The following is a 72,089-nucleotide window of genomic DNA, read 5'->3' on the forward strand; positions in this document are numbered from 1 at the left end:
ATTAGAGGAATCAGCTTTAGGAGCATAATTGTTTGGTAAAACAGATACGTCTGCGCCTGTATCCACTAAAAATTTCCATTTACTAACTTTATCGGCCAGCATAATTCTATTAATTTTGCGATCGTGGCCAAGGCCAGTGGACGACCGCCGATTTAGTTTTCCGAATTCTTGAAAGAGCAAGGCAAACTACATTTTTTTGCTTTTGTGCCAAAATTTGTATGATAAAAGCAAATGCCATCAGCAGGTTCTTTATATTTTTTTAAGCGATCACGAGAGCAACTACGACTGTTTTTAAAAGGTCGATTTCTATTTCTGCTTTGAGAGCGTGATTGGCGCATTGTTGTAGTAAGCTCGCCAACTAAAGTCGTCAAATGGGCGACTTGTTTTTCAAGTTGGGCTATTTGATTATTCGAAGATTGAGGAGTAACGGAATTAATGTTTGAATGGCCAGCCAAATCATTTATTTTATCTGCAACTGATGCTAAACCAGCTAAATCTTCATTCAAAGCAGTTAAAATAGTTTGTGTGCTGTTTGGCAGTCTTCCGAGCCAAAGAGATTTTAAGAGTGGCTCGCCAACAGTATCGCCCGCCAATGTTTTCATACGAGCTAATAACAGAGATGGTCGTTGGTCGCCAAGTTCTAGGCCTTGTAGCAGCGTACGTATTTTCGAAGCTTCACTTTCAGAATGCAACTCAATTAAACGTTTTTTTAATGTTGGATATTTATCAGTATCAGGAGGTTTCAATATTATATCGCTTACACAATTCAAAATATCAGAATCAACTGCAGAAATAACATGATTAAATTTTGTATCGTCAGCAGTAATTCCCGCCAAGGCGAATTGCGCCTCAAGTTGAACAAACCATAATGCAGGGTTAGCTTTCCAGAAAGGCGGAAATTTGACTCCAACACGAGAAACTGTTGCGTCGTTGTTGGCGGAATTTGGAGTATCTCCTGGCATGTTTTATTCAAGAAATCAAAGGCACGTTATAAATATAATTTCACAAAACTGCTTTGAAATACGAAAATACAAATAATATACTGATAATCAGAGCAAATAATATGAAAATGCTAATCCAAATTATATAACAGAAGTTCCGATGGAAATTATTTAGACTGTGAAAATAGAAACAATATTCAACGATACGCTTACCGCCATTAGGAAGAAATGCGCTATGGCGCCATTTAATGCATAAAGAAAACTGGGAAAGTTATCCTTTCACTTTTCGAGTCACCAAATGTGGGATGTTTTAGTGGAGAAGGTTGCAAATTGGGATAGTTAAGTTACATCCACACATAAAGAATGAGCGACGACTTTTTTTATATAAAAATAAACATCTTTTAATTTTTAACGCTAACACATCGACAGACAACAGATTTTTGTGAAAGACCGGAAATTTATCTTTTTAATTCGCACAGCTTGCGCGCTTGATCGTAGATAACTGCTTCGTACTTCCGGTGCGCAGTTAGGAAAATAGTTTTTCGAATACAGTCATTTTGATGGAAGCAGGATCGCCACAGTTTCATGGAAATAAGCATTCTTCTTCCATGCAAGCTGCAGACTCTGTTGGTGTATCAGATTCAAAACAAAAGACTTGCAGCGAAAAGAAACTGCTGAATTCGCAGTTATGTGAAGATAATGTTCCTGATTTGAAAACAAATAACCTTTCTGGATTTCGAATTATGGATATCGAGATATTAATAAGTGTTTTTACTCTTTTATGTTGTCCTTTATGCTTCAAAAGCAACTTGTATTTGATAGAGGATTCTACCTTTGGATTGTGTTCGAATTTCTGTCTCAAATGCAAGAATTGCTCCTTTTACAAAGGTTTTTCTTCATCTAAAAAGAAAAACACATCCAATGAAATAAACACTCGACTTGTGTGTGCACTTAGAATCATTGGAAAGGGTTATACAGCTGGAAAGAAATTTTTTGCTACCCTCAATTTTCCATCTTTTCTTTCCAAACAAGCATTCAGAATGCAGGAACTGAAGCTTCTTCGTGCTGCTCGTTCTGTTGCAGAAAATTCAATGAATATTGCTGCTACTGAGTTAAAAGACAATAAAAACCCTGCTGCTATTACTGAATGTGGTGTATCTGTTGATGGAACATGGCAACGGAGAGGGTTTTCATCACTGAATGGAGTAGTGAGTGCAATCTCTGTGACATGTGGTAAGGTGCTGGATATTGAAGTGATGTCTCAGTTTTGCCAATGGTGTCACACGAAAAAGCTGAATTTATCATGTGCATCAAAACATCAGTGTGCAAATCATAAGGGTTCATCTGGAAGTATGGAAGTGCTTGGTGCTTACAGAATATTTGAGCGTTCCAAGAGTTGTCGTAAACTCATTTATTCACAATACTATGGAGATGGTGACTCTAAGGGCTATGATACAGTTAAAGACATTTATGGGAAAGATTCCGTTTCAAAACTGGAATGCATTGGCCATATTCAGAAGCGAGTAGGCACTCGTTTGAGAAAATTAAAGTCATCGAATAAATCTCTTGGTGGCAAAGGGAAATTAACAGACTCCTTCATAAATAAGTTGCAAAATTACTATGGGATAGCAATTAGAGCTAATGCAGGGAATTTATTGCAAATGCAGAGTGCAACCATTGTTGCATTTGCTCATACATGTTCTAATAATAAACATCCCATGCATGGACAGTGCCCAACAGGAAAGGACAGTTGGTGTAAATATCAACGTGCAATTTCCTGTGGAAAAAAATTCAAAGAAACAAATGCAGGTCTTCCAAAGAACATTATTAAAATCATTAAGCCAACATATATGCAGCTATGCGATCAAAACTTATTGAAAAAATGCTTACACGGTAAGACTCAAAATGCCAATGAAAGCTTCAATAATCTTTTGTGGACAATAATTCCCAAAAACACATTTGTGGAGCTACAGACTTTACGTTTGGGAGCATCAATAACTGCAATAATTTTCAATGATGGATTTTATGGTCTCTTGGCAATTTTTTTTGAACTGGGAATAACTCCTGGGGATTATACCCTGAGACACTTCCTTTCTCTCGATAAAGAAAGAATCATCACGTCAAAAAGGCAGTCATTGGGTACAACAAAAGTTGCCAGGAAAAAATTAAGAGCTGTTAGAAAGAAGAAAACAGATAAAATTGTTAACAAAGAAGGTGTATCATATAAATGTGGTGAATATTAATAAAAATAAAGAGAGATATTTTTCATAAAACACAATTAAAAACTTTAAATGCATTTTTTGAGGAACTTTAATTTTGTAAAAATTTTGATACGCAAAACATGATATCTCAAAATATTATGAATATTTTTTAATGAAATTTTGTATGTATGTTATTTATACTATCCTAAAGGCAATAAACTAGGATTATAGTTTTGAGATGAATAGTTTTTTATTTAGAGCTCATTAATGTTGTTTATGCATAAAAATTTTGATAAATTTTCAGTTAGGAAATACTCGAACTGCTATAACTTTCTTATAAATGCAAATATTTCTTAGATCCTAGTTCATTGCCTTCACTAAAGCTCTAACTATATTTTGTAGAAAAAGAATTTGAAAATTTTGATTAGAATTCTTGTTAGGATGTTTTGCGTTTTACACCAATTTTCACAGTTTTTTACCCAAATTTCCCCATTTGACTGAGTTGCAAATTACATAAAACTTTTTAAATGGTATTATTCATTGTTTTGAATTGCAATAACCTAAAAAATAAACTAAAAATGAAAATTAAACAGTTTTTTCAAAAATTTGTCTTCGCACGTAGACAGATACCTTTTGAGGATTTTCGAAACGTACTGAAGAGAAATTATTGCTTTAAAAGCATGTTAAGTTATTAATTACTATTCGAAGAATAGAATGATTTTCTTTGATTATTTATATTGCCAGCAATTTTATTCAGAGTAAAACTTATTCAAGAACCCGTTTCATGTATATTTAAAAATAAAACAGCAATTTTTTCAATTTTATTTTTATCTGGACAAATTGCGCTTTTTATAAATAAGTAGAGCTCTCGTACTTTCAGAAAAATGTTTAATTCACAAAAGACAGGCATTCGCGCCAATAATGTAAATTTTCACATTCACATAGGATATGACAAAAGCGGAAGGCATCAACCAAAATCGTTGAATTCTATGACTGTAATCATGAGCTGAAATGTATTTACTTTGCCTTAATAAATTTCCATGAAGATTTTTCTTTTAAGATAGAAATAACTTCTTGGATTAAGGAGAATTAAATTTAAAAAAGAATGCATTCAGCTACTTTTGATTATTTTTTTTAAAGTCAATGTTCAAATGCTTTTATTTCTACTGTTTTAAACATAAATTTTCATGTTAAAAATTAAAACATTGAAACAGAGGAAATTTTCCAAAATTTCTCTGAGCAATCGATAAATTTGCTCAGTGCAGGAACAAACAAACAAGAAAAGAAAATTCTAAAAAGCACAAATATACTGGGTAAGAAAATCTCGACTCTCATGAATTGAATTGCGTTTGGTTTCAATATATATTGATAGTATGTTGTATTCAAAAGATTAAATTTTTCCACCTGTAAATTAAAGCAGTATTTTAAACTTTCATTCTTATTTTCCAAAGTATCCGTATTCTTTAAGTTGAATAACAAATTTTTTAATTTGCAGTTTTACTTTTTACTTCTTAGTTTTTTTTTTATCATCATTATACTAAGGCTATCTGCTGTTAGCCTGCTATTTAGTTTTGAACATGTTAATAGTATATTTTTAAATTTATATCTTTATACTTTAATTGCTTAATTATTCCATAGCTGTTATAGCATACAAATCTCTTGCCGAATCATTTTCCATCCACTACTAATTCATTTTAAATTGTGCGCATTTATAGAATATTCGAAACTATTTGCTATTTTAACCAAATGTGCTCATTGTTAAATCACAAGTAGATTAACGCATGATTTTTCTTTTCGAGATTTGATTCTTGATATTAAATTTTAAATATTCCTATGTCTTGCTTCTGGCAATAGTTTGTCGACTATTCACCACTAAAGGAATCAATTGCTGACCTTTGATACGTCACGAGACGTTTGCTCCAAAATACCATTTCGATATCGTCAAAAATACTTGGTGCATCTCTGATTTCGTGTTCAGAATCTCTTACAAGAAAATATTTGCAAGGACAGTTGTACGTCTTTCACTCTTTTTCCCTCCTATCATCAATGAGTTGAAAAGTGGAAACACAAACATCTCATCCCAGATAGTTTGTTGGTGTATTTTGAAATGCACAGATACATCTCACCGAAAACGTAAATCTCTCTCCGGTAAAAGAACTAGCGGGGCCGAACGAGAAAATTTTCAAACACTTTTCTGAAAGAAACCAATTTCACACAAACAACCTGTTCGTTTGTGAAGACAAATGAAATTATCGCAGAATACGATCTGCCCTTCATTTTCTTTCTCCCAGAATTCCCATCTTCTATTATGTAAAAGCTACTCATATTGATGTGAGTGCGAGTTCATTATCACATTTTTTTCTATATTTGAGATTCGAAATGGAAGAGTATGACTTACATTCTATTCAATAGCTGCTTTCTAAGACCTTCTTCCTTTAAAGCGAAATATCGCTTATGTTCATATAAAGCCACCAAAAGGTTTAGAAAGAAATTTGTAAAAATATAAATTTAAAATTTCGAAGTAAAAATTATAGTTTTAAACATTTTATAAAAGTAAATGCAGAGTTATTCAGAAGTATTCGTAAGGCGAATAAATTTTTCACCATTTGGCTAGTTAAATTTAAATATTTTTTCGTTTTAATAAGATTTTTTACATAACTTTTTTTTATTAAAATAATTCGATACTCATAGAAGTTCTTCATCATTTTATAATACTTTACAACTCATTATTTTATTGTTTTTTTACAAAAGAATAGGAACTATGTCGTAAGCAGTATGATCTATGATGCGAGTTTTATTAAAATGAGTTCTTTAAATCACTGTGTTGTTGTAAGTCTTAACGAAATCAATTGAATGATAAGCATGGAGTGACGATTGTGACGATTTGTAGTCAATTGAATTTTGGCTCAATCTCGATTCAAAGGTCTGCCGAGTAATTTTAAAGCAACATAATACATTTCACTTTTTTCCGATATCAGTGTTATTGAAAATAATTAATAATCTTTTATATTATTAAATTGATTTCAACTTTAAAAATCAGTTTAATAAATTATTAATTTAACATTATCTTCATATTAAAAATTTTTGAAGTTTTCAAAACTTTTATAAAATATTTAATTTAAAAAGAAAAAATATTTAATTTGAAGTTATATTTCTTGAGTTTTTGACAATAAAAATTAGTATGGAATTGGCAATCTGGCCATTTAAAAAATTTAAATTGTTACTTTTGTAGATAAACTTGAGAAAAGAAATATGAAAATTCTAAACTCAAACTTTTAACATTTTTTAAAAAAATAATAAAAGTTCCAGACTTTATTCCAAGAATGTGTAGGAGTGGCCGAAATTGTAAAAAGACAATAGAAAAAGCTCATTTTTGAGAGACGAGGACTTTTAACAGCAATTTTATTAAGAGAAATACCATAAAATTATTTACATTTTAGAGGTAATTTAAGTAAAAGTTTTATAGAGTAATTTTTGTAATGATATTAGGTTTGAAGTAACAGTTATAAGGAAGGAAAAAGAATTATAAAGTATCTAACGATTATCATAAAAACAGCTGAATGACGACGATAAGTTACCTTAGAAACTGCATACTCATTAAAAGAATCTGATTCTTTTAGCCTTAGTTTAATAGTCTTCGTAAAAAATTAAAAGTTTGCATCATGATATACATTATGACCTTTCGATAATTCAATATTTTGTTTCAACTAAGCATTTATTTTCATTATTTTTTAAATTAACATATAAATTAGTGTATTGGTGTTCTGTGTAGTTTTTACCACCTGCAGAAGAATTGTATATTTGCTGTGTAATTTTTTTTTTGTTTCCAATTCTTATCCCTATTTTTGTTTCAGTTAATTTCTAATGATATTTTTGAAGTAACTTCTTTTGAGCCACGGCATTAAAAAGTAATTAATCGGCTGTGTAAAACTTTTAATATGTATAAATTTCTATCTATCAATAGTTTAGGATTGCGCAGATGTGCTTCGGCGAAATTAATCTTTAAGTTATTTGTAAGATTTTTTGGGCCCTTCATTTTAATACCTTGAGTTTTTTAATTGCGAGTTTTTACCAAGAAATTCTCGACAATACATTTACGAAAGATGTTGCATTTTCCCTTGCAATAATAAGTGTTTTGTGAGATACTGTTTTGTATCCGAGGGCTAAATACCATTCAGCAAATATTCGGGAATTACGGAAGTTTCAAAATATATATAAAATAATTACTTTTTCATGATATTATGAAAATGCCATATAATTTGCTTCAGTTGGATTTTCCTTCATTCTTTTCTGATTTAAACGCTGAAGAACAAAACAATTATTTTAATGTTTTTGAAATTGAAATAATTTTATTTTATCATTTGGCTTTCACAATTTTGTTAACTAGCTTTACAAAATTTTAAAAGAAATGCGAACGAATTACTGAAACAGAATAATTTTGCATAATATTATGTGATTATTTATACAGCCCATGTATCTGAAATTTCTATTTTACCCTGATATGGTAGACCGCTAGAAGAAGAGAATGCATCTCCCTTTAGAGATTGAGAGCTGACGGATGAGTAAGCAGGTTCTTGGCAGTATAGTAATAGCTTAATGGCTGCTTAAATGATGTTATTTTGAGTTTTGTGATGGGATCGCTTTAAAATACCATTATTGTTTGAGAAGGTACAATTCATCCAGCTCCAGTGTACGCAGAGAGTTTATGAGTGAATTTTAATTATTAATTAATAATATGTTGATACCTCTATCAAAAGAAAACTCGTTTCATTAAAGTACTTGAAGTACTTTAATTGTAAAGAAAAATATCGTTGACCGTTCAAAAAAGCAATATCACAATTTTCCTTTTAATTAAAAATATGTATATTTTACTCTAAGTTTTGAAAAACACCGCTACATAGAGCTTTCATAAAGTCTGTTAAATTCGCTTCAGGGGAAATAGAAAAATGCTTTTATCGAGTAAAATTTCTTTTCATTCACTTATCTTGTCATTTCTGATGTTTGACGGTTATAAGAGAAGAGTGGTTCATTTCAAATGACTCTATAAGGAAAAATTCATATGAACCGAATGAGACAATCCATGTGTAAATTTCATAAGTGTATGGAACAAACTAGTCTAATACACTGCGTTGAGAAATCGTTGAGTTTTAGATAAATTATACCATCTTTGTATCTTGATGAATTTCAACTATTTAAGATAATTCGATGGTACTGCAAATAAGATTTATATTTAAATTATGCGAAAAATACTATAAAAATTTGAGATGTTTTAAATAGGTTCATTTTCGAGGATTTTATAAAAAAATGAATTTAGGAAGAATACATAAATTTCTGCATTATACTTTTTGAATTTACGCTCTAAATACTTTAATTTCAAAATAATTGCTTGAAGCTATTGATTAAATACTTCTCTGAGGACATTTAGATACAATCTTGAAATGCTAAGGTTATAATACGCAATATTATTGAAGTCATATTGTTGCAATGCCCTAACTTTGTACCTAAATCATTATTGATGTGGAAAGAGCACTGCCTTCACTGGAAAGTTTTGTGTAAGGAGGCTGCATGAAAGCTAAAATTGTGAGCTGATTGAAAAACAATTGATTATTAACCCAAGTCTTTTATTTTCTTAGTTTTAGATTATCATATAAAACCTGAGACTAATGAGAGAAAAAATTGCAATAGAATTTGTAAATTCTAAGAATAACGAAGTATAATAAAATCAAACAAAAAATAATATCTACAGTGGGAAAATTGTATATTTTATTGTACAAATATTTATTAAGAAATTTTAAGCTTTGGTTTTCAAACATGAGTACTAAATAAAAACAATGGACTACCCCCTATGTCATAGGAACATTGAAGGAAAATGCAAAACAGGACCAATGTAAGTAATAAAGCGAGTGCTATGAAACACACATAATAGATACCATTATGAGCGTCATATGCGTGGAATTCTTATAATAATATATACACCTTTGAAGCGCAATGGAATCATAAACTAAGCAATTAGAACATGTTTATTTATATAGCAACTTATCTTCGCGAACTGTGAACCCGAAGAACACAAAAGCATTGACTCAAAAACTGTTTAACACTGATTTCGCTGCATTCTCATTTCAGAAGTGTTTTAGGATATCAAGAAATCCCAAATGCCATTGAAAAAAGTCTGTTCTAAGCATAAAATATTAAAATAAAAAGTGAAATTATAAATCGTGAAAAATGTATTGATTATCTATTTTTCAATTTCGAAATTAAGAATTATGCCGTGAAAAAGTTAAAAACAACAACACTTTATTCTCTAGAGCCAAAAAGATTTAATACAAGTTTTCAGATTAACTTTTAAATTTTACAAAGAAATATGAATGAGTGTAATTCTTGAGGCAATATTCATAACGTATGTACAAATCCCAAATACGTCGTTAGGAACTATAACGAAGACATCAAACCTAGAGAACATTTATACCTTTATAAGTAAATGCCTTCTTATCCCGCTCTGTATCGTGATTGGAACTTTCATAACAGAATATCATTTTAGAATAGATCGCTCCGAAAGAATGGACTAACAATCAGTAGGAAAAATGTTTTTTTATTATTTTTGAACTAAAAAAAGAAACAGATTTTGAATTTGAAAAAATTTTAATCTTTCATTTACGTTAATATCTTTCAAAGTATGTAATATTTTCTTCAATTATATTGAAATTCAATAGAAAATGAGATTGTCCATTTTCTTTCGAATTTAAAGCAATATATCAGTTTTAGTTATTAATAAAAAATGCAATAGAAAGTATAAAAATATAATATTTAATAATGTTCTTAGAATATACATGTTAAAGATTTATATTATGTTTAATTTCCAAATAAATGTTTTGTTTATAAAAAGAAATATGCCGTCTTCGTAAAATAAGGTAGTCTTACAAAAAAGCTGAGAATTTCAAAAAAACAAACAAAAAACAATTGAGTATACTTTTTAAAAGAAGTTGTAACTTAGAAAAAAAAGTCATTCTAAATACTGTATTTAAAAATATCTAAAGATTTTCCAAGAAACACAGTAGAAATTATAAAATTTATCTTAATAACGTTTCTCCTATTCATTTCATTCCACTGTTAATGTCCCTATTTCACAGCTAAAGTCTTTTAAGAAATTACTTGAGAAAACTATCACATAAATGAGCCATCGTAATAAAATAAATCATGACAGAAAAGGAATCTTAAAAGTCGTTACTTTTCAAATAATTTCTTTACAAAATGCAGAAGCCATGAGAGAGGAAAAAATTTTCTTTACAGTTTTTAGCTTTCTGCGAAACTTCAGCTACAAAAAGAAATCATCTTTGCATTTTGATGAGTTTCTTGCCAAACGTCTCAGAAGGTATATTTGCATTTTAATGTTCAAATTTTTTAACGAAAATTTGAGATTGCGAGACATCGTGTCAAATTTCTTACAGGTTGTTAATCAAACTTGAGAAATGTGAAGAATATTTTCTTAAAAAGCTGTTACTTTTTTAATTAAACATTCCTTTAGGAATTTTCTGTAATATTAGTTCCGAATCTTTAAAGATAGTTATAATAAACTAACAATCTTTCATATATAACAGACTACAGGAATGTACTATTTTTTTAGTCTTTTCTTAATCTTTCTTTTTCGAGATAAATAAAAAAAATATTAAAGTATTTATTTAAAGTATTTTTCAGAATGGTGGGAAAAAATACATATCATGGATCATTTATTGAATTTTAAATCAAATATGCATTCAGTTTGAAACAAGGAATTACGAGGCATTAACGTAAACTCTTTCGGTTAGTCGAGTGTTGATGTGATGTCGTCTTGAGTGGATGATCGATTATGTGAAGCGATAAGAGGGCAGATACTTCAACGAATATATGGATTATATTTCAGTTTCATGCATTCATGTTCATGGTGAGTATTTTCAGGAAAAATAGAGATTCTGTGCAAAGTAAATCGCACATTTTATTGGATAAATATTTGTAAGGAATTCATAAATTCATTCTGAAGAAATTCGGCCAATTTATTTATAAGAGTATTTCATGACGAGTGAAACAACCAATTTTCAAGCAAAGAATATTTTTTCAAGTAAAGAATATAATAATTTATTATTTCATAACAAATAAACATAACATTGATCACACTAAATTATTAAATGTGTTTAAAGTTCATTCTCGGCTCAAAAGAGAAATTAATTGCACCACTAATGAGTCGAAAGTCAATAATTTTCCATCACTTGATAGTTCTCCTTCCTTAATTCAGATTAATTAATTGCATGTTACAACAACTGAGCAAAAATTACTTAAGCATTTGATATAGTTTTTGTGATGTATAGGAACAAAGTGCTTGAGGAATTTGATAAGAAAAACATAATATATTGCAGACCAATCGTTTTTTGAAGTAATTTTATTTAACTCGACTTGCTTCAGGTTTGCAGTGATATGGAGCTTTACGTTTGAATTTTCATTCCCTTCATCAAGAGAATTCATTTTAAAAATCTGAGATCCCAAATCAATACATGCTATTTTAATATTTCCTGGCCGATCCTATAATCGAATAATTGAAGTAAATTCCGACGAATTTAAACAAATTCACGCATGTAGTGAAATTCACTCATAACTGATTTCAAAATTCTGCAGTATTTACCATTAGGAATTAAAAACAAAAGAGTATAAGCATTGTTCAAATAAAAAATTCAAGAACGCAACGAAGTAGTAAATAAAATTTACTACTTCGTTGCGTTTTTAAATAATAATTTAAATAATTTTTAAATAATCTTGTTTAAACCAGGGAAATAAAAATACCCGCCATCTTTTGTAATCATTTTTGATTAAAAAATTGTATGACTTATTGGCTGTATTAAATTAGATTGTCCGTATATTTTGAACAAGAATATGTGCAAACAAACTTATTATGCTCCGCTTTTGGAATGGATACTGGACAGAGTTCAATTTTCTCTAGAATTATAAATCTGCAAGATGGAGTGCTTATAAATATTTGCTTCATTTTCGGAGGAAAATAATAACATCAATGATATTTTAGAAAATATCATCAAAAAAGGAATTTTGGATTTTTGGACACTGAAAATGGGACTTTATTCGAAACTAAATGCTTGTACGAATTTTCTCAAAAAATGTCTTTTCTGATAACAAAAATAACCAAAATCTTTATCTATGAATAAAATGCTATGATAAACTGTTGATAAAATGAATGATTAACTGCAAACCTAAAACGAAATAAATAAATATTTTTAATGCGTTCATTATTCATAAAAATATTTATTTTACGTATGCTTTTTAAGGAATGAAATCTGATAATATAATTTATCCATAACAAATATTTACTGTTATATATAAAGAAAATTTTTATATCATGTTTGATATCTATTTATTAATGATAAACGATTTTTGCCTATATATAATACATTTTCCTAATAAAGCAGTACACACTTCCTCAACATATGGTTTAAATTTCACTATTTTAGAAGAGAACAAAGTTTAGTAAGTATTATTTTTGTTACTTCGCTTTTTAGCAAATATATGATTGTTATTTATATCATAGGAACGAATGTATATTACAGATTTTATAAAAAAAAATACAAAATTTTGACTTTCAGAAATGTATATCAGTAAGATATTAGTAAACTTCCTCTGATTCGTTGTATTAGTAAGGAAGAAAATTCTCAGAATACAATTTGGCAAATCAATATTATTCTACGAAACATGCCGATTGTTTTTATACTTTATTTTTACTATTTAGTGAGATGTCATTTCGAGGGTTCTCTGTTTGAAGAAATAAATATAATGGTTTTCTGCATTAGGATACATCTGAGAAAATAAAAACAACATAAGATCCAATTTTCTTTTAATTAATATGAACTGCTATACTACGAGTACATGAAATGAAAGAGACTTTTTAAAGGAGAATTTATGACTATTAGCTTCAGTTACATGCTTTTCTTTGTGAAAACTTTAATTTTCATTTTGAAAATGAATCAAATTAAACTTCTGGATTTTTAGTGCTGGATAGTGCACGTGATTTATATTTTTCATCTTACATTTAATCTAAAATGAATATAGGAAATTGTTTCAATTTAACATGTGAGCAGTTTAATTTAATGAAACATGCCTATACCTAAATCTTGGATCATTTAAAAATTCAAATAATTTTATATTACTGTTATATTTATTTATCAACATTATTGATTCTTAACGATAAGTAACTACATAATATAGACAAAAAATGATAATTACCTATGCATTGAAATTATACAATTTCGTGAGCCCAAAATTTTCATGACTGAGTTTAGAGTAATTTCTTAAAAAAATGAGCAGAAAATTAACGAACATAAAATTTTATTATATCAATTGATAGACTACATTCATTGTGGCAGCCAACTTCCCAATGCTTATTTTCTAATAACAAGGTTTTTCGTGAGGAATGTAGCTATAACTCTATAATAAACCAATCCCGCACTTGTATATTATCATATATATATATATATTGTTCATTGGAAAGATAGAATTAAGTGTAATATAAACTGTCGTGATTTCTTTGTAAAGAAACCAATCCACTGTACAAAGTAGAAGATTTTTCATTTGGCATTTGTAAAAAATGATAGAATATTTATGAATTTTTATTAGATAAATCTGAAATGCATCTTTTTTTAAATGCTTTGATATATGTTATTAGCAAAATAATCAAGAGCTCCTTCCATCAATGCTCTTCATATTTTTAAGAACACAACCCTTTCGTTTGATATGAATACAATAAAGCAAATCACTTCATTTTTTTAAATAATCATTCTAGTTTGCATGAAATAGTGAAAACATATGTTACGAAGTTGGGAAATTACATTTCAGTATTTTAGAGGAAGCTTTCATTATTTCCCAACTTTTGAAATATACAGGTATATTGGCGGTCTTATTTTAATCAGTTCTATAAGTTATATCTTAGTAAAACAAAGACGAATGTTCCGTATATGCTATTTTTCAACTTAAATACCATTCACACAAAAAAATTCATAATTAACTTAAGGCAAATTAAATAAGCAAATTTAAAATGAGAGAGGAAATGGGTGGCTTAATTCGTGATTACCTTGTTATATCCACCTGCTAAAATTAGCTTTCACCGAACAATGTTTCAAGTCTTAATTGTATATGGTGCTGCAATGGTATGCAAAATTCACCATTTGTGAATCCATTTTCTGGCAAATGAATTCCTCTCCAAGTGAGTTGTGCTTCTTTGAGAATCTTCCATTGTGTAGTAGGACAGCACGAGTAAATACTTTCGTATAAAAATTCAGCAAGGAGTTCATTGCACTTGACATACAGTAGGTGGGTAAAAAGAAAGCCGGTGGATAAAATTCTTACAAAATCATGAAAATATTTAAATGATGTATCATGTTAAATACCTCAGAGATAGAAGAACCTAGAAAATTATTGAAACAAATTCTTGCAACAAAAATACCACAATGAACCTTTCATTACATACACTGGCTTCAAATAATGTTCTATCAATTTCCTTGAAACTTCGTATATTTTTCAGCGTCCTTTCCAGTTGTTGCTAATGAGGGGAAAATATGAGTTGACTGATCCGTTTCTTATGATTCGATATTTTGGGGATGTCCATTCATCTTTCAGTCATCAGAATCGTCGCGATCATTTAAAAGACCTAAAGCTCTACCTGCTCTTCTGAGTTTGTGAACTACCTCCTCTTGAACAAGGTTAAAACACATGGCGATTAAGGCCATGCCGGTAAGTAGATAAAGAGAACAAATAACAAGTTTTTCTTGGGTTCCGTCATCAGAAACCACGGAGTCGCCCGGGACCAGGTCACCGAATCCTATCGTGCTGAGGGTGACGAAGCAGAAGTATGATCCATCCAGGTAGTCCCAGCCTTCCCAGACGGAAAACAGGGCTGCTCCGCCGCATATGTAGCCGGCGATGATCAGCAAACAAAGAGTGATCGGCACAGTGACTCTTGGCTTGGATTTGTAGCTTGTGGTTATGCCGTCATCATCGAGGTCGTCCTTGACGAGATCAGAATTCAATTTGTTCCTGAAAGTGCAAGAGTAATGAAGCAAACGTTTGAAAAAAGAAATTCATAATTAGTTTTATAGTTATACAGACTCTTGGGAAAAGTTGAGAATAGGGTAACACTTGAGTCGATAATGAACACACACACACATATATAATTTTTTCAACATATTCGTTGATGTTAGAACCTCGAATGCTTACTGCTTATTCAAAATTTTGCAAAGGAAAGACAGTGAAATTTTCAACTGCACTGCAATGTTACATTAACTAATTTTAAGTATTTCAAACTTATTAAGAATTTCAATTTCGTGTTTAATAATCAAAGCAAACGCTTTTCGTTCATTTTGATGTAATCAAATCGCAGGAAAAACATTTCTGCATTTAAATCTGCATTAAAACATTTCTGCAATCCAGATCGCTTTAGTTCAGGCATAAGAATGTGGAAACTTCTGGTGGTAAAATGACTTCGAGACTTTTCTTTATAAACGAAACGAGAAATTCCACGAGATTGATCACCATTAGAGCCGACTGAAGGTGAATAAATCGAAATTTTTCTACTTCAGAACTGATAATACTAAATAATGAAGTGATCATTATTATTTCATATTATCAGTTCAATATTTTTTGTATATATTCATATCATACGTCAGTTCGAGCTCAGAAATGTTCGATAGTATAAAATAAGTGAAGCTTTAAAAGCGATGGCATTCATTGGGGCTTACATTGTTATAAATATCTTTCTAATCACATTCATTAAGAAATGCATTCATATAATAGGCTCTCGTTAGAGAATTTGGGATTACTAATATTTAAAAAGAAATGCTTCGATCTATAAAGTTAAGTGAGTATATTGAATTTTTGTCGATAATATAGAAATATCTATATATTTTATTTTGAAAAGAAATAGTTTATTTCAAAATATTTTTGGATTGAAAAAGTGTAATAAAATTCCACATTTAATCCAAGATATATTCAAGTCTTAGAAAATGACGCCTGGCTCTCTTTCAATTAGTCCATCCAGTGTGAAATGAATTATATTCATAATTTATGAATCTAAAATGGATGCTTTTTTTTGTTGTGAAAAGCGATTTTTAAGAGGAAATTAAAAAAGTCGAATTTAAGTAATTTTCGATAACATATATCTTCAAATACTATACACTCTATTTTGGCACTACAGTTTAAACGAATTTTAAAGACAGCGAAGTTTAAATATTTTTCTAGAAGCAGTTTTTTGTAAGGTAAAGAATACAGTTTTACTTTAAATACGATTTCTGTAATTACGAAAAATATGAAAATATTACACTTGATCTATTTGAAGTAAATAATTAACACACTTAAAAAGTTTAATAAAACATTTGCTATTTTTTTCATAAGCAATTTTATTCCATTCATTTGTTTATGCAACTTTTTTTTTAAATAATTTCAACATCTCATCATTTCATGGTATTTAAAAGATAATCGAATAATCTGACATATTGCGTAGTCCATCAAAATGGTATCAGGACAATGCTCATTATTTTGAAAATAATTATCGAGCAATGAAACTCTAAATTCTTATCATTATAGAATTATTTTCTCTATTAAGTTTATGGATTATTTGTTCATGCAAAGGATCTTCTTCGTATTCAGATTAACGCAAACTCAGCTTTTTTTCAAATAGCAACATCTAATTTTGAAAAAATATACCCAAATCATTCAAATAAAATATTTCTAATGCATATAACATTTTGAAATTTTGAGATTTGATAAACAATGGAAATTTAATATTTCTGATGTTCAATGAGACCTCCGTTTTTTCAATATAGTTAAAGATATTATGAATTCTTGATGATTATACTTTTATATTATCTTTAATTATTTTATCTTATTATTTATTTTATATATCTTTTTATTATATTTTTATTTCACTTAAAAAATACTCATAAATGTGACAAAAAGTTTGTCCCTTTTATGAGTATTAAAGCATATTTGAGTATAAAATATGTTAGCATTTATGAGTATAAAAGCATATTTTTTATTTTTTATTAATTTTAATTCATGTTATACATTTAATTGAAATTTATGAATATTTCTGATACCAACCAAAAGTGCGAAACCTAAATGACTGCAATTCTAAATTTAAGATATGCAATGATAACCAAACGCTTTGAAAATAACATGATTTTTTATTTCTTTGAAGAAGTGTCAGCTTTGCTAAAAAGATTTTCTGACAGGATAAAAAATAACTAAAATGGGGCATAAAACAAAGCATGTCTTACAAAGTTACTTCAGATTAATTTATATTATTATTTTTTTAAAATATTTCCGAAGATGTAGAGAAAAAAAATCAATAACAGATTCCACATCTCCTTACATTTGAGATGAAGTTTTGTTTGGGACAATTACTTTTGTAGAAATGATTTATGTGATCATCAGTGAATGAAAAAAGAACAGAAACAAAAGTCTGCATAAAGTATGAATTGAGATGTTGTCGAGTGTGTTCAATGAATAAAATATAAGAGCAACACTTTGTGTGTGTGAACAACGCAGTGCCGCTGCAATTCAATGACATTACTTTTTAAAAATTAAAACAAAAGATTAAAATTGTTTCGGTAAATGAATTGTTTTATAAAATATTCTTTTTCTTAAAAAGAAATTGCATGAAAAGCTTTAGTAAAAATAATTTAAAATATCATTTATTGATAACTTGGAAAAAAAATCAGCAGTATTATTTTATTCATGTTTCAATTATGAAGGAATATTTCAGGAATGAAGTAATATAATCCAACTTAGCTTGTTTTATTAGTATTCATTCCTTGTGTTATCTGGATTATTTGAAATACCTTGAGAATGCAATTTAATCTATACTCGTTTTTAATAAACTATGCAAATAAAATCGTACACGCCCGATTCTTATTAAATCTTGATTCTTCTTTTTTTAACGATGCACTTAAAAAAACCTTATTTTTCTTAGGGCGAAGTTTCCGTATCGATTACTAAAACGACAACATGAATGAAGGGAAATATTAATAGACCTGTTTGCTACATTTGCATTTATTGATACTGTTTTTAATAATTTTCATTCGCATCTTTGACAGTTTTGAACTGATTTGGCTAAATTCTTACCTGGCAGTTTTTTTATTATCAGAATCATTAAATAGACGAAGTACTAAGGGTTTCATTAGAAAAATTTAAAGATTAGTTTGCACCTCGATTGAAAGTAGTTAAAATTTTAAATGAAAATCATTAAACAAAATCCACCCATGGTTTGCCAATAAAATTCAAACCTGTTACCGCAAATGCATCTTCAAAGCACTTTAAAATCCAAAATATTACATGTTTCATGATACATATTTTATTGCAGTATAATTTTTTTCTCCGATCTTCATAAATTAAAAAAAAAAATATTCTAAGGATTTTAGAATCTTCTATTATCAAAAATGCTTGTCATTGTTGTAAGGAAACTCAAATAACTTTTAATAAGATATTTAAACATGTGATCATTATTAAAATCAAGGATATATTCTTATTTGTGACAATTTCGTGCTGGAATTTTATGTTTTGATTTCATTTTATTCATTTTTTGCGGAAATTATAAACATAACACAAAACACTTACTGAGATAACACAAATCAGCTTCGCCATTTGAATGCTGTTGTCTGTAGCATATGATTGAAGTTACCGTAGCGTGTATGATAATGAATACAGCTTTGATTTTATTAGAGTTTGAATGTTTGACAAGTACTGTTAAAAGGGTCCAATCCCACAAAGAGAAGAATGACTATAAATCTGCTACATTTTCTACCTCGATTTAAAAATGCTATGCTGAAAGAACCCTGAATACCATGATGGTTAAAATCAAATGAATGGTACTTAGAGATTCTTAGATCCTTTTTTACCGAACAGATCCGTATGAAATTACATTTATTCGTTACCTGAACCGCGATTTCAGTGGATAAAAATTATTTGAAACAGGCTTTCGCTATAACGAAATGCGATATTTGAGAAAACCCCGCAGCGAGAAGCCGCAAAGGATCTGGTGATCGCGCGGGAAGTGGGAAAGAGAGATGACAACGTTCATCACAGAACTGAGCTCGAATCACATTCTTTACACGTTTTATTGCATGATTAGATATAATTTTGTATTATCACTGTGTTAAATAAACAGACTATTTGCCTTTGAGCCGTGACACATGATTTTTCAGAAGTCTGCTGTATCCGTCACTGTATATCAAACGGACCTGTTTACTGTGTCTTGCACGAGAAATTACAAGCAATAATAAAATTCGCTGCTCATTTACGCCATGCCATTCATCACGGCATGGTGTAGATTAATATGTGTAACTGTTGGGAATATAAACACTATTGTTGCAAGGCATAGGGACTGATGGAATTCCATATGTTCACAAACACTGTCTAAATGAACACGAGCTTCCTCTGCCCGTAAGATGTGGACGACCAGCACCAGTCCTTCACAAAACACACAAGAAGGAAACAAGAGGTATAGAATTATTTTGTGGTTTCAAATGTTACACGAAATGCTTTTTGTAAGGGTACAGAATTTTGCATGAAATCATGCCTACTATTGCCCAAAAAAGGTTCGGTGTCCATGGATTGAGTGGCTACTTGCACTCGAATTTAAAGAACTTTAAGATGCTTCAGCTGTTGCAATTGCAACTCCCTCCATATCTGCCACTGCGCGCCTTCTTCTTCCAATACAACTTCTCAAAAGCCGGTTTCATCCAATTTGCACATCAAGCCTTTAACTGCATTTATGCCCTTTTCATAAATTTTTCCTCCGCCGATAAGCACGGAATGCTACTGTAACTCTGCTTGCTTCTGATAAAAGAACTTTACTATCAATGTGTGCTCTTTCTTGCAATGCATGTTAATTGCAGGCGAATGATTTCTTCAAACCATACATATCGCTTTTACAGTGAAATGAAATGAGTTACTCAACAGTATATTGCTTTGAACAGTAGAGCGACAAAAATTTAAAGCTATTTTTTTCGAAAGATCACTCGGACCCTTGTCTAAGTAATAAATCTATACAGATTCTTTCGAATCCTTTCAGTATAAACGTAGCTAATTGTATCTGAGTACCATTAATTTAATTTTAACCATTATCTACTTAGTTGAAATCCAACACAATCTACATTCTAGACGAAGTAGCTATTGAATAAAAATTAGAATCTAGAAAATTGATTTTCTAAAAACTGAAGTAGTTTATTTAATTTAGCTGAATATAAATTTTTAATACATCAATTTTTTTTGTTTCTAATTCTCAATAAAATAGATAGTGCCGATGTTCATTGCCGATCAAATGATCTGAATTTTGTGCATTCAGTCACTGCGGAACTTGAAATTCATTACAAAAAATTATAAAAGTGGATTCACACATGCAAAATGACAACCACTGAAGGATAACTGCCCATAATGAAGTGTGGAAATATGTTCATAATAATCTAATTAGTAATAATAATAAATAAATAAATAATTTAATTCCATAATAGGATTAATTATAGAAGGATTGTTATTATTTTATAATATGATAATGATGTTCTCAAAGCAGAAGGATTTAACATGACAATCAAATATTTCTTTGTTAATAATATAATCTCTTGCTAATAATGCTGACAATACGAAATACGCATTTGATGCAAAATACGCTTTTTACGTCTTTTTATATTGCAGAAAAAACAGTTTGCTTTACATGAATTAATTTCTGTATCTAAGAAATAATAAGTGCTATGTTTTAGCTACTAGTTATGTATTTCTTTCATCTTTTGTTTTAAAAATTCTTTTCTTGAACTCAAATCATAGAAATGAATATAATATTGAAATATTATCCAGATGATGGCTGTGATACGTGCACAATGATTTCTTTTTAAATATTTTATTCTTTTCATCACTTCATAAAATACTCATTGGCCTTATTCAGGGAATTTACACGAACAATTGACCGTGCATTGTATGAAATTTTTATTTATTTAATGTTTTTCACCTTTAAGCAATGAATTGCATTTGATTATTCCTCATTGCAAGGTTAATATGAAGTCTCTTTTTATGACGATATGCCAATAATCATACCATAAGAATTCACCGTTTAAGATCACCGCATAACTGTTAGTCCGATGTCAGCGTAATGAAACAAAATAATGGCATTTTGCTAACCAACGCGAGCTTTTCAATCACCTGATAAGTGTCGATGAGTCCACAATCGAGTTAGTCCCGGCGTTGGGAGACGCTGCATCCTGCAGCATGATGTGGTGGATCTGGTACTGCTCGAGCTGTTGCTGTCGTCTTCGACGGTGATCGCCAAGTTTTCGCCTGAAACAGAGGCGGCCGTAAACAAATTTGAAGCTCTTGGCGAGGATGTTACCGATGTTGGTCAAGTACAGGAACATGAGGGGAATGCCAAAGATGGCGTACAGAATGGTAACCAACTTGCCCCAGTTGGTCTTCGGTGCGATGTTGCCGTAACCTGGAAGAGTGAAAAAGATGAGCATTGACACAAGACATTGCTTGATGAAAAAATATAAATTTTTGCATAACGTTAATTTGAAAACCCCTTTATTGATTAATGAAATATTTTATCTTCATAATGATGTCTGAAATATTTGTAGAGTGAGATTAGAAGTTACGTCCTGAATGTTTTCAAAAAATACTATATCATAATAACAAACATTGCAGAAAATTTAGAAAATAGGGGGGAAAAATGTTGATCAAATTTTATGCAACTGTATCTTCAAGAGCAAAGTTTATTACGTGAGTTCCAGAAATTGTGCAGACAACCTAAATTTCCTAGTCAGAAAACAGATGACTCATATATGGATTCAGATTCCTCAAATACACTTGAGAATGGATCGCCCAAATCGGCATCGGCCAGGGTAAGTTTACTTTGGAATGGTGATAAGTTAATCCTGCTACATAAATTGAATGTTCGGCAACTGGAAGCAGCTGTAATTTCACAAAATATTATGTTTCTGGTATTTATAATAAATCTACAGTATCCGATTTATTAAATCAGTCAGATACATTTTACATGGTTAATTTAATAAATTTTAAATTCATTATACTATCGCTTTAAATTCTCAGTCCATATTTTAAAATTTAAGAAATTAAAAATAAACATCGTAAAGATTTATAAAACAAAACAAACAATAAAAATCTAAAATTAAACTTTCATCTGAAATCTATTTATTCTATCTGTTATCTTTATTTTACCTAAAACAAACGATTATTATAAGTAATCAACTAGTGATTAGAAAAAAAAACATGATGTAAAAATTATTTGTTTTTTATAAATCTTCTTATGCCCAAGTAAGTAGTTTTATGAATTTCCAATGCAGAAAACATTACTATATTCTACAATAACTTTCATTTCTCATTCAACAAAATTCTCATCTATTATTTTGTAGGTCTTTCATTTAAGTAAATGTTGCTCTTTGTTTTTAAACATTGAATAAAGATACATTTTCTGTTTGAGAAAGATAATGAGTAAAATGTCGCAAAGCGTCTATCGAATGAAATATTCAAAAATAATCTCATTCATAATAATCTGGCAATCTCTATTGAGAAGCTATACTCATCATGGTTATTTGCATTTGATCCAAACAAAAAAAAATATTTATTCGCTTTTTATCATTATTCCTTCTGATATATCAATGTAAAACCTTATAGAATTTTCACATTTATAAGTTGATATTTCATTTCAAATAAATTATGAAAATTTAAAAGAAATTTCTAATTAACAATTTTTCAGTTGAAATAAATTGAAAACTGTATCGCAATATATATTAATATTAATGAATATCATTGAGTCATTATGTCAACATCAGTACACTTAACTATAAAAAAAAGATTATTAAAAGATAAATACCTTATATTTATTTACCTTTTTATACCTTATATATATATATATATATATATATATATATATATATATATATATATATATATATATATATATATATATATATATATATATATATATATATATATATATATATATATATATATATATATATATGTGTGTGTGTGTGTGTGTGTGTGTGTGTGTGTGTGTGTGTGTGTACACACACACAATCAATCGGAACTGAATTTATCATTTTTCTTCCATTGAAAACATTCTGACTCTAAAAATGCGCTCTACTTGCAAACAATATCTTAAATACTTTTTTTCCATTTGCAACGCCTCTTTAACCACTGGTCATTTCCTCGAAGCTCCCGGATTAGTTCTAATGAAGAGTTCTCCCTCAAAAGTCATAGATTAAAAATGATTCAAAAATTTCTAATCATCAATCGTCGGAGAAAATCCCAGTCATTAATCTATATAGGCCAGACAGGCGCTGCGTGGTAAGATGGATCTGCTGCTCTCCAGGGTTTTCCGGAACGGGCTTTTCTGGTTACGATTTACTTGGCAACGGTGCCATACTTTTAAAATGAATGATGGAATGACATCCTCTGTATTTAGAAAATCCAAATGAATGCACACTGCTCGAGTTGCTTTTTCCGTTCCTTTCGAACGAAACTTGCCTCCCTTATTTAATTTTTTCCCCTTTTCTCTCTCGCTGCATTCTGTCAGATTTACGAAGACTATAAATGAGCATGGAAAGAACATGCGCGTCTCATGAGGAAGCGGATTTATTTTGAGAATGATGAAGAGAAATCGATTTTAAAATTCAGTAGACATTTTATATAGCGTCTGTTTAATTACATGTACAGGCAGCCTCATTTCAGCGATGAGTGCCTGGTTTTAAAGATAAAAATATAATTCATAAAAAAATGTACTACAAGTTTATGTCATGCTATTTGTTGTTGTTTATAATGGCACTTGCCATGCACAAGCTCGCTGACGAAGTCAGGGATTTTAAGCCAAGGGAGCGTCTCTTGTTTTTAGTAGCGCCAACTAGGGCCAAGAGTACGTCTTAGTTACTCACACATCTCATTCGCTTGCACAAACCCTTTTTACAGGGGGGCACATTCACACATCTCACATATAGAACGGAGGAAGAACAACCATGTCCGTACCGGGACTCGAACCCAGGACGCCCAGAACACGGGGAAGACGCGCTACCCCTATGCCAGGACGCCGGCTGTCATGCGATTTAGACACGTTAATTGATATGGTATAAGAAAGAAGAAAATAAGAAATTTCTTTCTGATGCGACTTTAAAGAGAGCTACTTTAATATAGAAATATAAGAATAGAGAAATCTATAGTCATTTCTTTGAAATCATAATATTATATATATATATATATATATATATATATATATATATATATATATATATATATATATATATATATATATATATATATATATATATATATATATATATATATATTTAAAAAAAGACATTATATTGCAGATTATCATAGAAAGTTATCTTAATTTCGTAGTTTTTGCTCTGAAATAGACGTTTCTAATTTTAAGGAAATCAAAATCTTTCAGCTAAATCTGAAGCACAGAAAATATTTTACTGTCTTCTTGAAGAAAGCAAATCAAATATTTTCATTGACTGCAACTGTTACTTTAATTATCTACATTTCGAATATTATTGCAATTTTGCCATTTACAGAAATGTGTGATAACTTTTTCAGATGAAGGCGGAATCACCGACAAATATTCATTTATGACAGAAAATGTCATGCATCAAATTAAATATCATATTTAATTCAGCGGATTGAAAAAATTATCTAGAACGAATTAGGAACTATGAGAGTCATTTATAATCTACAAATCGAGCTAAATTTCATGCTTATGAAACTAAAACAATTTTCTTCTTCAAAAGCAAATAAAAAGTTGTTCAAATGAAAAAGAAATTACAAATATTTGAAGAAAACTCGGATATTTTCATTTCACCAGAAATCTTTTTAACTAATAGAATTCCGGAAAATCTTCAATCATTTAAAATTTAAAACATATTTCTTTCAAATTTTCTCCTTAAGGGACCTACATCGTTGGCCATCTCTGTCGACTGGGCCTTAATGAAGAGTTTCACACAATACTCATAAGACAAAATGATTAAAAAATTTCTACTGATCAATCGCCGTAAAAAGTTCATTAATCTGTATTGATCGGACAACATAGCGGGGGATAGATAGATATGTTATGTCGTGAGGTTTTTCGAAAAAGGCTTTTCTGGGCATGTTTGCTTTGCGACGGTGTTATGAATCTAAAATGAATGATGGAATGGCGTCCATGTATTTAGAAAACTCGCATACGTGAGATTAATGCTGCTATTTTTTTTTCTTTATTCTTTCTGGATTTTTCATGGTTTATGAAAAAAATCAGTGAGCTAGAATGACTGAAAATGATTTTCAGAATTTATTTGCGATTGACATTGAGAGAAGAAAATTATTTTAGTCGAATTTCTTACAGAGACTCTGGAATCATAAATTCCATGTTAGGATGTCCAGTAACATAAATGAGGGTGTTCTTTTAAAAGGAACAAAACTGCAGTTTCAGAAATCGATGCCAACATCATGCTTTGTGTTAATTGAGATTTTTGTTGATTTATTTTAAATGTGTTATGAGTTACAGATCTTGTGACAATAGAAGAGTTTCAATATTTTAATCGAAGTATTTCTTTCAATTCTAAAATTAATAATTTTTGTATGAATAACTTCCTCAGTCATTCGTTTGGCTTAATATTTTGAAGCGACGAAGCTCACGCGATCTTAATATATATTTCTAAATTAGTTTCCTTGAAATCAAAAGTGACTATGTGTTTTCCCTCTATCATCAAGTTCATTCTATGCATTAAATCCATTAAAACATTTTGTGATTAATTCTAGATGATGGTTTGAATATTTTGGATATTTTTAAAAGAGGCTTTCTGTTTTCCGATGAAAAGCATGTTCACCATTTTTTTTTTTTTTTTTTTGTCTTTTGATATTGTTCGTCGGGTGAGCCACACTTTTCCTAACGAAACGAATTCTCAAGATGTCCTCTTGAAGTGAGACGTCTTGAAAAAATACAGAACAGCGGTTTCATTCGATTTAACATTAAAATGACACTGGAAACATTTTCTACACTCCATGGTGTTGTCAACTCATCATTAAGACGAGAGAGATCTACCAGTTATGCAAATGGGACTAAACATTAAATGTTTGGTAATTAGAAATTTTCTTTGATAATGTCTGGGAGAGGAATGCAGTTTTAATGATCTAGAGGTATGGCCGTAGGTACAAAACATTTTCTATTATAGTTTTTGTTCAGGCGTAAAGAAAAGGTTCAAATTTATCAAATAAACATTAAAGGCATAAGTATCCTATTTCGCATCAACTGTAATCCTTTCAGTGCATGAAATACTAATTGTAGTCTATGGGCAGGAAAATACCAGATATGTTCAAGGAAGCAATGGAACTTTTTCCATTGGCTGCAATTATAAATAATAATAATAACAGACTAGAAAAATAGAAATACAAATCAAAAGATTAATATTTAAGATTTCATATCATCTTCAGCTGTTAAATGATTACGGCAAAGAAAGAAAATAACTATTATCATTATATTCTATAATTTTTAGCAGCATCGCTTAATCATGGGTTTGCAAACTATATTCAACATAACAAATTCCTTGAAACTGCTGCAATTACGCCTTTGCTTTGGCCCAAATCTAATTTACCGTTTAACGAATCTAATCCTCAATTGCAAATTTCTCGGCTGGAGGCCCGCAAGGCAGATCATTGGGTGCATTATAGCACTTTTGAGGACGCTTTATATGGCCTCAGGGGTTCCAAGCAACTACAGCCGTAATCGGTATATAACGACACTCTTCTTAATAAGGGTGATTGCTTCTCGGATTCACCTAGATATGAGCTTCCGGATGAGTTTGTCGGAAGGCTTTAATATTGTGAGGAAATAAAATGTGGAGGTGAGAAATGGGTTTGTAAGAATAAAGCATCTTTATAATTTTTCTATCATATGAAGGAATTTGTCATTATTTTCAAATTTAGAGAATAATATATTTTATGCAAATCCCAAGATTATAGTCAGAAAGAGTTTCATTATAGGCATACTCCTATACATTGACATGAGAGAGTCACTGTAATATGAAGTCAAGATGGTTTTTGCAAACACTAGTGTCGAATGATAAACGAAGAAACCCCCTTATAAACACTCTTAAAATTTTATTTATAAGTGTCATCCTCATCATCTGAACGCCGCTTATATCTTAATATATATAAATTACGTGTCACGTTGTTTGTCCGCGATGGACACCTAAACTACTTAACCGATTTTAATCAAATTTGCACACCATGTGCAGTTTGATCTAACTTAAAAGATAGGATAGCCCTTTTTTTGAATTTTTAATTAGAATTTTAATTATTAATTAAAGACTAACTTTCCAGCCAAAAAAATCTTTTCATTTTCCCCATCGCTAAATGAGTACGGCTTTTTTCCCCAACAGTCATGAGGCTAGGCTTAAGATTTTTCGGCCGATTATTTGAAACGATTCTATTTATTTTCTTAATGTTTGATGCATTTAAAATTAAACATTGTTAATGAATCGATCTTTCAGATTCATTCTTAAGTACTTTTGAATTAAAATAAAACAGAATAAAGGAAATTAAAAATTTCTAACCTGCATAGCGTTACCCCAACTGGCGTAGAAAAACTCATGCATTGGCGTTCCGCAACTGGCGTTGAAAATTCACCCATGCGCATTGTGTTCTGATTGTTGACATGACAACCATTATCAACGGAGGATTTAAATTATTTTTAGGTTAGTTGCATGTTTTTGTAATTAAATTGTATTTATGTTAGTTATATATTTTTTGTATACGCTTATAGTTTTAAGTACATCGTTTTTTAAGTAGTTTTTTTTAAACTGTTTCCTACCGATTATTTTAAACGATTCGTTTTATTTTCTTAGTGTTTGATGCATTTAAAATTAAACATTGTTAATTAATCGTTCTGGTCATGATGAATCTGAGAATATTTTCTTGACAAATTCTTGAAATATTACATAAATTAGGAAATATATTCTTTAGTGCCCATAAAGTTTAAACGCTCAATGACTGTTTTCAGTAATCATATTACAAAAAAATATTATTATATTAATTGCAGATTAATCCTTTCCACTTTAATTTATAGTATAAATTCTACGGGAACTAACAGAAAATGAGAGAGATACATATTACGTTATGACTGAAGGCGTTTATAATATTATGAGCGAATTATATGACTATCAAAATTTGAAGTTTTAAAATATTTTGATGAAGAAGCTATTAAAGTAGGAATTGCATAAAATGTTTAATTATTAAAATTTTAACGAACACTAAGATTGGCGAACCGGCTGGTCGCCAAAGGCGGCTAGTATATATATATATATATATATATATATATATATATATATATATATATATATATATATATATGGAGGCTCGGCCGGGATATTTCGAGAGCTTCTGTTGAAAGTAGAGAAAAGGGATCACATTTTCTTTTAGCTTTACCTTTCAAATCTTCATTGCAAGAACTATTTGGCAAAAATCTACTGGAAAGACTCAAACTTGGTACTAGTTGACAAAAATTATCCATTTCTGAAATCCTATTATTCTGTAGAAAACATTTGGAAGTCGTGGGGTTTTCTTGGTTAAATCCGAAATCATTTGCCGTTTCATATTTGGTCGAATTATATGGGTCAAGCAAATTGTTTTTGATTGGAGGAAATCCAGACCATTTTGACTTTTCATAGTTTTCTTTCATAGATGTTTCGTTATTTTGAGCATCTTCACGCGGGATAAGCTTGGATCCATTCCGATATGAAGTGCCTTCTACTGGAAATTGGTACTTCGGTAATCTAATGAGAACATATTTCTCCAATTCATTTTCTAGCAGATTTCTAATAATTCTTCCAAGAGCCAGTGTCCAGAAATTTAAGAACAAATTTATAATGCAACTAAAACAACCAGATCCATTTATGATCAGTTTAAATCCATTCAATTCATTAATGTTAAAATCCAGAAGAAATCCATTCCTGCAGGTTTCTTTTTCAATACTGAAGTCAATCGAAACTTTGATGTCGTTTATAGATATCAAAGCAACAGCTTTTCGTTCAAAGTTGCCAAATCTAAAAGTTATTGTAGTGTACGGAGCGTCCCCCTAGCGGCGTTCGCGGTACGGAGTGTCATCCTAACGGCGCACGTGTTAGGATGACACTCCGTACGCTCGAAAAACAGGCCTCTACTTATATATAATTTTCACATCTAATTTTTCAAAAGCTCTCGTTTTTATTTTTAGAATGAAAAGTGTAGAAACTGATGTATTAAATATTTTGTTGATAAACTGATAAGGGGATGCAAATAAATGAAATAGTTACTTTTAATAGCATGTAATAAAATGAGCACTAAATTCATTTAAAATTGCTTAACACTACTCAGATGTGAAAAGTAAGAAACTGATAAAAAGAATGCTCAAATTAAAACTGTTACAAGAAATGAAAATATTTCATGTAAATCACAACACAATTAAAAAAATGTCAGCAAATACGTTGATGATTTGAGGAGTTTCGCCATCTGAATATTATATTGCATTTGCTCTTGAAGTGCAGTAGAAATTCCACAAGTGTTTTCAAAAATGGCAATGCATTTCATTGAAGAGTTTATTTTTAAACCAATTAGAATGAAAATGATCATGCCAAATTTGGACCAGGCCGCTCATTGCATTTCAAAATTAAGTTTCGCCATTAACTGATGACAAGCGTGCCTCATTCCATTCGGATACAGGTCAGTATTTAACATTAAAATTCATCAGAACTTAGAGGCCGAAATTTTTGTGGAATATAAAGACTTTTTACTAATGCGAAAAGTAAATTGAGAGCATGGCCGCCATGATTATACAATGATCTTACTATAAATAAAAATCATAGTGGATATGTATGCATACATATTTTCTTTGCGTGTACGTTCGTGTTTCAAATTTCCTTCTAAATGACTGCACCGATTTTAACAAAATTTTATAAGCGTACTCTTCAAGGCATGAGGGAAAAGACTGCCAAATTTTCTAATTACAAAAACTAATTAACTATCCAATTTATTAGCAATTAACTGGTATTTTCTGCTTTGCTGTTATAACTTCAGAGCAAATAATTTTAAAGCGTTATTTAAATACCTTTTCAAAATTCAACATTTTACTATTTTGATATTAATTAAATATTTGCATACTATAAGCAAATTTAAAATGAGCGAATTTATATGCACACCTTTGCTCAGCAACATTAAGACTTTAAACTTCTCAACCACCATTTTTTTTATTTCTGTTTTACGTTAATGGCATTCAGATTGCCACTACTCAAAGAAAATATCATTGCTCTTGGCAGTGGTTTTTATAATGTTTTAAATATCGTGTAATCGCTGGTGATAAATATATGTAGAGTTTATGTGCGAAATAACTGCTCAAGTTTTGAATTGTTTTTTCTTCTGAAAAATGATTTTGCTTCTTATATAAAAACTTCAGTTAGATTTCGCAATTTTGTTGCAGATTGTTTTTATTGAATTTATTTAATGTCGCTTTCTTATTTAAATGCCATTACGTCATTCCTCATATTCCAGGTTTGTGAGGATGGAATTATAAAATCAATTTGCCACTCCCCTCCTCCTAGATGAGGGCTCTGAAAATTGACACAGTTCTTATCCTGCGACAATAGAGAATTTAATTAATTTTGGAACTCTCATTTATTTATTTATTTTATACATTTAATTTAGTTAAAAACTAATTTTACTCATTTTAAGGCATTTCAATTCATTTTGGGAAATATGTTTCGAATGAATTCATTTGCAATCAGGTGTTATGAAATTTTCTAAAGACTGAATATGTTAAAATAATAAAAAATAAGAATCGAATGTAAATACTATTACGAATTCTATCAAGAATCAAATAACATTATAGAGAAATTTTGATACAGAAAGCCGACTTTTTTGAAAACAGAATCGAAAATTAAAAAAAAAAATAATAATAAAGATTGAAGTCTAGAAAAAAATATAAAAATTTCCCTTGAAATCCACTTTTATTAAAACTTCATAAAGAAAAGAAAAAAAAAGTATTTGGAGTTAAAAAAATCTTAAAGACTTGATCCAAAGCAAACAATACGAGGATTCTATGAAGTCATGAGAAAGAAAAAGTTTCAACAATCATTATATAAAAATTAAATTATAGATATAATTATTACTCCTATATTCTTTTCTATCTGATCTTTATACTTTTACGATTTCAGTTTTGTGTTTCATATTTGAAAAAAAAAATTATTTTCCTTTTTAATTCCCCGTTAAAAGAGGTTAGTTTTTGTGTGCATTATTTCTTTTATTCCTAATTATATTTGAATTATTCAAATTTGACCGCGTCATTAGATTAGCAACGTTGAAAAACAATTGAATAGACTTTCTTTGAATTTATAGTATTCTTTGTAAATTGTACTGATATGACGATGCAATCAGACTGGAATTTTTAAAATGCTGAAAAATAAATAAATTCGTCAGTTCATTGAAAAAAGTTTAGTGCATAAAAGAATGCCGCGCACGATTCGATGCAAGCTAGAAATATCCAGCTTTAACCTTCACCATGCACTTTATAAATGACTCGTGTTTAGAAACTGTCAATTGGAAATTTCCTTTAAAATGGAATCATTTTTCTCAAGAAATTTCCCAGCCCCATTTAAAATGATCCCTTCTAAATGTCAGCAACATCAGTAGATAATAAAATTTGGTTTGATGCCCGCAGGTGGCCGTAGTCTTATCGAGCTGCATAGTTAAGCTATATGTGTTTAAATTTACGGGATTTCGATGTCTTATGATTTCACTTCATAAACCGCTTTCAAAGATAGAATCGACCAGTAAAGATGATCGATATCTGTTGAAGCTGCTGATATTTTTTTTATTGCTATTCCAAAGAAATAAATGCCCGCGTCCGTGCCTTTTGTTCAACAGAGAATTAATAATTGCGTGAGAATTCTAGTATAAATAAAAATAGTGGAGATTCGGGAACATAAAAGGATAATTCTTTGATTATTTAAAAATTTAAGACTGTTTTTAAATCTAAATAAAGCATAGAAGTCAAAAAAATATCCAGCAAACTATTTAAATGGAATAAAAAAATGCATATTTCATAAAATTTAAATCAGATTTGAGAGGATTTATTACATTTTCATACATAATAATTTAGCCATTTATCTCTAATTTTGAATAATTTAATTTTAAACATAGACTTCGAAGTAGATATTTTTAAATTATTTATAGAAAATTATTTTTCTCTTCCATAAATTTCTTTTCCCAACCACAGTTTTGAATGGGATGTAATCAATTTTAGTACAGTTTACTGCCTATATGAAAAGTGCTCACATATAAGTAGCTGGAAAGATATTACATTTTAATTATGTTGAACTTCTAAATGATTCTTCAAGATGAATTTTAAATCTGGAGCTAAATGTTTATTTCACTAAAATAAATTGAAAACAGCATCTTTAGAGGCAATGGAAAGCAAAACGAATTGCGATAAAGATTGAGCAAACAGGTTCGCGGATCATTTAGTGAAAAATAGGAATACGAGGTTCGAAGGTATATTCAAACTAGAAAATAAAATTGTGCCAAAATTTAAAATAAGACATAGTAACAATACACTTATTAAGCCTAATGTAAAAATTTTAGATGTCGAAGATTCGAAAAGAAAAGAAATCAACAGAAAGCTCTATATGAGCATCTCCTACTAACAAATGCAGGTGTGCGGATTTCTTACATCCCGTATGCAGGCGTGTAAGCAGGAACCCTTTTATTTTTGTCAAAACAAAAAAGTTTTATTCTCTGAATAGATTTTTATCATTTTCAAGGTAAACAAGAAGCGTATTTCGTATTTTCTGTTGCTGGAGACAGCGAGAATTCTTTTAAAAGGTAAAGGACCTAAAAAAAAAAAGTCATTGAGAATATGTAGAATGAGGAGTTAAAATGATAAGAAATTGGGTCTCAGGTGCTAAAATGGCTTCTAAAATCGGCGATTTGAAAGAAACAACTTACCACATTTTTAGTATTATATTTCACATTAGATTGTTTCGGCTGGTAGAAATGATAATGGAAACGAAAAAGATTTTCATTGTGTTATGTTATTCCCGATACGTATGCGCTTAAATAGTTATTTTCTCCTTTTCGTTATAGGAACCAACTTATCTCTCATCCGTACAACCAGTAAACTGATCCCGCACAAAAAAAAATTGCTTCAGAAAGGAAAAAATGGAGAGATCATGATAAAATGCAAACTGCGAAGAAGAAGAATAAATCGCATAAAATGAAGTTTGTTTTATAAAAATGTCTGCATTTTAATAAGAGAAAAAAGTTTCCATTGATCTTCTGCGTTAGAAGAGAGGAACTCTCCACCCTCTGAGCTACTAAATTAAAACGAGCTTCAATCCCATCCCGCTCTTCGAGTTGCGTGTATGTTTCTTCCTCGAGCGCTCAACTCAAATATTTCTTTTGATCGAAAAAATGGAAAACAGAAGAGCGAGAGAGAGAGATGGAAAGCGTAGGAATCGCTCCCGTCTGTGAATTTCAATTTAAAATGAGAAGAGGTTCGATGTATGATGGAGTGCGTACTTTTAATTAGATTTTTACGTTTTTCGTTCACGTAATATTACAAGGTTCTTTAATCATTCTTTGAGCTCTGGCGACGCATTTCGGCATACAAAAAGAGAGACTGATTGAATCTTGCGCATAAGAAGGAATCGTGTAGATTTCTTTTATTTGAGATGTTTGATCTCCGGTACCGCAATTAAGTTCCCAACTAGAAAACTGAGCATAGTTTATTATTATTATTTCATGTTCTTCGTGCTAACTGGGCGGCTTTACATAGTTTACACTGTGTTCGACGCATATAATCTGCTTCTAACTCGTTCTAAGAGCAAAAAAACATGTTAAATGGGTGGCTGAATTTGAATTGAGGACGGTTTTAAATAAGAAGATGGAACGAAGTGGTTATTTCATAGAAATATGACTTTTAATGATGCTTGTATACATCTTAAAAGAGCCTTCCCCATTCATACATGAATTAATTATTTCTGATGTGAGGTGACTTAATTATAGTTATGGAACTACAAGCTATCTCATTAAGGAGATAAAAATGTCTGAATAGACTCCGAGGTATTTAGTTTAAATTAATTAAAGACGCTATTTTAAATCTTTTTCTTTATAGATTTTGGAACAAAGTCTAATCAAAGATCTTTTTAAACTTTATGTAAATTGACTTTGAAAATATGGTAACTCTTACATGGTTTATTCTTACACATTTTTCTCAAATGGAAAGACTTAAAAATGATATTAATAAAAACAGTTGTGTATTGTATCAAAATTTAGCAAAATTTAATTTAAAATTATTCACAAATATATATAGTTCCGAATTCACTATACAGATTTAAAAGAAAAAATAACTTTAAAAGAATTTTGCTTCCTAAACTGTTGAAAAAGGCAGTGATTTTCCATCAATTCCTATTTTAAAATACTTTTGAATGGTAGAGAATATAGTATGGATAATTGGAGATATCAATTTAGTGCATAAATTGATAATTAATATTTATTTATTAACCCTTCAACCGGCTGGAACGTAGAAAGTCGCTCCAACGTGTCTCTTGAATACCGGCTGGAACGTAGGAAGTTGCTTTCCGAAAACTGTTTTGAACCCGGCTGGAACGTAGGAAGTTGCTTTCCGCAAACTGCTATTAACCCGGCTCCAACGTAGAAAGTCGTCAATGCTTTCCCCCTTAAATGCAATAAACGGGGTGGGTCATCTGCTTGTTAAGGTCATTTTGTGGTTTTCGCTGACAGTTAGAATTTGGGTGGTCCCTCCAATTAGGGGAACGAACTCCCGAAAAGGGGAAATAACGCTTTTCGTAAGAATTCGCGATTGCAGGATCGATTGGTGATATGAGCTGTATACTTCATTTCTGATTTGGATATTTCATTATTTCGCCACAAATTTAATATCCAAATGAAAACTATTATACTTATTAAAGGTAGGGAATCCCTCATATTTACATGTCATAATCATGTATAACAGTTAATGATTGTGATTAGTTCGCAAAAAAGTACGTTTGAACTTTTAATAATACTTTTATTAAAATGCTGTAAAATATAAAAAAACAAATCCTTATATAAAATTTTTAAATTTATTTTCATCCCAATTATTAAGCGAGACAAATATTTATTTATAAATGTAATTTTAACTATTGTTTAAGCTTTGTATATAGATTTTGGCCAAGCATTTAATACGTAATGAAAGGCAAATTTGAAAATTTTTGGATCTAATTATTTATTTTTTACTGTTTAGAATGAGTTTTTAGTAAAAGCGTTTTTAATTTTTTTATAGACGTTTTTATTTAAAGTATCTTGATAAATGTAGTTACTATTATTCTCTTATACTGCTTAATATTATTTTTTATTTCACTATTTAAATACAAGCGTTGTTCACTGGTTTTTGCAAATCATATTTGTCTTTCGTTTTTTTTTTTGGGGGGGGGAGAGGGCTCAGGTTATAAAAAAACCCGCTTTTTTTATAAATATAAAAAATATTTTTTTAGAAATTATATCTTTAAAATATATAATTATATTATAAATATATATTTAAAATCTCTATAAAAAAATCAAAGCACATTCAAATGGGAGGAAGAGTTGTGTCTTGTGACGGGCTGCGAAAAGCGTAAATGAAAAAAATTACTTGGTAATAATAAGGACTATTAAAAAAAGTTTGGCATATGAAAGAAAGAAAATATATTTAATAAATGGAAAACATTTATTTATATTCTTCAAAATTGGATGATGTGTATGATATTGCTTTGAAGAATAGAATTAATGAATGTATCTGTGCAATTATAATTATTGCTTTGCAATAAAACAGCATTAACTATTTAATGAAATTAAATAAATGCATTAAAGGCTGATACGATTTCTAACTGTTTGAACGTATCACAAGGCTGTGGATTCAGAACTTTTTTTATCTATGGATCTCGGTTCCTTTCAATTGCTAGTATTCGGTAAGAAAATCCATGTGTTTCTCTATGTGAAAGTAGTTTTTCGGCTTGTTCGCATTGTTAAAAGAAGTTTTACGATCAAATCAAGCAGTAAAATGTCGGTAGGTTTAGTGCTTAAAGTTGCCCAAGTTACATTACAAAGAGAAGTGTTACATCTGGTGAACAACAGCCTATTCAAGGAAAATTAGTGTCTCAAAATGGGTTATATAGAACATGCGCCAGGCAGATTGTACAATAGAAGTACTTTTAATACGAATCTTGCATTGAAAGGGAGGATATTTTCCCTTGCTAGGCATTCAGCAAGACAAGAATTAATTCTTGAAAGAGGTTTTGAGTAGTTCTTTTAATCTTTAAAATTCTTGAAATTTATGAGTCTTGGATTCAAAAGATTAATTCATCACTCCTGAAAGCGGTGTTCTTTTTATTAAGTTAACGTGGGTATTATGGCAATAATCTATGAAAAAAAGTTTTTAAGCTTTGCTCTTTAATCAGTTTTAGATTTTATGTCAAACAAAGTGTGTGCTCTACTATTTTTGATTTTCATATCCATTAAAGTTTTTTTTCATAGAAGATTTAAAGACGTATTTCTTAATATATTCAATAATAAGTAATGACTAAAAAATAAAATAAAAAATTCGATTTCTCTGTTCACTAATACAATGCAAGTGGGTTTTCTTACTAAATTTGTTTATATTCTGGTTGAAATTCGGCTATTGATCAGATACTACTGAAGATTGTTTCCAATAGAAAAATTGCTTCCTTTAGGAAATTTATTTCTAATGCACTTCCTAAGGGCAATCCTAATAGCAATTTTCAAAAATGAGCTAAAAATGTTTCACCAATGCTTGATTCTGCACTTGAACTTTATCTAAAGTATAACAGAAATTTTAACAAAAGCATACCACTGAAAGATACTCAGCATTAAATAATTAGTTGGATCATATCTTGATATCAACAATGGAAAAAAATTAGGTTGAAATGATAGAAGCAACAATGAAGACAATTTAATTTCACTTCCATAATGAAATATATTGATGTAAAATATGCTTAAATTCGATAAATTAATATACAAATGTCAAATTAGTTAATTTACTTTTCTTCGAATTACCACGGAAAAATTTTAATTAAAATTTTTACTATGCTTTAAAAATTCATAATTTACGAAAATAGTAGCGTTTGGATTTTTAAAAAGCTATTTGTGAATATTATTTTTGCTTTGATAAAAAGTAGTTACAGATGATAAGAACATCATGAGACATTTAACATTATGAGAACATTTTAACATCATGAGACCACGATGAGTCATCTGTGACTAGACCACCAATAACTTGCTGCTTTATCACACCAACATGATTCTCCGACCTGTCTTTGCTAATTAATTCTATGATGTAACAATTCACGCTTATCTCTATTTTTCTTAAAAATATAAAATAACTTATATATATATATATATTATTTCTGATTTAGCACAACCTTCTTAATATGTAATGTCATTGTTAAGCAAATTTTCTCCCATCCAATTTTTGTGACCGGAGGATAAGATCATTTAAATGAAGAATTTCTGCCCTTCTTGCACAAACTGGAAAAATAAGGAACTGGTAAAATAATAAAATAATTACAGATTCATTAATATCTATAATTTGTTTTATTTTAATGAGTGTGCCAAAATTTGTAGCAAGTATTTTTATTGTTGCAATGAAATAAAAACCTTAATTTTCACTCACTGGTTTTAAACGTTATTGAAGTTATGATTACTTACTCTAGATTGTTTTTCATTTATTTTATTGTGCATCTACCTTTTGAAATTCACATGCAGCGAAATACCTTATAAATATTGCCAGTGAAATTCGTTTGAATTGTTCAGAAATGAAGAGCATGGAAGCAAGAGTCTGAAAGGGTAATTCTTAACTGTTGGACACATGCAGCTAAGTCTCATTTTTCGTAAATTATCTACGAGATAATTTACGAATTTTCATAAAAAATCATAATGTTGTAACTTAATAAAATGGGTACAGTTGAAATTTTGATTTCATTGATGGAGTTAGATGAAAGAAAGATTCTTCGCAATATTTAACGGCAGAGAAATGCTTGGATTTATGAAAATATTTCTGCACTGACTATAAGTCATTTTTACCAAGATTTGTGACAAAATTAGGAATGATATAAGAAATTGACATTCAAAATATTCACTTATTAAAAATATGAATGAAATGATGATTTTTATCAGATATAAGCCTCGTGAGTAAATGGATACACTATGTTTTCTTATTTTAGCATTAAAATTAACTTTAAAAATTTATTATTTCAACTTATTTTTTAATTATTTCAAAATAAGATAATTAGTCAAAAATATTCAAGTTAATAATATTTTCATCAACATATTATCATTAAAATATTCACCTACTATATATTGACAAAAGATTGTTTTATTATTTTTCAAAACTTAAAAAAATGAAATGAAAAACAAAAATCAAAAAATAAACAAAAAGTTTTTATAAATTTTTATTTATAATTTTCAATAACAGATTATAACAGATTTATATCCGAAATGAATGTAGTATTTTTAAATTAATAATAATTTTTTTATAATTTATTTCAATCAGGGAGCTATAAATCATGCTATTTTCATTTCGAATACCAAATATGCGAGTAAAAGGCTTACAACTAAAAATTAGAAAAAACTTAAGTAAAATTCACTGAATGTCAGTAAAAAGAATGTATTATATTCGTAATGCAATTTGATGAATGATAATTCCTTTTAAATAATTTATTAAACAAATTTTTCTATTACTAATAAAAATTTATAAAATCATACTGCGGATTTTTTTTTTAAAATTTATTTTTGAACAAATTCTATTTTCTGCAAACATTGCAGATTAAAAGAGAAGTTCTTAGTTCTCAGAGCGAAAACCAACTTCTTAGTTGAAAAACCGCATGGCAATTGCCCTGCGTCGACAGATTTATTACTTGATTGATCAGTCAGTCCTATTCAAAATCCCCGGTGTTTAGGGGGTGGCGATGGTCGAGACGCGGGAAAGTTTACCCCCTGTTGTTAATGGTCAGGGGAAAGCAAAAACATACCAGGCCGGTTTAGGAACGTTCTGACAATTTCTTTTCTAGTAAATTGTGTTCAACCTTTATTTTGACTGCGGCCGTTTTAAGAACATTCTTAAGCTGGACAGCCGACGCTCGATGGGTTAAAATATTAAAATTATATTTCAAAATGGTAATATATGCAAAGAATACAAGAAAAAATACTTTAATATTTATATACAGTAAATATATGAATAGAATAATAATATAGAATAAAAATTTTTCAGAATCATGATAGAACAAATTAAGAAAGATATTTTTTGACAGTTTAGGCACATTCCTCAAGAAGAAATTTTCAAAACATTATCTGTAAATGAAAGTATTGTATATACCAATATTTGCCAAAAAAGGAATATTTTCCTTTCAAATTTTTAAATTATTGAAAAATATATTTAAGAATTTTTGTAGCGGGGATCAAGGTGAACTAATTTTTTAAATGAATACAATATTTCCCCCCCCCCTTTTTTTTTTTTTGCTTTTAAATACATAATTACATTTAAGCTTTATTTAGATTTAATTTATTTTTCCTGCAAATTATTTCTTTTGGATTTTCGTCTTTATTTTTTTCTTTTTATTCAGAAGTTTCAATAAATTTTCTTATCTGTTTTTATTTGCAATTACTTTCGTGTTTTAAATTTATTAATTATATCTTTATGGTTTCTCTTAAAAAAAAACGAAGTAAATGAAAGAATATAGATTTTTTGGAAAGAAAATTTTTTAAAAAAGAACATGTTAATAGGAGTAAAATCTAGTACAAAGAACAATCACTCTATAACAAAAATTAATTGCTGAGGAAAAGTGTTAATTTTTGAAGAATATTCATATGTAAATATAACTTTACGAATTCTGTATTTTAAAGTTTGAAAGTATATTTTGTCTTGATGTAAGAATTGATTTAAATAGATAATATATTTGACAAATTGTTTCTTACATTCGGCTTCAGAACAGATAAAACAATGCTTTTATTAGCTAAATATGCTAATTATTAACTTTATTGGCTTGAATCTGAATTTTTTCTCTTCGATTTATATATTTTCTGTAATTATAGACATTGTGAATGAAAAAATAAATCTTTATTCTGAAAAACAATTATAAGTAAATCAGCAATTTTTTAAATAATAACTAACTTACCTACTGTATATCATTAAATAAAAATAACAATTATTAAATTTACTTTTAATTTATGAGAGTGTTTGCTTACATTTTGTTTTAGATGAAGTAAGATAAAATACCGTTACGGATTTTTCACCGCTTTGTTCTTTTGAGTGTATGGCGTGAGAACACAATTAGCAGGCCTCAGTAAAAAAAAAAAAAAAAAAAAAAACAACGGCGTTGATTTACACACGAAGAGACGAACACAAAGAAGATGAATATACAGACGACAAATATTTACAGCCGAAAAAAACACAGGACAGCACACCACAGACGACTGTATTTCACAGCACACGAAGCGGCCAGACAGAATCTAGCAGGAGAGGAGATCCTCAAACAGTCTCCCCAAACGGCTGAACTTCTCACTGTTTCTTCTCGCTTTATCTGCCGACTCACTACTTCTCACAACTGGCTACTACACAAAAGATACGACGCTGCTCACACAGTAGACAACAGAATTCGGCACACGTTGACACTCCGCTGTTTCTTCGCTATCCTCTCAAAGACTCGTTACTTGTGGGCGACTCCGATTACAATTCAATTCACAACAACGACAATTCACAACATTGAGTGTGCTGGCCTTTTATAGTTCCGGGGAGGCGGGGCTAGACGCTTCTAGACGAATCAGGCGTGTCTCGGTTCCTAATGGACGGATCCACAAAACTCTCGAAGTTTCGAGCATTATCCATTTTGTCGCCATCGTGGCCAAATGGTCGCCAAGTTTGTCACCAAGCTCTGGGATCATTGGCTCGGCATCCGACAGCCTCCAATACAGATGACTGTAAAATGGTCTTTCTTATGATGAAACTATTTGTGCTGGGAAGCAAAATTACAGGTTTGTAACAATACTTTTAACAAATGTGTACGGAAATCAGTGAGGGATGAACTGAAACATGACTCATAAAATATCCCTTTGATATTAAATATGTTCACGTTTTAAACTTTTAGAAATCATATTTTCCTTTAATTGGGTCAGAATATCTTTTCGTTTACATAGAATATAAAATAGACCATCGATAAATCTATTCAAAATTATTCATTTAAAAATTTCATGTTGAAATATTTATTTCAAAATCATTTCAAATAAATATAAATATTTTAAAACAAAAATATTTTAAATTTTTTAAAATATAATTTTCACATTTAAACTGAAGGATACGAATTGAAACAAAAACCCTGCTTGATTTGGCACAGGTTCGCTTCAATGCTGAATAGAAAAATAAATGTTAACTTACTTATTCCAACTAATCAGTGCGTAGTAATGATAAGCATAAATAGATTTCATTCTCATTCTTCTTCACTTAAGATTCATTTTAGTCACAGAAAGCTGTAGCGAAAGTAAGAATAATAGCTCAGTTCTATCAAAATTATATATGAAATTTTATATCTTCCAAATCATACAAAAATATTAAAAATTGAATTTGAAATTCTAGATGATGAAGCATTTCAGAATTACTAAACTGATAAATTTAAAAAAAACGACCTTCACTTTCTACAAACCATTAATTTAAAAAGTGAAATTATTTGTTTAATTTTTCGATATTTTTTTTATAAAACGATATTTTTTATTATATATATTTCTCATATTCAAGAATAAAGATATAAATTCTTAAAAAGCCATATTCATTTACATCAAATGAGAACTTTATTTCTCTCGGTAAAAGATATATATATATATATATATATATATATGAAAATTCAAATTAAAAACTATTTATGAAACAATCTAAAAAAACTAAAATTATTTCTGAATCAAACTAAAAAAGCACAATTGTATTTAGAGAGCGCTAATGCTGTGCTGCTACTACTAAACACAGATGAACAGAAACAACTTAGTAAAAATAAAAAAGAATCAAAATAGAATCAAAAGTACAATTAAAAATAAAAAAGAATCCGGCCTGAAGACGTCCTCAAGGATAACCCTCAGGTAGGGATTCAAAACAATAGTATTATATGTGTGAGGGGTCTGACTTTTTGTCCAACAATATTGTCAATAATTGTCGTGACCCAAAATGTGACCCGTGAAAAATGATCGTGAATTTTGCCCAACAAAAATGGGTCGTGACCAGAAAATTTCCTGAAATTGAGGCCTAAGAGATGCACCATTATTTACAGAAATAAAATAATTAATTGAAAAAAATAGAATCTCCGATTTATGCGAAAATTACAATAATATAATATAAACTATAAAAGAACACTCACAACTAATTATTAAAACAAAAAGGAAAGAACATACTAGTAGGAGGTAAAACATCTATCAAATAAAGTGTCCCACCGTGTTCTTTCTTGTTTCACCCCTCTTATACTGTTCCTGCTTAGAAATGCCAGGTCATTCAAAGTAATAATAAATAATTGGATGGTGACCATTAAGAAAATCTCCAGGCCGGATTCTTTTTTTTTCATTGTACTTTTGATTCTATTTTTATTCTATATATATATATATATATTAGTATCCTATACATGTCATTTACTCTCAGATGTAAACAGAAAAAAAAGCATTGTTATCTCGCATTTAGCATTGTTTTCTCATTAAAATAAAAATAAAGCATTGTTTTAGCATTTTGAAATAAAGCATTTAATTGTTATTAAGCATCCTAAGGAAATCACATGTGCCTATTCATGTAAACGTATTAAAAACATTAAAAAGATTTCAGATTGTAGAATAAAAATGAAATTTCTAAAGTGAAGCTACAGAAATCATTAAGAAAAGTTTATATTTTTTGAACAACTTTCCATTTAAAAATTCTGCAATTACTGTGCTGCATTAAATATAAAATATAAAGCTACTGCCCTATTTAGTACATTTTATTTTAATAAGAATATCAGTCCTCTTTTGGGAAGAAAAAAAAATCTATAAGTTAAGAACATCAAGTTGCTTTCAATAATACGAATGTTAGAAAGCATTAGACGAGAAAAGTAAATGATAATCTCAATAGATTTCCTAATAATACTCTGTTAAACGTTTAGAGAAGAGCATCGTTTCACGAAATCAAAAACAAAAACAAAACAAAAAATTCAGATTATCTCATTTGCAGAGATTATATCATATTGCATAGAAGCACTTATTTCCTTAAAATATTAACTTTCTACGATACTGAATTCCAAAACAATAGATAATATTTTATTTGATACATTTTACTGATACGAGAATATCATGTTTCCTTCTCGTTTGAAGAAATAGGGGGAGGGAAGAAAATTGCCATAATCCAGATTTATTTTGAGGCTATAATGCTTATGGAAAAGAAAACTAAAACATTAATGTCGCTGAGAAAAAAAAAAGGCCGTTATTTTTTTCGTCAAACATAGTGCCAAGAGATAATGGAACACAGAACTGGAGTTAGTGACGAAAATAAAAGCCAGTATCGTTTTTCTTCACAAAAGAGAGGAAAAGTGTTTTATCCGATTGCGTTCTATTCTATTCTATTTTGTTTTCATTTCTTTTTTAACAGTATTATTTATTATACTTCGTATGTTAGAAAAATGTCTTAAATTCGATACAGAATTCACCTGGATCATTATTGAAATATATCTAAGATAAAATGATAGATTCTAAATATATTTGCTCTTATTTTATACTAAGAAATCAATTGGAATTTAAAATGCAAGAGCATTAGATAAAATCAATACATCTGAAGGATTTTTAATGAAATATTAACGTAATTTCGAAATAAAAATTATTATTAAAATATATTTATAACTTTAAAATAAATATACTCATATACTTAAAATAAATAAGATATTTTGTTATATAAGGATACAAAATATATTCTACATATTTATGATTAAAAAATAATTTTAACACGCCATGTAATTTTGCAAAAGTGAAATTTCTAAATTTGGTAAAATACCATTCTACCTAAATTTAGAAATAAATCATCTGTTTTATGTGAACATACAAAATTCACAATAAAAGAAGTAAAGCACTGAAAAAAGTTCTGTTTGCGTGAATATGAACTGAAGTATATTGGACTGTTTATCTCTATGTATAGAAACTGTTTTCAGCAGTAACCGCTCACACTTCATACTGAGGTGTTTTATGCCAATCCGACAAAAACGACCCGACGTTGAAACAAGCGAAAAGAACATGCCTCTGCATATCATGGCCACCAGCACAAGGTATTAGGCAAGGCAGAGGCGTTACTACGCTATTTGCATCCGGATGTAGCAAGTCGGCAACGACGCCATCGACGGTCCCTCGAATGAAATCTTTCCGCGAAAGTGATTGAGGAACCTTGGTCCATACGAGATTTAAAGATTCGCCACAACTAAAACTCTACTGGGATCAAATCTAGTGATTGTGAGGGCAACTTCATTTTACCACCCTCGACTTATTCCTCGGCCTTTAGTGAAAGTGCAACTGAAAAGTCTTGATTTCCTGTGCAAAAAATAGCGGGGTACCATTTTGCAAGAAGGTGACGACATGTAATGCATGTCTTTCCACCAAAGAAGGCTTAACATGGTCAAGCAAAAGGGCAACATATACGGTTTTGCAGTGACTGTGCGATCTTCCAACTGGATGCAAGACAGTGCTCCATAAAAGGAATAAGAGCCTAGACGCAATGAAAATACAGGAAACAATCACACGAGGAGAAAGTGGTGCAGGTAATTTGGAGACTTTAACATCTTCCAGTTACGACTGTTTTGCATATTGAATTCACCATGCAGTGAAACGTAAGCTTCATTTGTCCATTTGATGTTCAGAAACCACTGTGTATCCCGTTCCATTTATGCCAGCAGCCCTGTACTCTTTCATCTGTATCTGCCGACAATACATAAATGGTGAAGTCTGTATCTTATTTGGATTAAAATCCATGTAAAATATATCGGATTGACATTTATAAAATCTTTGTTATTTTCCCATATTCGTAAGCATTGCTCCTCCCAGTGAATTCTCAGTTGTCAATTTTTTGATGCACTTTTTTACAAAGTGGACTCGATCCGCGCTCAAGAATTCATCTGTCATTACCTGAGCGCTCCTCCAACAGCTCGTTTCCAAAAAACATCGTACTATGACGTAACCAGTATCCCATTCGTCACTCTAAAAGTAACCAGTATTCCATTAAATGATATAAGGCTTTCTTGAGCCTTCAGTTTTTTCTCAGTAGGAAATTTTTGCAATGCAATAATTGTGGTTTCACCTTTTTTTTTATTAAAGTTTAACACCAACATTCGATCTGGTAACGATAACGTGCTGTCGGGATTGAACGATGAATACATCTCCAGCCAGGTGTTTTACTGCTATCCTGATTTGTATAAAACGTCTCAGTATGATGTGTGAGTCTCTCTTTCCGTTACTTTTGGAATGATTTTTTATACGCGAGGAAGGAATTTAAAGCCCCTCTGACCCTTTTCGCTCAAACAGAATTTGTTTTCGACTATTACTTGTTTTAATATGAATTTTCGAAATTTGCAGGAATTTATGACGCACTTTGTATTTTTCACTGTAGCCATATTTTTTATTTACTAATTTAATTTATTTTTTTCTATGTTTAATCAAACATTTTCTCATAAATTTTTAATAACAAAGCTATTTTTTCTTCTTTTAAAGTTCGTCCTCTGGATTCATTATTCCTATAACTGCGTATGTATATGTATTATACCCACAATTATAAATTTTCATGGTTTACAAAAATTTATCGTTTAAATTTTTATGACTTATATCGCTAAGCTCCAAAATGTGCATTGAATCCATATCTTACCTATTTAAAAGCATACTATAGTCATGGAAATGAAAGCTATGTGGAATAAGGGAATAAATACTTAGTCTGAATATATGTGATTTTTATCCCAAATTTATAATACACACATATATTTTAGATGCATATCTTCATGTAGTGAAATGTTTTGCAGTAAAAATACAATTTTGCGGAACACTAAGTTGCTGATGATGCACGGAAGAAAATTGATCTGCATTTATCAGTGAATGAAATGTCCCATGTCATTAAGGCGCATATCATGACTTTTGTCACCTCTTTCTATATATTGATAAAGAAACACAAAAATGAAACAGCGGAGAAATGAAAATACATGAATCTTATCTTTCTATAAATAAGATATTAATTTTATTTATTTCATTTATACAACAAAACCTTCCATTTTGATTCTTTGAGGGTAAGGGTAAACCGAGCTAAATTTCAATCCAAATAAAACTTTGAATACTTTTTTTAAAAGAATCAAACTTCTGTCAGTAATATTCTCAATACAATTTTAATCATCCATCGACTAACAAATGCTTTTAATACATCACTAAAAAGTACTACTGTTGACGTCTAGAGAATACCAAAATAATCTACATCTAAATACAGTAAGGAACCCTTAACAGAAAATGTCAAATATCACCTTTGCAATCATGCAGAACTACCAATATTTTTGCTTTGCAAAAACCTTTCCTTTGGAAATAGATTCATGACATCATAATAAGCTTGTTATAGAAAATTTTAAAGTTTATACAATTTTAAATGCGTACAATTCCATATGAAAATTTCAAGCACATAGATTTTAGCTATTATTATTTTTAAATGGTCATATTAATTTTCATATGCGATGACAGGTAAAAGAATAATGTAAGGTCATTAATTTTTACTCTGCAATTGTAAGCAATTATTTTATATAAAAATCCAGTATAAATCATTTTTAAAAATTTTCATTAGGTCGCCAATTCTTTCGACAATCATACTTTTATTTTCACTAACCATTGAATTTTAGTTATTCCATTATTTAATGAGTCACTAAAATCGCTTAGTTGTTTCACTTTTTTCAGTTTGAATTTAACAGTGCTTCAAGAAAGCATTAAATTGAGGAAATGTGCCATAAGACCTAAATGAAAACTCTTTCTTTCTTTGTTTTTCTGAATGTTTCAGATAAAACGCAAAAGAAGGACAAATAAATGAAAATAACAACCATTTCGAGAATCAGTTAAAATAACTTTTTGTATTTAAGGATTAGAGTAATATTCTTATTTTCCTGAATCCATTAAAATAATGTGCATTGCGAATGTTACAGTTCTAAGGAAACATTAACGACGAGGAAAATACTTGGAATGTAGTCAGATAAATTACAGAAATGTAAAATTGTCAAGGTTTTTATCACAGTTGATGGAAGTAACTGGATTTGGAGTTGTTTCATTTGTTATAAATATTTCTGGGGAGATTAAAACACAGCTTAGTTTTCAGTCCGAAGCAAATGCAAACTGTAGAAAAATGATATAAAGAATGATTTATATTGGGATGGATGGGAAAATGAATAAGACTTCATATAATGACTTGACTATTTCTCAATAGTTGATGATTAATAATTAATAATTATCCATTAGAAAAAAATAAAATTCAATCGATAGTATAATTTAATTTCAATTCCTGTCGCCTGGCAGAGAGAGGTTAAATAATTAAGTTTGTCTATTCTGGTGTCGGCTAATTTCTCGGAATGTCTAAAATATAAACACTAAATGTCTGACAAAGGTTTGTAAAATTTCAAAGAATAGAAATAAAAGTTTAGCGGTTTAAAGTCTTATTCTAATCTTGTAAGGAAAGATTCCTGAATATTTATAAAGAATTAAAAAATGATAGAAAATAAACGAAACAAAGCATTAACAGTGTTCTTAAAATTTGTTGTCGGTCTCATTTATATTATGAAGCAATGAAGTTAATCCTATAGTTGACGCGTAGTCCTTAATTATATTGTAATTTCAAGCTGAATATTTTCCCGAATACCTGAAATCATTAGTCTTTTATTCTCTTTTTTTAAAATTTTACATACATTTCAAAGGCATTTAGCGTTCATATTTTAGTAATTTCACAAAATTAGCCTGAATTGCAAAGCTTTTGCACGTGTCTGTAAATGCCAATATTTATGAAAATAAGAAAGAGATGACTCGAAAGACAATCGTCTCGGATATTGAATCGCAAGACGGAATAAAACCGCTTGTTCAGCATCTGCATTCCTCCTCAGAGAAGAAATGTAGTAAATTTCGTTATATTATTGACTTTATTAGATTATACTAGCAAGGAAGGAATGACTTTGCTGCTTGGATATAATATACAATCGGAGATGAAAAAGGAACCACTCAGCTTCATTTTGGCATCGTACATTGAGCATTCATAAAAAAGGCATCATTCGAAACGAATTAATGTACTCCTAAAGATTTTTGAATTATAAAATCATATGGAGCGGTTTCTGTATCAAAATAAGAACTAATCGAAATTTCAAATAACAGAACCCATTTTTTTTTTTTGGCTGAAGTCCAAAATTATATTCAAAGTTCTTCCTGGAAACCAAATTTTATTAGCCTAGCTCCATTCCATTCAAAATTATGAGCTAACAAAATATTATCCTTCTAATGTTAAAATAAAATTTTGGATCTTTATTTATATCTTTAAAAAATTATACAATTACTGACCTAAACTCATTCTGTTATGAAAACATAAATAATTTTACACATATTGAACATACATTTATTATTAAAGAGTATATTTTAATTTGCAAAAAAAATTAATTAAAAAAAATTAATATTTTTAAAGACTATATATTTAAATTTTGTCATAAATCGAAAGACAAGGCCATTTTATTGGAGCATAAAATGTTTTAATTCATTCCTATGAGTAGTTTTTCCTTTGCATTAAATGTTCCGTAAAATGATTCATTTAGAGGCGCATTCACACATTTCAAAATATCGACAGCATCTTATTTAGCATTCAAATACTATTGAATATTATTATTTCTTGAATTGAATATCAGAAGAATACATCCAAAATATTTCGCCAGTGACAAAAGGTATAAAATCTAAATCAAAAACGCTTTCCAATACCTTAATATTATATAAATATTCGGTGATTTTAAAAATGGGTCGATGGCTGTCATGTAATATCTAAGTACACAAGGGGTTTTTTTTTCTTTCTTTTTCTTTTTAACTTTGGATTGCTACATCACTTTCTATTTCCTCCTCCAAATTGCGCAATGGGTGAAAAAATTATGTTAGCATAGCGTGTTTATCGCCTATTGTGAAATCAGAAATTTGAATTGCTGAATTGGAAGAACGCGGCGGAGTTGCAGTCTTAAGTTAAATGCAGAATCTACATTATATTCTTTCTGTAAAGAAATGAATGGATCAGCTATTGATGAGTATCCGAATTATTACATTTAGAATTAATTTAAAATTGAATGGCTATATGAAATTCAAACCCATTTTTATTGCACAGTTCCCGAGATATCACGTATTTGTTTATGTTGTAGTTTTCTTGGTTTTTCTTTCTTTTTTTACGATGGATATGGAAAACAATTTTTTTTTAAAGTTAACACAACTTCCTATGTCAAAATGATTTATAATGCCTTGATAAAAAAAAGCAATCTACGAATTACTTCATAATTCATTACCGAATGCTTGCAAATTATATTTCATAAATTTTAATCCAGAAATCTGACGTGCAGCTTTTTTTTTTAATTTATAAGCGTTTAATTTACTCTAGAGCTTAAAATATTTTTATCTCCCGTTCCTACTCATTTAATGAATGGAGATAAATTTTTTCATATGCATTAAACCGCACCACTCTCAGCTAGAAACAACAACAACAGAAAAACAATTTTATATTAGACGATGTGTAATGGAACTCGGAAACGGATGTTTATGACAAGCCATGAAAGCTGTTGGGAGAAAAATTATTATTTTTGCGAAGACGTGGGGCATTTATTTACTCTTCATCAGCCGATGAAGGTTAAAAAATAATTAAAATATAACCGAACCATTATATGTACAGCTTTTTTTCTCGAGATGTAAAGACAATGTAATGCCCTTGTTTAAGTATCGGAAAAATGATACGGCTCAGCCAAGTTCAGGCTTGGGATACATTAACACCTTATTTACCAATAACTTCCCATTCCATTCTAGAAGAATGCAGAAAAGTTGTTCGTTAAAAAGGCTCAAGGCAATATCTTGCGAGTCAAAAATATCTTCATTGTTAATTAAACTTCTTACCAGCCGACTTGCCATTTTATTCTAAGTTTTCTTTCTGCAGTCCTGGTCTCGTCCACTCCAAACAATTGCCGACGACAACTTTTAAGCCGAATTCTCTTCAATTTATTTTAGAATTACCCCAGGGAGGAATTTAACTTACAGTTTTGTGATATTAACTTCGGATCTTTCAGTGAGATAAAATATACGATTCTACTCGCAAATTCTGAAGCAGCCATTTCGCCGTAAGGCAAATAACTCATTTCGGGTGATATGCAAGTAGTGAATTGTCCTCCAGTCGATACAATTCTTAAAAGATGCATTTAAAGTACTTCACTAATTATTATCTTGCACTCGTCATTAATGCATTTTCTAGAAAAGTCCATGTAAATGCAATTGTAGCAGTGATGCCACTTTTTGTATTCACTTAAAAAGTACTTCATAAAAACAATCGCAATTTTTTAAAAATATATTTATGTTTACATTAAAATATTTTTTTTACCTTCATATTTTGATAATATTTTGTAAAGTTAGCTGGAAAATTTATTTTCAGTTTTATAAGTAAGTAAAGCATCATCATAGTATGTAAAGCCTTTTTGTTGAGCATTATTAAGTATTTACATTAAACCGGGAGCACGAATGCGCAGAAAGACGGCATGTATTCAGAGCAAGTTATTTATGCTGTCGGCTATTTCTGAGGTCTCATTTCTGTATTTTTCCATCAGCTCTCATTGAAATGACTCGAGTGGCAACACCGGCTTGAAGTAAGCACTGCTTTTTTTTTCTTACTTTATCGTATACGAAGCAAAGAGGAAATATTGCAATGGTCAAAACATTCTACCTCAAGAGTGTGACGAATCTGTATATTTCTGATTTCTCTTTGAGTCCGAATGATCTGATTTTCGAACTGTATCTGTCTATGAACATAACTCAAAAACACTTTAATGTAAATGAATGAAATTTGGTTATTAATCACTAAATTTATATCAAAATTTGAAAGACAATTATTCAAAGGAAGTGTGCCTGACCGGTTGAACTTGATAGCTACAAAATGGAAACCGTCAGGTACATAAAATCTAGTGTAGAATTTAATTCTCTATAGATTTAATTCTCTAAAGTATAAATTTATCTCAAATTTAAACAAAATCTGTCAACGGATTGATCGCCTGTCTCTCTGTATTTTCACAAGTCTGTAAATTCAAAACTGCAACTACTTAAATAAATTAAATATGGTATGTGATCTTGTGATGACCATTGTAGTTGATGTCAGATTTTAGTTTCAATTGACCTGCAGAAAATGCTCCTTCCATATTCGATTTTGGGGAACTTGTATAATAACTGTATGTCAGTTATTAATGGCAAAAAAACAAACAAACAATCACTGTAGATCGCGTGATAGATTCAGCAGTGTATCTATTTCTCGCAACTAAATTTCGCCAATTGCGCTTAAGGCATTCATGGCCCTTCCGGTGTGTGCCGTTTTACGTCAGAAGGGAGGGGGGGGGAACACCTTTATCAGAGAACACACGATAAAATTTGGTGTAGATCATTCCCGCTGGCTTCTCTTTGTTTAAATGCGCAAGATAATTCGAAATGTCGATTTCTGTTCCCATTCATTAAGAACATAAATATTGTACTTCCGACTAAAATATTTACGTTATAGCATAGAATTCGTGACCATTGCTACGTAAATTATCTATTATTTGCCAATATTTTTCCTTGAATGATCATGCATTTAATTACAATAATTCCATGAAAATAGGGTCCCTTTTAAGTAGTATCATTGAAAGGACATTAAGCATTTTTCGAATGATCTCAATTAATTTATTACTTCTGATGCTCGAAGAACATTTCTTAGCTTTTTGCGTTGGTTGACTCGTCGCGATTTTTTCTCGCTGACATTCGTTGCACACTTCTTCATTCCATTTTACTGGGCCTTTTTTTCATTGTGGGCTTTATTTTTTCCAACTTACAGGGACTTCCTGTGAAGAACAAAAGCACTGAAATGGATTCCACCGGTGCGTTTCAATAATGAATGCCAGACTGACGGAGAAGATTCATATTGTGCACTTCTTACGATATTAAAACCAGTTCTTGTTTTGGTCTTTTCAGTCCATAGTGGAATAAACGGAGTAATAGCTTTATTAAGAAACTTTGATAGTCAGAGAGTAGAAACTTTCCATAATACGATTTAACTTATTCCATCTCTTCGAAAATTAAAAAAATAACATGTTATCATTCGTTGTGCGAGTATGAAAAATAGAACCATTGGTTTTTTCTTATGAAAAGCAGATTGTAGCATTAGAAAAATTTAGCATAGTAAGAATCAATTTATGCTTGCAAGTTGAAAGAAAAACGGCTTCCAGCAGAATAGAATTTAATTAGCGAATGCATTTACTTACGCAGTGAGACCAAGCAAGCGAGTGCGTTTGAGTTTTGTCTATTTTCCCGATGGAAATTGCATTTGGTTTATCATTTTTCGGATCGACCGGCAATAATGAACAGGAAAGTTTCACTTGCATTACAAAATTTTATTTTGCATTAATACAATGAGGCACAGCATTCGTGTAGCACAAGTTGATAAGAAATGAAAATTATTTGGCTTTCCATACTTTTCTGCCAAACCGAGAAGAATTGTCACCTTTAAATTTTATGAAACAAAAATAAGTAAAATTTGTTGATGAGTAGAAATTTGGAAAACAAGAAATATTGAATTATTTTTACTTAATGGTTGAAAACAATTGGTCATATAATTAATTTTTTTTTTCATTTTTTAGTGGCAATAATGTGCTTATATTACATAATGCTTTCTTCAAACAATTTAGAAATTTTATAACAATAAATCAAACACTCTGAGAAAATTTTATTTAGAATATATACAGTACACTCCCGATTATCCGCGGAATTGGGTGGCGCGGCCGCCGAGGATAACAAAACACGCGGATAATCCGAAAAAAGCTAAAAACGGGTATAGCAAAAGAGAAAACAGTCATTTCAACTTTGGAAAATCGTTTTATGTACAATAAAACGTAAAATAAACAGCAGGAAATGTTTAACTAATGCTTAATATTTTAGTATATCACTCAAAACTAACCTGAAATACATTTTGTTAATGAAAACAGAAAAGTGCTTTGTACTTACGAGAGGCGTCAAGGATACACAGGAAAATTAATACATATGTTCTGTTTTAATACTATAATGTATTATGTAATTACAAAAGCATAGCTGTAAAACTACACCTTTTTAAAGAAATCAGTCATTTGTGTTTGTTTCTTGCTTTGGAAGCATTTTCTCTTTGTTTGGAAGCAAAAAAAAAAAAAAAAAAAAAAAAAAACTTAGTGCGGCAGGCACGGATAATCGGGAGTCTACTGTATTTTTCTTTCTCTTTCTTAAAAATGATAATCAGAGAGCTATCTCAGAAATGTTCACTATTCTTTTGGAAAGAAATGGCTCAAGAAATGTTTCATAAACACAACAATAATTGAATTGAAATAGATTGAGTAAATTTAAAATTTCGTTTCATAAAGTTAATTAAAACTATCCGAAATTTTAATAAAAATACCATTTCGTGCGCTTTTTCGTTACAATAGCTTTTAAATAAAATAGTTGATTAAATAGCTTTTAAATAATCAAAATTATTACAATGATTTAACAGGCTGTAATTTTTATCAATATTAAATAAAATTTGGCATTTAAATATTTTTTATTCTATTAAAATAGAGCATAATGGCATAACATTTGCATAAATGTAATCAAAAATAAATTTCTAATTTCAAAGAAATTTTTTTTTCTATTCACAAAAGGTATACTTCATTATCAAAATGAGTAATGGAATGACGATCTTTAATAATTCAAAATCTTTAATAGTCAAAAATATGGAATGACGATTCTTTAGAAAAAGAAATTATATTTTTTCGAATGTCCAAACTTTTCTAAATAAGCATAGGGACATATTGCTCAATATACGGAAATTCATCAAATAGTTAATGGGGACCTGGCTGTATTGAGCAATTGTTAACAAATTTATAACGCTTGAACTATTCAACTAATTACATCTTCTGAGTAATGTTGCCATAAATCGGTCAGTCTTGCAATTGACTTTATTAATAAAACTTCTGTTACATCGAAAGCGAATTAATTAATAGAGCGCTTGAATAAAAGCTGTCAAAAATAATAATTTGATGATAATAATAAAACCAGAAAATGATGTTTTTCTATAAACGAAAAATGCATTTCTTCATTTTTAATAGAGAAATTGATTTTCAGAAATTCCTTCTTTAATCAGTAATATCCCCATCATTTTTGTTCTGTATTTTTTAATAACAACCGTAGATTGAATGTTTGGAATATATGTTTGAAAAGCTATTGTCTAAAATTGTGGGAAATTGGTGCTTTTTTTTGAACAATTGATTCCTCCGATTTCTATTCACCGCAGCAACAGAAATTGTTGTGTTTTTTGAATCAAAGAAAATAATTGGACTTATTGAAGAATAAAGAATTACATATTCATACAATATTTTATTTAATTTGTCTTTACTAATTTTCTTTATTATTTTACTTTGTAAATATCGCACTCACTGGTACTCGAAAAGCGAGACAGGCAACAGATGTTTTCAAAATTTGTTAGAAATCTACAGATTATTATTTAAATAACAATTTTCATTCATTTAATTCAAAGTGTATTTGATTTATCGTTTCCACAAATAAACAAGCTGACGTAATTACGAAAATATATTATTTTTTTGTACGCATAAAAGTCAGAAAAGGGAAGATTCATCAGTTTTTTCTAATCAAATTTTTAAAGGATTGCAACGTTTTTCCTTTGTGTACTGTGTAGACGAAAAACACTAAAATAATAATAGAAAAAAAATCTTCTCTAAGTGTGCGAAAATATATAAAAAATTTTTTTAACCAGATGAGCGCTTAAATCTAAAGGAAAAGGAAAATAAGCCACAATGAGCATCAAAAGGAAAAATACATGTTTCGTTAAACAAGTCTCGAGTATTCTATTTATCAAAAATCAAATTGCAACGTGAAGACGTTTAAAATTTCAACTTATCCTACTAATCATTTAAACTTTTGATGTTTTTACAATTTATTTCTATGACCACATGTTTTTATTACCTTTTCCATTTTTTTATTACTCTTTCCTTTATATTTAACAAAAGCATAATTTTGAAAATGGTTGCATAATGGTCTGATAATGCATTTCATTTATTATTTATTTTGAACCGTTATGCAGTACGAAAACTTTTATGCAACCGATGCAGTTATTGGGATTGAGAAAACAATTTCTTCCAATAAATGAACGAGACCTGGAAAGAAATTTTAACAAAAGCAATAATTTTAAGCATTGAGTGATAATTAGTAAACCAGAAGTCGATAGACTAAAAAGATTTCTTGAGCAAAATGCTTTCAAAACTAATTTAACTGTCATAGTCTAGTATTGCAGTCATTTCTAGCAATCCAATCTGCTGTAATGAAAACTAGATGAACGGTTATCCTACGACAGAATTATAAATTTCATATTCTTCATTTTAGCAACTGAATAATCTCTTAAAGGGCCTTTAGAAGTAAAAATATAAGAATGAACTTGAAGGCTACCAAATTTGGCATATTGGAGAATGGGAATGTGTATCTCGGAACGGTTTTTTAGAATTTGAATTTTGATTAATTAAAAGTTAATTAATCAAAATTAATTTGCTATTTTTCTGTGATGAATTACGAAAATTTTATTCTACAAAGATGTATTTTGCACTGTTTCAAAATTTAGAAAATTGTATTTTTAACTACACAAATTTAACAGCAATGCCTATTTTCCCTATACTTTGGCAATTAAATTTTTTTTAAATCTAATTTTCAAGAATGTATTACACTATTGCCTACACCGATTTAACCGTTTTCTTTGTTTAATCAAATATTTAAACGCGTGATTTATTCCATCGTTTAAAACTAATGAAGGATTCCGTTTTATGTCTGCATAGTTTATAAGATAAATTTAAAAAAAATGAAGTTAGAATGCCACGAAATTTATAGAATAGATGAACTGAATATTTAAGTTTCGAATTGCTCTATAATGCATTGAAACTAGCCTTTACTTATAAAAGCACATAGTAAAAAGATAAAATACACGACAATTAAAAAAAACACGCCTTTAATGCCAGGTAATTATGTGGAATAATGGATGAAATTATATCTTAATGATTTAACTGGAATTCAATATAATCTTAATTCCAACGAATTATCTAGTTACCAATGATGATTAGTTTTAAATAAAATTATCGAATAATATATTTTAAATTCAAACATATTATTTATAACTTTAACTAGTTTTCAACCATTGTTTCATATAATTTATTAACATACAATCAATTATTATGCAATATAATGATAATAAGTTTGTTAAAAATATGCAAATGTTAAAAATAAGCGGTAATTTTTTTAGACTTCAAATAAGAACAATAATTTTCTACAAAGAAAGTTACAAAAAACATAAATGAATTTTAAATAATGATTTTATAAATGATATTTCATTTTAGGAATGATAAGGGATTAATTATCCTAATTCATGAAACATAAATCGACGACTGTATTTTTCACAAAAAAAAAAAAAAAAAAATCTAGCTACAGTAAGATTTTATTAAAGCTGGGCATCGTTACAACAGGCCGGTTTCATCTGCATGAGTTGCGCAGTTGCTTGTAACTCCGTATTGTGCTGAAAGGCTTGTATTGTTTGAAATGAAGTTGAAAAGAGTTTAATTTATGCACAATCTCAGCATGTTTCATTTTGTTAAATAAGGATTTTAAGATGCTTCTTTTGTTTGCAGTTCTTTTTTATTTGCTTGCTTAATCAATTCAATAAGGACTGCCGCTTTTTACAAACACATTTGCATTCCTTTCGCCTTTAAATGAATTTATTTACTTTAATTAACATTTGTTGAATAACTGTCTCGTATAACTGTATTTTGAAAGTACGGAAAAAAGCACCCACCTGACTCTATAACAGAGAAACATTTGATTTTTCAGCTAATATCACTTCGAATTCGAAAATCTAAAAACATTAAAAATAAATCATTCATCATTAGAGAACAATGCAGCAATGATTGTTGTCATAATAAAATTAAATAAATATTTAAATAGCTACCATGAAGTGTAACTTAATAACTTTCAGTTTGATATTTAGTGAAATTACATTCTACCCGTTTGTAAATAAGCTATTTTTGTGAATGGAAAGATCTAGAAGAAATGACAACTTTTTAAAGCTATTCTTTGAAAAAGACTTTCCTTTTTTGTTTTCATAAGGACTTTAAAACGCGATTACATTCAGTTATCACCACTAATGTTACCATGACAACCGTTGATAGTGCAATTGCTGTTGCCGGTTTCCCTTGAGAAATAAGACTTATTGATAATGTCATGAAACTTAAATCGTTGTTTTTATTTTCTTTTTTACTGCGGTCTTCAATGGTATTAAATAAAAGACAGACATGCGAGAATTTGCATAGAATAAATTACCACTTTTTCTGCTCATTCTGAATAATATTTTAGGATTGAACTTAAATTTCCAAATTTGAAGTCCTACCTTTTATTGCTTCCATATGAAGCTAATACTTCTCTTACATTGGATTTATAAGGTTTATTACATCGTAAAAAGTAAAGAATTCACTGCAGCTTACAGACAACATCAGTTCCAGTTCCGGTTATGGTTTAATTATGTGCTTAATTCTTTTCATTACACACTAAAAGCTTCATTTCATGAAACGCTTAAAATTGCGTTCTCTTTCTACAGTCATAGAATTTCCATTGGAGCCTTGGGTTTACGGATCACAGTCGATTATTTTTTAATTTTCTGTTCTGATTCCAGTCATGATATAGTGATTCACTCGCTGATAGTATTAATCTCAAAGTTGATAAATGATAGTGTTCAAGCGTATTTCTTCCATGTTTACGCTTTCAGATTTGATTCTCAATCATGACTTTGATATCCACATGAGTCGGCATTTTATAACAAAAAGTGAAAATCTCCCACTTTAACATTTAATAACTTTTCTCAAAACAGTTTCACTAACACATTGTAAAAGTCTCTTGTTGTGTACCATTCAATTCATTTTATGAATTCAGGTATGAAATCGTATTTTCTTATGTTAAACAAACAAACAAAAGAACCTTTAAAAAAAGTTATATTCTTTTTTATTTACAAACTTAATGAATTGTTTGGTATGTCACTTTATTCAATATAATCTAGTAAATAAACTTATGTTTTATTTGTTTGACATTTATTGCACTATGGCTCAACGATTTAAGAAATTTGATGTAATTATAATAATTTCTTTCAGGTTACTTTAAATCTGAAAGAAATCTTAATAACAGCAGATAATGCGTATCTCTGCTATTTACTTAGATTACAAAATCTCCGAGCAAAGCGGAGAAAAAAACGCAAACATTCAAATAAATTAACATAATTTATGGTTTAAGGAAAAAAAAGAATTTTTTGTTTTGAAAAGTGTATAAGTATTTACTTTTATAATTGTCACATTTTTTCGATATTTGAAGGCTTTTAAAATCCCAAGAAAAGTGAAAATGATGACACAAGAAAGGCCTTTTTCTGAAAACGATTCCTGTTTAGAAGAGTTATGAAACATCTGGCAAAAATGAATTAAAGTTTGACAGAGAAAAATAATTCAAATTCTGGCATTTAAAATCGGAATGGTTAATGATAAAACCCGACTTATCCATTGCATTGAATCAAACAGCCAGAAGAAATGGTTCAAATTGTTTGACTGGCACGCTGCAAAATTATCAATTAGCAAGACAGACAAGACAATTTTGTTAGTCGTTTAATCTTATTAAATTTGAAACCTTCTTTAAAATTCTTAAAGACACACAGCTGAGATAAGATACTTTTTCAATTCATTTAATTTATATTCAGGATGCAAGAGTAGTAAAAATATTATAGAAAAGGGTATAAACAAGGCTCTAGAAAATCTTGTACCATGCATTATTTTGTGTGAATTTTTTTTTCGACCTTTGTAATTTTACTGTTTAACGATGAAAAATCTTTAAAAATATAGATTTTATAAAAAGTGAATGCTCACAACTAAAGGAAAATATGGATTGATATTTAGTGGTACAATATAAAAAGTGATCCGAGGCAGAACATCCTGTCCTAAGCACTGGTCTGTAGCTTAAGCAGTGAAGCTCAGATCATTCTCACATGAATTATATTTCGTGTTCTTATAAGCAGAATGGTTATTGTTTCAGGTTTTTTTCACGAGATACCATACTCATATAAACATTTATTTCCGTATTATCATTTTTAAAGCTTAACAATATTAGAACTTGTCGGATCAAATGAATATCAAAGCTTTTAAAATTATAATACATTTAATTCTATATGAATTATTTCTTTGATCCCATTCCATATTTAAATATTTCGCTTTAAATATTATGTTATGAAAAAGTACACCATGTACTAAAAATGCATTCCACCCCAAAAAAGCAGGAATATATATATATATATATATATATATATATATATATATATATATATATATATATATATATATATATATATATATATATATACAAAAGTATTAGAATCAAGTTAATAGGAAAAACAAAAATCAAATAAAAATTAAACCAAAAAAATTATTAAAAAAAGAATCCGGCCTGAAGACTTTTTCAAGGGTCACACTCAGGCAGGGATTCAAATAAAGGGATTTTTTTCTGTGAGGACATACAGACATTGTCTAATAATGATTCCTCGTGACCCGAAAATCCCCTGAAATTATGCTCAAGAGATATACTATTTTAACAGAAAGGAAATACAAAATAACAAATTAGAAAAAAATAACCACAACAAAGTAAAAATACAATAACAAAAATAACAATAAAAACAAAAACAGCATTAAAATTAAAATTAAAATTAAAAACGAAAAGGCCAGAACATACCATCCAACAGTCAAGGAAGCTTTAAACAATCGATTGTGATTTCCTGTTTTTAAAAAAGTTAACGGTAAATTATGTAAACAGAGGTAGGCACCCAGCGCCATCTATTGAGTGATCCAATATGCAAGTAAAGTTCTATTTTTATTTAAGCCAAAGGATTAATCCCAAACCATACCTTGTTTAATTAAAAAATTGACATTACAGTAATTTCTAGGAAAATCATTTTTAATTAAATTTTTAAGGAGGATATTTGATGCTTCAATATAAGAATTTTTATTATTGCAAACCCTTTTGATCCTGTTAACTTGTGAGAAAATTAGATTTTTGAAAATTTTAGAGTTTAGATTGGAATGGTAGTTACATAGTTTTGTTATTTTAAAGTTGAAACCATCCCTTTTATCGTATATACCAACTATTGTTTTATCATTAGCAATTTCGATTTTTAAATCCAGAAAGGTAGCCTCAAGTTGATTTTTATTTGTATCTTTTAGAATTAAATCTTTTGGATAGCAATTAGTAATAATATTAGTATTGTCGAAGTTAATCAAAAGTAGGTCATCAATATATCTCCACCCGTTTATTAAATTATATTTAATTATTTTTTTCTCATAGTAATGCAAGAAAATATTAGCTAAAGCACTTGAGAAAGCTGTCCCCATTGGAATGCCCTTGACTTGTTTATAAAAATTAATACCATTAAACACGTAATTTTCAGTTACTAATACTAATATTATTACTAATTGCTATCCAAAAGATTTAATTCTAAAAAACCATCTCTGATGGATTTCGTTTCTGGAAACTAATTTCTTTGCATTAAATTCTACAAAATATAATTTTTTTATAGCAGCTCTCAATTTTAAATTCAAATTAGGTTTTTCTATACTAAATTAGTCCAAAAACTTATAAAACAGCACCAGTTTAAGGAAGCATATAATAAATTCAGGGCTCATACACTTCAACAAAAGAGGCCTCATTTTTGACGTATCATAAGATATATAAATAGATTCCACAGATCAAAACACATTTTGGTGCCGGAATTTTTTTTAATTGCCCGTGTGTGTCTTTAATGTGCTGAAACCGAATATGACTTTAGTATATGCTCCATCAGATATTGTTTGTAAGATTCACTTATGCTGCGATTTTAAATGAAAGACTAAGATGAGGATATGGGTGTTAAAATAAAATAGTGAATTAAGTTAAACATTTTAATTGACATAAAAATACAACTGTTCTATAATTAAAATTTGATCATGAGAAGAATCAAATAAAAATGAGAATGAAAGTTTTTTTATTCCACTCAGAATGAATTATTTATGAAGATCCGAACCAAAAATCCTCAATCAGACAAGTATCCCGGTTTTTTTGTTTTTTTTTGCATGCTCAGCTTTTTAGGGAAACCAACCAAACAGCTACGCTCAGGTTAATGTAAATAACCTTTGTTTAAACAAATTTCAAAAATATTTTGGATAGTTTATAAGAAATGCGACATTCTTGCAACCCTACAATAACTATAGCTAAGTTAGAAATTTGAAGAATAAAAATAAATATGTAAATAACTGTTATTTTGCTTCATTACCAGCTTATTATTACTCATTTTGTTTGACATTTAGTAGTGAGAACTTATTTTTTTAAAAGGTTTGCAGCTTTTATCAATAATTGCCATAATACGAAAGTAAACTTAGCCTGGTGTTAATCATGATTTGTTTTTATATCTCGGAGTAATCGTTTGACTCCATAGGCTCATAATCCTTTGCCAGCACCTTTCAGCGTTTCAGGTCTGAAATCTGAGAGTTTGATTATGAGCATAATACAACTGACGCGTCTAAAGCTCTTTTGCCACCTAAAAGAAAATAATTTTTGGCTTTCTTATTGCTCAGAAGACTTTTGATATTATAAATAAATTTATTTAGTTTATTATTAGTTTATTCTCATTCATGGAATACTAAAATTACAGATCCTTCATTCTTATTGATTTGGCGACAATTAGAAATTCAAAGCCTCATTGTTTTCTCCTTATTTTTTCACCTACTAGTACAAAACGAGAGTTCACGAAGTTGAGAGTTTAGGTAGTTGTTTTATTAACTCCAAGTTAATTTGCATATGAGGCAAGATGATTTTTTCCTGTCAGATTAAGGATTCAAGAAAAACATTTCTTTCCCCAGCAACTGTCTTCCTCCAGAAAGGTCATTCCTTTCTTATTTGCTGGTTATTGTTTGGCTCTGCTATTATAAGAAGTATATATCGCGGTGGAAAAATTGTTCTAAAAGTAATTAATGTACAATACAATACCTTCTAAATACTAACTACTGATAAAAAAAAATCTGCATTACATAGATTTGTCTTAGTTACCTGATGTAATGTGTACGAATTTTCTATTTCTAGAGAAATGTAATATTATTTAAATGAATTTATTACACATGTTTTTTGACATTAAATAATAATTTGCTTTAAATAAACTCTATTACGGAAGAATAAATAATTATTTATCAGAAATTTTCTTCTAAATAAGTGAAATATTTGTTGAATACAACATTGAATCTGATTGAAACAAGTTAAAGCTAAATCCTTAGCCTGGTGCTGCATTTCTTCTCTCATCCATCATTTTCTCTCCCTTTCTTGCCTTTTTTTTTCAGTTTCCTTATTAATGACTTTTTCAGATGAATGGATTATTGTGAAAAAAATTGAATTCACACTTAATAACATTTTGTATTCAGAACATAAATGGAAAGTTAAAAATGATATTTGCTATTTCCACAGCGTGTTTGCACGAAATCCCTCAGTTACTTTTTCCCCAGTGGGATAGTTTATAGAAAACTTTATATAATAAAAGAATGGCCAAAAAAGTAAAACATTGGATTCAAAAATATTGAAATGAAATTTTATTAACTCATTAAAAGATTTGTAATTCTACCGCCTTATACAAATCTGAGCCCCTATAATACAATTTGTTAAGTCTTTCCCGAAAGAAAAAGACTATTTCAAATACGGTAATAAATTGTGCCAGGATTCATCCGAAGCAAAGTTGAAGGAAGAGATTTTCTTTTTTCGTAGAGTCGTCATCGAAAAGCTGATAAAGTATAAACTTTTAACTTTGAATGGAAAGAAGAAGTAAGTCTAGAAATAATTCATATTAGTAGAAATTAGATTTCTAAGAAATCGTTAAGAACTGTTACAAATCTATTATAGAATTATCAAGTTCTAAGATATCAGACCATAATCTCATCTTCTTCCAGAAAGATCTTTCTTCTGGAAGAATGATCCGCTTAGACTATAATTATTATCATTTTTTTGTTGAAAATTTAGGAGCAGGCAGCAAGAAAAAGGGTAATAAGTAGAAAGGCAATATTTTGGAAGATATCAACTTGATTATCAATTAATGATAAACGTTGGAAAATAAATATTCTAGTGAAGTTCAACGGAATAAATGCTTAAAAAAAGCTAAAAAGTTAAAAAAAAAGCTAAAAAATATAAATCTAAAACATTACTATAAAGCTAATATAGGGATTTATGACTTTAAAATATTACTGCAACGCTACTATAGGGATTTAGATAATTTCATAGACTCATTTATCATTTAAATCATGGAAAAGATAGGACTGTAAAACAAATATTTATGATATCACAAAATTAAGATATACAAAATATTTTGATTTGAGATGCTTCTTCCTTCAAAGAATGATATATTTTTGTAAAAACACTTTATGTGAAAAAAAAACGCAATTAAATTTTCGAATTAGAACTGTAAACAATAAAAGAATTAGTTACTAAAACGAAGTTTTCAAATGGAATTTTTTATAAGTACAATGATGCATTGATATGAGAAAATTTGCATATCAAGATAGTTATAATACAAAGAGCTCAGAGGAATCAAGTAATCCAGCGATTCTCAACCTGTGGGGCGCGACCCCCTATGGGGGCGCGAGCACACTAGAGCGGGGTCACGAGATTATCCACGATAAAATATTATTTTAAAAAATTGATCAACTGACTGAAGGGAAAGCACACATACACATAGAAAGAAAAATACATTTCGACGTATTTAATAACTTATTAAAGTAAAACAACTTACTAAATCAAAATCTACTTAATTAAAACATACTAAATGAAAAACAAATTTATTAGTGACTTCCTTGGGCCTGTCTTTCAGAGCAAAATTTTTCGAAGGAAGGCTTAATATTAGAAATAGGCAATCTCAGTTCTGTTTCTATATTTAGCCGAGATCTGTATTTTGTCTTCAAAGAAGCCACAGCAGAAAATCCAGTTTCACAAAGGTAGGATGTTGAAAATGGTAATAGAATGCGAAATGCCTTTATTTTTAGTGCAGAAAAATCATCCTCTACTCTTGCCCAAAATTCAAATAGTGATTTATTACTAAATTGTCTTTTAGTTTTGCCACTTGTCATGAAGTCTATGATTTTTTTTCCTCATCAATTTAGAGTCCTTCGGTAAAAAGTCTTCTGAAATGAATCCCTAACCCACTCGTAACTTGCTATCAGTTTGTCATCAACAAGAAAATACTTTTTAAAATTCTTTGCCAGCATGGCTAAATGATTTTCAATGGTTACAAAAACAACTTTTACATGTTCTTCTTCAGCCTTGTAAGTTTTAGTACAATCATCCACATTTGCAAACATTGTTAGGTTTTTTTGCTTTAAAATTCTGTTCCACAATTCCAAATTTCTACAAAAAGCATTAACTTTATCACTCGTATCCAACATATGCGTATTTGCTTCTTGGAGTGGAAAATTCAAATTATTTAATTTCTCGAATGTGTCGACCAAGTAGCTCAATGTCATCACAAATAAACCATCGCGAAAATTCTCGGCCTCCGGTCTGTTTTCTTCTTCTAGGAAAAGGGCGAATTCTTTTTTTAATTCATAAACATGTTGCAAAAATTTCCCACGCGATAACCATCTTGCCTCGCAATAAAATAGTAAAGATGAATGTACTGAACCCATGTCTTTACAAAGTGCGAAAAAGATTCTCGATTTGAGGGGTCTTATTTTTGTATAATTTACTACGGTTACAACCGTAGTTAACACAGTATTCAGATAAGGACTCATTTCTTTCGAAACCAAAGCTTCTCTGTAGATCATACAATGTATCCAGACCCACTGAGGCGATTTTTGTTTTACAAGTGCTTGTATACCTTGGAATCTTCGGGACATTGAACGAGCACCATCGGTACATATTCCGACGCAATTTTTCCATTCTATGTTTGCCTCATTCATAAAATCATTTAAAATAGCAAATAATGCGAGAGCTGTTGTTTTGAGTTCTATTGGTTTGCAGAAAAGTAGATCTACTACTGACATATTATCACAAAATCTAACATAGGCAATTAAATGAGTATCTTTATTACTATCTGTTGCTTCATCAAGCTGTACTGAAAACAAGTTGTCACGCAACTTCGAGAAAAGCTGACACTGTACATCTTCCGCTATATCACCAATTCGACGAGCAACAGTATCATTTGAAAGAGATATAAGACTGCAATTGTTTTGAAAAATTATCTCCAAACATAGTTTTTGTAATCTCAATTGCTGCTGGCAAAATAAGCTTTTCACCAATGGTGTGAGGGTTTTTACATCTGGCTATTTTATATGAAACTTTGGAAGAAGCAATTAAAGCTTTTTTTATTCACAAAGTTTCTTTAAAAAGTAATTTTTGCTTTTAATATGATTTTAATTTTAATTCGAAGATTTATCTGGGTTTTTTGTACTCACTATGAAGCGTTTCCAAATGTAGTCGGTTAAATTTATTAGGTTTCATGCTGTCTGCGGCCAACATTTTTGAGCAAATTATACACACGGGCCTTTCTTCTTCATTTACTTCAGTACTGATAAACCCAAAATTTAAGTATTCTTGAGAATATTTTCTTGGTTTAATTTCAGAACCACGCTCATTTGTGTATTTGTTGGTGCTTGACTATAGTCTAATTCTCGCTTACTTCCGCTTAAATATTTATCCACGAGTCTGCATAAATATACTGCCGTGAATATTTAATAATGCAATTAACACGAAAACTTATATAACATACACATTCCCGATAGATTCGATAGCGATAGAAGGATCGACTCGAATGAGCCTTGCAGGAATTGAAACTTGCGTCATCGAACCTTTTCCTTCTTTCTATGAGAAAACATTTGCTCTGCGCCTGCTCGAGACGGCATCGGTAGTGTGGATCCGAACCACAAACATAACTTTTTTTTTTTCTTTTTTGTTTAGTCGTGCTTCTGATTTATTTATTTTTTATTATTCGAAATAATGTATTCCCAGTTTCTAAATTTAGCTCACCCAGTCTAGGTTAACTTTCATTAACGAATTTTTCTACTTTCACATTCTCTTAACGTTATCTCCCTGTTTGGCTTTCATTTCAAATGTAATATTTAAATTTTCCCCGCTTTCATTCGCTTCATCTGTTAACCATCCTCTTGGCAAAATGCCAAATGTGGTTTCTCGCCAACTTTGGCTCGCTTTTACTCTTGTTTTGGCAAGCAGTTAGTTAAAAATAATTTATAAACAGAATCCAAAATACTCAATATGCATTATTGTTGTATACATTTTATTGTAAGCAGGGGGCGCGATGAAAATTATGATTGAAAACTGGGCCGCGAATACTGAAAGGTTGAGAAACGCTGAAGTAATCGATTCAGCATTCGAATTACGCGCACTAAAGAAGCCACATTACTAATTATTGCTCTTATATTAAGTAAGAAATTCTTGGGAAATCTTTCACACATAAAGTGATAATGAAATAAAAAAACTGGAAGTTAAGAACACAAATAAAGGCAATCGCAAATGAAGAAGGCAAAATAAATAAAAATATTAAGACATAAAATGAAACAATAAATCTGCCAATGGACTGTCATTAGACATGAATAACAATGCTATTTTTAAAGATTCAAAGGAGTAAAAACCCATTTTCTTGTTTGTGGCTCTTTTCAATAAAACCAAAAATTTTAATGTGAATGCCATATCGAAATTCTTCAGAATTACTATTGATTTTTCATTTAGTAACAACATGTATTGTCAAAATTGTATTATATAACAAAGAAAATTTTCAACAAAAATCTCATATTTGTTATTTTCAAAAATTGTACTGATAAAACATTTTTATTTCGCATTAACAGTTCAAGATATTCAAGAAAGGTAATTAATTGTTTTTTAATCTAAACAATGTATAAAGAAAATATGATGAAATACTAAATAACCGGTGTTTTATTTTTGATATTTTATTAATTTAATATATTAATTTTATTTTATTATATTTAATGTTTGTTTACGAATAAAAGTATAAATATAAATGATTTTGTTAATTTTATTTTCTTGTTTGATTTTTCCTCATTTTCTTCCCATAAATGAGAAAAATAAAAATAATGTGATTTTGGATTCATATTTTGAGAATTGATTTTTGCTTCTTTTTCCATAAAGTTCAGTGTTAAATAATCGCATTAATGTATGAAATGTCAAATTTTAAGAAAAGATTAATAAACATGACTTATTTTCTACATTTATGTTTTGTGAATTTAGACCAAACTTAAATCTTTTTTTTCTTGTGTCTGCCCTATTGCATTGCTTTAAAATACCTAAACAATTTTTACCGAGGGATACTGACTGTGAAAAATCTTTAAAAGGAAAAAAAAAAAAGGATAATTGTCTTCGCAAAAGGCGAAAATTTATTAAAATGAATTTGAATAGGTCCCCTAACGTCAATGTCCTTTACACATATTTTGAGGATGCGTATTATATTAATCAATCGATTGACACATTATGTTTGATCGTAATATTCATGAATTAAGAAAAGCGGTCGAATAGTTTTTGATGCTCAGTGCCAGAAAACTGCCTGATAAAACCGCCGATGGCTAGCAGCGAAGGGATTGGAATATGTCGAATGATGGGCAAGAAATGTGCCGTCGACCCCAAAAAGCCATGGTTCCTATCCAAAAGTTCTGTGGTGAGCGAGCATTGATCACAAATGCTAATATTTGGAAATGTGTAGAATTTTTGATACTTTCACCAGGAGTATTTCAAGTCTGTGTAGCGTTGTGGATTGTTGATAGGATAGCGGGCAAGGCAGGGATTTCAAACTCGATTACTTTAAAGATCGGTTATCGTATCGACATTTTATAATTTTTTTTTTATTTTCAAGTTTTTATTCAAGAAGAAAATGCTAATTCCCATTTGATTCTTTTCCAATAACTTTTGAAACTTAATAATGCTTACTTATCATATAGTTTCACAATGTTTCATTTTTCTTTTATTTCCTTTTAGAATGTTTAAAGGAAATAATATAGAAAATATATAGAAATAATATTTAAAGGAAATAATATATAATTTTAGAATATTAATTCCTTTTAGAATGTTTTATAAATATTTTCATTACAAAATATTCGGAAAACAATATTCCATACTCAATTGAATCATTATTAATAATTTTTTTCACAGTTTTGAATAAAATGTTTCGAAATTTTATTGGGCTGGTGCATGACGAAAAATCAATATTAAAGGGATCTCCTTTCTGCGATGTAATATATATATATATATATATATATATATATATATATATATATATATATATATATATATATATATATATATATATATATATATATATATATATATATATATATATATATATATATATATATATATATATATATATAAATTACGTGTCACGTTGTTTCGCTGAATAAATTTAGAAAACCTATTTTTCGAAGCTTTTTTTAAAAAATGTCTTATCTACCATTCAGATTGATCATTATTTCGCCACTTTGCAAGCTTAGCTAATTACTCAGAAATTCCTTATCCTATTAAACATTCACAATTTAAAACATTACTTTTATTTTATTTGATTAGACGCAATTCATCAAATTTTATTCACATGACGAAGCTAACATCATTCACGGGATCGCCAAGGACGTCTCATATTATTAAGATTCATTTAGAAATGACAGTGAATTTTGAAGAACTTCATGTTATTGCAAGAAATATTTGAATTGTAATTTTAGAGCATTCGTACTGATCAGCTATTCATAATTTGGCAAAACTGCCCAGTTTCTGAGATGGAGGGCTCTAATAATGTCTTATTTTAAATATCCCACGAAATTTAAAGAAGTGTAGACGGGCAATGAAGACATATATAAGGGTCACGACTGCTGAGAAACAGAATTTTTATAAATTTTTGGAGAACTCAGGGGGAAGTTTCCCGCTTGAAGAAGGTGGAGTGAAGAAAAATAGAGAGCAGTGAGGTGCGGCCATTGATGACTTATCTGGAAGTCGTTTCTGTTCCCTCCATATGAAACCAAAATTTTCGAAATCAGTTGATTGTTTCCTGCTTTCGAAAATTGTGCATTGAATCAGTTTCCATTTTCACTCAAAAATGAAGGAAGAGAAACGACCTTGACAATATATCTAGAGTTCATGTCTTTTATTTGAAACAAAAGTTAAAGAAACAGGAATGTCGATTTGGTTTAGGCGACTCATTCATTTGTTTTTCTTACTATTTATTCTTTATAATATACCTTACTTAAATATGTATATACGGAGAGAAAAGTAGATAAAAAATAGCAATGTTATAATGTCGGCAAAATAATATGTTGTATTAGAACACATTTAAATACAGCATATGATAGTAAAAATGTTGATTATCTTAATTACTGTGACAAAGAATCTTTCAATATCCGGATTAATATCACCATTTCAATATCAGAATTCAGTGTTAATATTGTTATTATCGCCACGACAGATGACGGTTCTCCAATGGTGGCAATCGTTCTTTTCTATAAATTCTGATTTTGGTTCTTTATTGTTCGTGTCTCGTTTCGTGGTTGGTGTTCTGTGGTTCTGTAATTAAAAGTATGGAACTGTTAATTAAATATTGTTGACTAGAAATGAGCTGATCGTTCAGAAAATGAACCAGCACTCGTCGAAAGTTTATAGAAAAAAGGGATGCATGCAGTCCATTTAGTATTCTACAGTTACTTATCTTAATTACTGTGATAAAGAATCTTTCAGTATCAGAATTTTATGCAGAGTGAAAATTCTAAAGTGGTTCTTTTACACCGTACGAAAAGTTATCAGATAAACAGTAAAATACTGTGTAAAAATTTTATTAATTATTCTACTGAAAATGAATACAGGTTCTTGGCAAAGGAATGACTTAGATTCAAAAATAAAATTTGGTTGTAATCTTCGTTCATCGTGTAAGAAAAGCTCATTCATTTTTACTAAAATGTATCACCACTTCTGAAAAGACGGATTTTGGAAAAATTCGAAATAAAGACTTTAGAGAAATGAATGGGACCACAAAAATAGAGAAAAGCACCCGACGTTATATTTCCCCTTTTCTTTTCTATAAATAGAAAAATAGAACTATAAGCATATGCTTTTAGAACAATCGCAAAATATTCTTCTGTGAAGTAAAGTAGATAACAAAATATCTAAATAATGACCGATCCTTCCCGGCTAATAAAAACACCAAGCAAAAATACAAGGAAAATAAATACGAAATCACTCTCTGATGACGTCAAGCATTCAAAGGGGGTCAGCCACTCTATCATTTTCTTCTTTCGTTTGGCAACAGGCCCGAGGCCCACGATAACACAGTTATGCGAAAAAGATCTAACTGAAAGCTATTCAGAGTTCATTTAAAAACGGTTGCGGTTCCTTCCTTCCATCCCTCTTCCTGTAATAACATTTAGGATTGCATTCTATCATTTGGGCGGAGGTGGGGAGGTGGAGTGAGTCGAAGACCAGAGCAGACTAAGTTCATGACTTCAATTTGACAACAACAATGGAATATATTCTAATTGTGTTTTAGGAATGACTTGTCACCTTAAATTGTTATTTTTGAGCTTTGGCTTCGATTTTAATAAAATTCAGTTTAAGGTATAAAGTAAACAAGTAGATCAAGTATATGATATCAAATGTCTTCCTTCCCATTTTCAGTAAAAATACAAAAATACACCTCCTTCATCATTATAACATTCTATATAGTTACTTTCTCGGTGTATAATATAAGTAAACTAAAAAAAAGGTTTTTTCTTAATTAATACTCTCACGTATATCCTTTCAACCAACAGGGAATCCTAGAGATTCCAAGTTCGGGGATATTCTGTGGCGAAAGAAAGAAGTAAAATTACAAAAGGTTTTTCTTTTTTATATATCAAATAATGATAATATCTTATATATATAAAAAAAATCATTGACTCTTTTTCGGTCCTTTGAACTGAAGTTTTATCTTTTACACGCCAACGAATTCTGTTTGAAGTCGCCGCTATTCACAGCCACTTCTGCCATTTCAAATGCTGCTTGCTGAAGGGCTTCGCGATCGGTTCGGTCGTCGGATGAGTTCAGGCTTATTCAAGAAAAGAGAATTAAAAAAAACAAATCCAGTAATAGGCAGTATTTTATCACTTTCGTCTCTAAGTTCATGATGATTCCCTATTTTATGGCATTTCATGCTAATTGTATTTTATTTTAGATTATTGTACTTATGCCTCTAATGTTTTTAATAAATGGTCGTGTCCAAATGGTGTTTCCTACATTTCGCTTTACGCAAGATCATCACAGAATAAAATTCAATGCTGAAGTTTCCCTGGAAATATTAGCAAAGAAACTCGCGAAGACAAAAATGTACTACATTCTATACTTTTGACAACAGTTAGTGTATACGAGGACCACTGTGGTATGATAGAAAGGCACCGGAAGCAGGATTCCACCGAGAAAGCAGCCGTGCAAGTGAACGGGAAGCCCATTAAATCTATCGGGAATA

General features: G+C 29.6%; 1 protein-coding gene across 1 annotated transcript; it reads right to left on the reverse strand.

The window, feature by feature from the left end:
* Positions 1–13,532: 13,532 nt before the first annotated feature.
* On the reverse strand, positions 13,533–29,138 carry LOC129969014 (potassium channel subfamily K member 18-like). Its single transcript, XM_056083409.1, has 3 exons — positions 28,631–29,138; positions 21,359–21,647; positions 13,533–15,205 (listed from the first exon to the last, which is right to left on the reverse strand). Exons 1-3 carry the CDS (start codon positions 28,881–28,883, stop codon positions 14,785–14,787), a joined length of 963 nt encoding a protein of 320 aa, XP_055939384.1. The 5' UTR covers positions 28,884–29,138; the 3' UTR covers positions 13,533–14,784.
* Positions 29,139–72,089: the final 42,951 nt, after the last annotated feature.

The sequence above is a fragment of the Argiope bruennichi genome, chromosome 5 (assembly GCF_947563725.1).
Source record: "Argiope bruennichi chromosome 5, qqArgBrue1.1, whole genome shotgun sequence".
In the NCBI taxonomy this organism is placed as follows: Eukaryota; Metazoa; Arthropoda; class Arachnida; order Araneae; family Araneidae; genus Argiope; species Argiope bruennichi.

Bases quoted from the DNA above. Each gene is read 5' to 3' on its own strand.
- LOC129969014 (XM_056083409.1), bottom strand. From the start codon at position 28,883: ATGAAAGAAAACTATGAAAAGTCAAAATGGTCTGGATTTCCTCCAATC. The intron at 21,648-28,630 runs GTAAAGCTAAAA...TCACTCTTCCAG, and splicing joins TTGCAATGAAGATTTGAAAG to GTTACGGCAACATCGCACCG. The intron at 15,206-21,358 runs GTGATTGAAAAG...TTGCACTTTCAG, and splicing joins GACTCATCGACACTTATCAG to GAACAAATTGAATTCTGATC.